The sequence below is a fragment of the Bos indicus x Bos taurus genome, chromosome 19 (genome assembly GCF_003369695.1).
Source record: "Bos indicus x Bos taurus breed Angus x Brahman F1 hybrid chromosome 19, Bos_hybrid_MaternalHap_v2.0, whole genome shotgun sequence".
In the NCBI taxonomy this organism is placed as follows: Eukaryota; Metazoa; Chordata; class Mammalia; order Artiodactyla; family Bovidae; genus Bos; species Bos indicus x Bos taurus.
This window is the reverse complement of record NC_040094.1, coordinates 34,138,600-34,194,988: the sequence shown is the minus strand read 5'-3', so window position 1 is coordinate 34,194,988 and position 56,389 is coordinate 34,138,600. Positions and strand designations below refer to the sequence as shown.

The following is a 56,389-nucleotide window of genomic DNA, read 5'->3' as shown; positions in this document are numbered from 1 at the left end:
CTATGTTTCATTCTTTACCTTCTCTCAGTACTAGGATTTATTTTACAATAGCCGCTCATTGAGGCGTTTGAGTGTCGTACTCATAACTTGAGGGAGCATTTTGTAAAATAAGACAAAATCTTATCCAGTTGTCAGGATGTTTCTTGGCAAGAGTAGTGATCACAAGAAGACAACACATCAAAGAATATGTGATCAGAGATTTCAAGGGCCGTTATAATTATCTGCATTTGGGAGTGAAGAATTCTGCAGAGCAGACTGCATGTTACCTGGAGTCTGAATGAGCCGCTCCTCTATCTTCACCTGTAAGTTCCTATTGCTTTCATCAGCTAAATCACAACATTGAATACAGTTCTATATATTCTGCCCATGCTCACATGAGCCCTAATAACGAAACCAAAAGGATAAGACTCTTATAAACCGAGGAAAATGAAACAAAATACTGACGGAATTACTGCTGTATGTTAATTGTATTTAAATTATTGTGATTGTTCAAAGCTATTATATTGCTGGATAACGTTAGCCAAGAATTTAACTAAAATTGTTCTTTAAAAATTTGCTAAATGATTTGTCTATTACACTTTGGTGAGGCTAGGGGGAAAATTTTTTTTTAGCTTTGTTAAAGGTACTATAAACGTGTTCTGTATCAAAGTGTCACAAAATCATACATTTCAAATAACCATCTGGCCACGGATGAAGATCAAGGTGTTTTTGCACAAAGGACTTGCCACTCTGATTACCCCCGTGTGTCCTGAACATCATCCCCATAAATGAAGTGAAGACTTGAATTACCTCTCAGCCTTTGCTAGTAAGGCTGGCATCAACTGTCCTCAGTTAGGACTCCTGAAGTGCCTCTTCCCATCTGAGCTGGTCTCCAGGAAAGAGTAGGGTGCAGGATGCAAGGGTCTGGTTACACGCATTAGCTGTCAGCAGATGTCTTGAGATGTTTCAGCAGTCTTGGGGCCTGCGGAGCACCACTATCTACACCAGGCTGAGCCTCCAATTGGGGCTTCACCAGCAATGGTTGGATTTCGGCAAGGTCCCCTTGTGAAACTCGGAGGCAGCCAACACAGGACCCTTGCCCAGGCTCCAGAGGGCCTATTATAGGCTCCCTTCGATAGTCTCTCAAACCCTGTTCCCTCGACCACGACCTGGTCGCACACTGATCCTTTACACTGGTTAAGGAGATGGGGGCCCTGGGCTGTGGAGCTGGTGAGTGAGATAGAGTCTGGGTCCTGGCTGCCAGCTTCTAGCTGCTTATTCTGCTTCCCATTAGCTCTTCTTTGCCAAGCTGGCTGCTGCTCCTTCTTCGTGGTCCCGAACATCACGGCCATCCAGGTTTTGCAAAGCTTCCAGGATGACCTTCATCAGGGACACATCTCCCTGAGCTTGGGGACAAGGGGTGCTAACATACACATAGCTGGGAATCACCCAGACTAGACAGTAAGCCGTCTTTACACCTGGAATGTGCCTGTGAGGGGTTTAGGATTTCTTGGAATTCTAGGATTTGTTGGAAAGGGTTGTGTCCCTAGAAAGAGGGAGGGGTTTCCTCGTGGCCAGCCCCCAAATCCCAACTCGCACATTAGGTCTGAGTTTGAGCCTTCCCCTTGTTCGGGGAAGTGGACTGAGAGCTTATGCCAAGCCATTGGCTCTCTGTGGGACTCCTTAGGGAAGATTGGACCTCCTGAGGAGATGCTGAGGGTTCAAAGGCCTGTTGTGGTCTGTGGCCGGAAGGGCTGAGGCATCAGTGCATTGCTGTGGATCATTGAACCTGCGTGTCCTGGGGGTTGGGTGGGGGTGGCGGGGAGGCTGCTGCAGGCTGTGGCTCCACTTCCTTCAAGGGCAGAGAGAACCAAGGTGTTTCAGCACCAAGGTCTGGACAGCGCCCTCCGACTGGGCTGGTGGTGCCCTCAAGGGTGGTGTACACACCCCTCAACAGGAGTGTGGGTCTGGCGAGGGAGGCAAGGGAGGGAGCCGGGCCTGGCGCCCTGACGTCTCAGGGACAGACGAGAGGCAGATCTTGGTGTAGCCGACCCAGAGCAGCGTGCCATGCATGACCCTGGGGCTACTCCACTCTTGTGCAGATAAGAATGCTGCCCATGTCCACCCCTTCCATTGCCTAAGTGCAACATGGTGTTAAAATGGGTATTTCTGCTAAGAATCTAAGACAGCAGAGATCAGATACCTAAAGTGAGATGTGAGGCAGGCCGCCATGCAAAATTGACCCCCCCCCAAAAAAAAAGTGGCTGAGAAACTGTTGGGGGACTCTTACGCCCCTCACCTATAGTGAGAACATCAAAGTGGTCCTGAAAAGGACTGAAAAGGATTTCTAAGCTTTTGGAAAGATTGTGGGGAGGTGGCTTGTCCCACAGATCAAACCTAGTGACAATGATTTTAACAGAGTGCCTGGACAGCTTGACATGGGTCCCCTGGTGTTTGGGGGGGTACTCAGTGGTCTGATGTATATTTTTGCTCCCCTGGTAGTCCAGCGATTTAGACTCTGCACTTCCACTCCAGGGAGTGTGGGTTTGATCGCTGGTCAGGGAACCAAGATGCCACTTTTTGCGTGGTGCGGCCCAAAAGTAAAACGGTATCTGCACACTTTTTAAAGCACAGATTTGGGGGCAAAAGATGCAAGAATTCTTCCCATGATCTACACATGTTCTGTGTGCCTGGGGTACGGGATAGGGGGCTGGGAGTTTGGGGGAAGGTCCTCTAAGGTGCCATCTGAGGGGTGGCCTGGAGGGCTGATCACATAAAAGAGCATCCTAAAGGCTTCCCTAGTAGCGAGCAAAGAGCTGAAATACTATTTTCTCCAGGGCTAAGTGAAATGCAGGAGATGGAGCCTCAGCCCCGAGGGAGTCTCTTAAAATTCCACCAAAGTCGGAGAGAGTAGGGTGCTGCTAGAGATACTGACCATGGAGAGTTCTCTGCACCTCTGTTTATCCTCCCTTCCCTGCTCTGACTCAGAAGCGCTCAGAGAAACTTCAGCAAGACCAGGAGGGAAGCGGCTTCAACTTTGATTCATGTTCAGAGACTTGACTGTTACATAGGATAGTTGTAATCAGTCTGGGGGAGTGTTTCTTAAGTGGATTTGTCTCTCACTCTCTTCACCCACCTTTGCTCTGTCATCCATGAGAAGGAGAACTAGAAACTGAACACCTTTTTGAGGAATGATAGGGAACAGTCACTTTATGATCTCAGCTCACCTTATACATGTTTAGAACACCCTCTGAAACAAACGGCCAGTCCCATTTGCTTCCAATCCTGATTCCTTGGAGACAACGCATACAGCACCGGTAGCTCAGCATCTATCGGGAGAGCATCTCTCTGGCCAGTTGACGTGTCCCAGGTCTGGAGATAAGGAAACATCCTCAGTGGGAGAGGCATTTGTGGCAAGGCTGTGCCATCTTCATTTTTTAAAAATTCATTTAAAAAATATTTATTTGGTTGCATTGGGTCTTAGTTACAGCCTGTGGGTGGGACCTAGTTCCCTGACCAGGAATCAAACCCAGGTCCCCTACACTGGGAGCATGAGTCTTAGCCACTGGACCACCAGGGAAGCCTGTATGCCATTTTAAAATGCTATCTTCCTTTCAAAATGAAGCAGTACAGCTAGTTTGGTGTGAAGCAGGAATGTGTAAGTAGATTAATGGAACAGAATAATATCTAGGAATTAAAAAATTTTTTAAATATTTGATGCCTTGGTGCCGATGAAATAAACCTTTGAAGTTAAGTTTAAGACAATTTTTCTTTTTCTTTCTCTTCATCCCTACTTTTTCTTTCTAAAAAGTGATACTTTAACCACAAAAAATACCCTTGCCCCAATTTTTCTAATAATGTATGCTGCTTTGCTTTCTCAACTGGGGGAACAAGTGCTTATTCATGTGTAATAAATAAACTGAGAGTTAAAACTGATAACTGAAAATCCACTTTTATAACAAAAATGAGATTGTATTGATAAAATATTATCTGACAGTTACAACCTTTTACAATTTGACTTATGAATATACAAAAAGAATTTTATCAATTCACATGAGAAACCTGAAAGACACCATTAAAACTTTAATAAAGTTTGCTTAGAACTAATTCTTAGGCTAGAATATCTACAAAAGAGATTTGAACATAAAATTCTTTTTTAAAAATTATTTATTTACTTGGCTGCACCAAGTCTCAGTTGCATGCAGGATCTTTAGTTTCAGCATGAACCCTTAGTTGCCGTGGAAGTTATGGCATATGGGATTTAGTTCCCTGACCAGAGACTGAACCCAGTTCCCTGCACTGGGAGTGCAGTCTTAGGTACTGGGCCACCAGGGAAGTCCCTGAACGTAAGATTCTTGAAAGAAGAACAGTCTAAGAGATTTCAGAGTGTTTGGTATTAAATTAAAATGTTACTTTTAGGAGATTTAAGTGAATAGAAAGGGGTTGTTTTCTGCCTTAGCCAAGGAGGCAAGACCCACTTAAGACATTTAAGTTTAAACTCATGCTGAAATGTGAGATCCCTTGGATTAAGTATTGCTTCCACTGGTTCACAGTAGCAAGGGAACCTCAAGGAGAAGAGGAGAAAAGGTCACTGCAAGAAAGCCCTAGGGGATAGCCTCCTGAGCACTGGGCGATGGGGATGGGCCCTGTGCCCCAGCCTGTCCTCTGGTCAGTGGATTTGAGAAGGGATCTGCCCCCCTCCCCAACCCCCAGGGAACAGAGAGCAAGACCACGCATAGCAGAGCCCCATCTGATGCCTCTGAACAGATTTTAGAGAAGGCCAAGAGTAATTTCAGAGTGTGAGTAAGAGAGAAAAGCATGTTGTTTGTTTATTTTTAAATTCTGAAGAACTAGGAAAAGAGACTAGTTCATGACAGAAGAAAGATATAACAATGAAAATGATGGAAAGGTTCAGATTTCTTTTTCCCCAGAAAAATAGTATGAGACTTCCTTCAAGGTATGGCCTCTTTAAAATGAGGTTTGAAAAGCTTTATGGGGCAACTGACTTTGAGTTTAAAAGAGAGGAGAGTAAGACAGGGGATGCCTTTTGGAAACTGAAATGACAATAGCAGGATCAGGTGCTCTCTGAAATTGCAGAGCATGGAATCCCAGATGCCTGAGAAGATGCCCAAAGGGCAGAGAGAATATGAAAACAGGAGACAATCTGAGAGGAGATTACTGATGCAGAGGATGGAGCAGCATGATTATCCATCCAGGTGGTGGGACCTATCCACCCTATGGAAAGGTGAACACACTCCCGGGAAAAGTCTAGAGCAAAAGGAACTGAAGCAATACTGAAAAATACGCTAGGAAACTTTTCTAAACTGGCTGAAAAGTAGTCTTTTATAATTATTTTAGTTTCCTCTGGTCTTGGGCTATGTTCCTTTATCTCCATAGCTTTGAGTATGTGAGCAATGCAATTTAATAAAAGCTTTTTGATCATAGGTTAGTCTCACAGGTTAAAAACAACTTGTTGAATTTTAATTTGCATTTCTCTAATCCTATAAAGAAGTTATTTTCATGTGTTTAAAAATAATTGACATTTAGTTTCCCCATAACTCTCTCGTCCTGTCTTCCGTTGTGCTGTTTGCGTGTTCATCGCTCAGTCCAGTCCCACTCTTTTGGACCCTTGGGACTGTATCCCACCAGGCTCCTCTGTCCATGGGATGGGTTCTCCCAGCAAGAATACTGGAGTGGGTTGCCCTTTCGTTCTCCAAGGGATCTTCCTGACCCAGGGATTGAGCCCAGGTCTTCCACATTGCAGGGAAACTCTTTACCAACTGAGCCACCAGGGAAGCCTGTACTGTTTATCTCTTTTAAAAATAGCTCTTCGGGTGACAAGGGGCTGCAGTGCTCGGTTCACACCCCCAGGAGTCTTCCATGTCACCCCTGTCAGATAAGAAAACGACACTATTGCAGAGGAATAGGAGCACGGAAGCACGAACAAATCCTAAGCGGTCCAAAGTCCCCGGTTTGCTCGGTGCGAAAATGCGGAGTTATGACCTCGACGTGACTTGAACACGCAACCTTCTGATCTGGAGTCAGACGCGCTACCATTGCGCCACGAGGTCACGAAAGCTACCTCACTTTTGATCCTTTAAGGCTCCTCAGTCCCGCCCATCCAGGTCACTTCTTAGAGTAGACTCTGCTTTCCCGGTAAACTTCCGGTCAAACAGAAAAAGAGCGGGATTGGGCGGAGGACCTGGCTGTGCGAGCTCCCAGGACTCCCGGCCCACCCAAGCCCAGGCGGGGAAGCAGCTGCAAAACCCAAAGTCCGGCCGGTGCGGGGGTTGGGTGAGTGCAGTACCGGATTGCCGCCGCTGAAAACCATTAAAGAGGGGAACAAAACCCGAAATCGGCGTGCACAGCTGTGAGGTGACTTTGGAACTTAGCATAAAATTAGATGCTTCTGTGTCCACCCTTCGCCCCATCCTCCGTCATTTTTGAACATTACATAAGTGTGCAGTAACAATTAAATTCAATAATCCCACCACCCGCTGTAAAGCATTTTGATGTATTTCTTAACAGATTTCCAACCTACTCCAGTATTCTTGCCTGGAGAATTCCATGGGCAGAGGAGCCTGGCAGGCTACAGTCCATGGGGTCGCAAGAGTCGGACATGACTTAGCGACTAAACCACCACCACCAGTGTCCACCTGTGTGTGTTAAACCTTCTTTGCTGTAAAGTACAGCAGTTACAGAAATTGGCACAAAGCAAAGAGAAGGATCGCAAACCCTTGCTCCCCCCAGACCTGCCAGCCACCCCAAGAGCTTGACATCTGCCTTCCTCCCCTACAAGCAGTCGACCTGGATGTGTATGGAAAGGACTTCCGTGCTTCATAGTTTTATCACCCAAAGGTGCATCAGTAAAAACTGTGGTGGCGTTCTATCTGGGGCATGTGTCACTTTACATCCACCCCGTTCTCAGGTTTCACATTTCTGTTGTCAGTGTGTCTTGTTACTAGAGAATGCTGACTTACATCATTTAGTTATGCTTTCCATGGCGGTCCTCCACTGTATGCTATTTCCCCCTTGGTAATTAATAAATATTTTGGGGATAAATGCTTTCAGGCTATGCAAGCTGTTTCTCTTCAGACTTGCACCAGTTTTAGCATCCAGACTTGACTGCAACAACTATGACTGTGGTGTTTGTCTCACGGTCATTTTCTGTTTCCCTTTTTCCATCTATGTTCGTCAACATAATTCTCTATGGGAAAGAAGTGGTACTTCTTGGGGTTTTCCTGGTGGCTGGTTAGTTAAGACTCTGCACTTCCATTGTAGGGGCCGCTGGTTCAATTCCTTGTTGGAGAATTAAGATCCCTCAGGACCAAAAAGTTGAAAACAAAAACAGAAGAACTGGTACTTCTCTTCCGTTTAGTTAGGTATTACATATTCATTTATTTATTTGCATCAATACAGATTCATGGATATTTTTAAAATTTATAGTTTTAATCCATGCGTATTAGTTGCCCAGTCCTGCTTGACTCTTGGTGACCCCATGGACTTGGGCCCGCCAGGCTCCTCTGTTCATGGGATTTCCCAGGCAATTATCCTGGAGTGGGTTGCCATTTCTTCCCTCAGTGGATCTTCCCAACCCAGGGATTGAACCCAGGTCTCTTAACATTGCAAGCAGATTCTTTACCATCTGAGCTACCAGGGAAACTCTTTTCATCCATAGAATACCATTTTTAATAATGTTTCTGAAAGTCTCCCAGCTTTGGCTACAAGTCCTTCTGGTTGGTTCATGTGGCCTTTTGACATCTGCATCCTGTTTTCAGCACTTTTTTAGTTTCTGACACAAGATGTTCCAGGATTATTTTTTAGTTTCCTTGCACCAGGAATTAACCAGAAAACCATTTCTCCAAGGAGCTCTGGTTCCTGTTTTTGGAATATGGTTTTAAGAAATCAAGATCTGGCTGTTGGGTGTGCTCATTACAATGGGCTGTCACCCTCCTTTTCATTATTTGTAGCTTCTCTGACACTGAGAAACACAGCTCTCATTAGTCATAATATATGCACTTATTATACATATGTAAACATACATATATGTGTTTCAGAATTACTAACCTATACACCTGTAAGAAAAGATTTACTAAGAGGATTACCTTATATGTGTATGGCTTTTTGTTTTTGCCTTTAGCTTTACAGGCAAAATACTGTTTTGGAAAGTCATTAGTTCTTCTCTTCCCCAGGTCCTCCATGCCTGGTTATATTATTTATCTGTAGTACAGTTAGGTTGTTACTTTTATATTCCATTTCTGGTTCATACAGGCACACACCTGATTACTTTTATTTTCTTTAAACTTCGGCATTTGTAAAATATTACCATGGTTCTAAGTGCCAGAGCTGTGTGAAAGGGTATACTAAAAACTGTGTCACTCTCTTGTCATCTCCATTACCCAGACTCATTGCCCTCTTCTTTCCAGCTCTTCAACTACAGCTGTAGGTAACTAATCTTTTCAGTTTCTGGTTGATCCTTCCTGCATTCTTTTGCACAAATGAGCAGGTATATGTTTATTCTATTACACCCTTTTCTTTCTTAGATAAAGGATAGCACACTATAATTATTATTTTGCCCTTTGCTTTTTTTAGCTTAGCGAAAAGGAAATCACTCCACGTCAGTTTGTTGAGATCTTTCTTTCTTACAGCTACACAGTGTTTTCTGGTGTGGATGCAAGCGAAGCTTACTCAATCACTTTCCCATAGTTTTTGCAGAATATTTCCAAGATTCATCCATGTTGCTGTATGTATCAACACTCCATTCTTTTTTAGTGCCTAATAATATTCCATTGCATGGATATATCAAATTTTATCTATCAGATTGGTACAGTTAAAATCTACCAAAATACCAAATGGAGATTTTTTCAAATAGAGGAGTAATCAGATTCTCCCCTTTACAGGTTTTTAAAAAATTGTTGAAGGTTGTAGTAATCCATTTGTTTTTGTTTGTTTTTAGTCACCAAGGCGTGTCCAACTCCTTTGTGACCCCACAGACTGTGGCCCACCAGGCTCCTCTGTCCATGGAAGAGTACCGGAGGCAAGAGTACTGGAATGGGTTGCCATTTCCTTCTCCAGGGACTGAACATGTCTCTTCTCCATTAAAGGTGGATTCTTTGCTGCTGAGCCACCAGGGAAACCCCATATAATAACTTACATCTGCTAATCCTAAACTCCCAATCCAACACTCCCCATTCCTTTCACCCTTGGCAACCACAAGTCTGTTCTCAATATCCGTCTGTTTCTGTTTAGTAATATGAATTTCAAATATTTTATCTTGCAGTTCTAAAATTTCCACTTGATTTCTGGAAGATTTTGTTTTGAAATATTCTATCCCAGATGTTTTAAAAATCACTTGTAATCCTCTTTCCTTCTAGCTTTCTAAACATATGAATCACAGCAGTTTTGACTGTTCATTCCAGGTCTGGATCATTTCTGGATTTGTTTCTATTGACTGTTCTGTTTATTATTGCTCACCAATTTTCCCCTCTGGTGAATGTTGATTTAACTTTTTATTTTTTTCTGGACAATGTGGATGATGAATGTAAATTTTAGAAGCTCTGGCCTGATTACACTAACTTCCTTTCCTTCTGCCTTGTAAAGCGATGAGCACTGGCCCCACAGAGAAACCACTGTGAGGGAGACAACAGCTTTCTCCTCAGGAGACTCGAGTCCAGAATCTGCTGTTGCACTGATCCTCTTATCACATTTCTGGATGTACCTGGGTTTCCTGGTGTATCTACTGCCTGGGGATGTGGAACATCAGCATTTTCTATGGTGAAAATATCACCTAAAGTGACAGGGTGCTGCTCTGCTCACATGGTGGTTTCAGGGAAATCCCTGGTGCAGATGGGTTGGCAGGAGTTGAGTTTTCTTTTGAAGATTGGGATCCGCTCTCCTCAGTTATTTTGCTGTTCTCAAAAGCTCATTTCCTTCTTCTAGAGATTTCATGGGCTTCCCTAGTAGCTCAGCTGGTGAAGAATCTGCCTGCAATGCAGGAGACCCTGGGTTCAATTCCTGGGTTGGGAAGATCCCCTGGAGAAGGGAATGGCTACCCACTCCACTCCAGTATTCTGGCCTGGAGAATTTCATGGACTGTATAGAGATTTTACATGGAAAGAATTTTACATGGAGATTCCTTTTCCAATTTGTATGGGATGCAAAAATTCTCCAACTTGGTAAAGTGAAAGTGAAGAAAGTGAAACTGAAGTCGTGTCCGACTCTTTGCGACCCCATGGACTGTATCCTACAACGCTCCTCCGTCCATGGAATTTTTCAGGCAAGAGTACTGGAGTGGGTTGCCAGTTCCTTCTCCAGGGGATCTTCCTGACCCAGGGATTGAACCAAGGTCTCCTGCACTGCAGGCAGACGCTTTACCCTCTGAGCCACCAGGGAAGCCCAACTTGGTAAAGGCAATGTCAAAATAGCAATTATTAAAAAGGATGCGATTGCCCAGTATTGGCAAAGATATGGGGCAGAAGGTACCCTCATATGTAACTGGTGAGAGTCAGGGCTTTTGGAAGGCATTTGGCATGTATATTAAAAGGCCTTATTAATATGTGCACTTTGTCCCAGAAATTCCATTTTTATGACCCCATGGAAAACAGTTAAGGATATTTGCAGTGATTTTCCTGTAGGGTTATTAAAATTGTTTCTAACAGTGAAGAATCAGCAGCAGTTTTAGCTGCTCTTTTCCAGAAGCAGAGTCTAGATTTTCAAAATATGAGAGGGAGGAAGAATACTCCAGGTTGGGTTCCCCAGCCAACTCTGAGTGGATCTTTGCACGGAGGGTTTTGGGATCACAAGAGAAGGAAGCAGGACTGGGTAGAGAGAGGAGACAGCTGTTATGCAGATTCAGTGAACACATCAACTGACCCCATGAAGAGCTCCAAGTTTACAACTGCCTCAGCGTTAAGTGGAAAGGCCAGATCTCTACTCCTGGGTCAACTAGTTGTTGGATGTGGGCTGTCCCGGGAACGGGTCTGCTTCAGGGGTGAGGTGACTTTCAACCTCAGGACTGCTTGCCAACAGCATGTCTAGGGTATGTTTAAGGTGTGTAGAATAAACACTTCAGTTCTGAAAGTGGGGACTGGGCAGCCCACTGTTTCATCACCGGGATTCACTTCATATGACTTTTGGGAGAAGCAACACCAGGATTCTGGAGGGTCTGTTTTCCTGGAAGAAACTTACAAGGGAGATAAACTACAGTCTCCTCTCCCCCTGCTGCTGGTCTTAAGGTTGTAATTTATATTCACTGTTGCCTCCTCAACCTCAGCCAGCACCTGCACTCATCTTGGTGGCTTACCCATTGGCAAGACTCAGACATTCATCCTTGGGGCCCTGGTTGCCATGTGCTCCTCAGGCTATGACTGCTGTGTTTGTTATTCATCACCAAGATGGGTAAGTTGGTACTAGGAGGTATTCTAAGACAATGGGGAATTACCTGGGGGTCAAACATATGCCTCCCTTCCCCCACTGCAGTAACAGCCCCACACTCTCCTAGAGATCAGGATCAGATATCCCTGTAGCAGTGCTGGCTCCTCTTGTTGCTGCCTGGTCCCCTGGCAGCAGCTGCAGTTTACATCTCAAAGGGACTATCAATGACTATCAATGTGTTTCCTGAATTAACTGTTCTACAAAGTGTGGCCTACACTGGCACTTATGGCATGCCTTCAACAGGCCATTCCAGTTCCAGTGTCGATCACCCTGGAAGCTTCTGGGGACGTGGTTGGTGATACAATTAGTGGATCCTGTGAGAATATGCACAATCCATTAACCTCCTCTGCTGTAAAGTCTGTTAAAGGATAAACAAGGATAAAGCTCCTTGTTTATTATGTGGATGTTATCATGTGGATGAATCAAACATTCTATGAGCCCCAAGATAGTGAGTGGTTTTGTCTGAGACCTTGCAAGCAGGAAAGGAAAGCAAATAGCTAGAATATGAGTTGATTCAGTCATATGAATTGCTGTTGCTTTCATAACAGAAGGGATCCAGTGGCACTAACTTGCCACCAAGTGTCTGACTGGTCTCCTAGTGGGGTGGTAACCATATTAGGGACCTAGCACTGGGGAGCCTGTGGCTGGAAGGCTGGACGGTCAGCAGTTGCAGAAAGTGAACAAGCCTTGGGAAGGGGCAGCCTGGGATGATGGGCATATATGCAGAGCTTCCATCTCTGCCACCAGGGCTTCAAAATTTAAGCTTGTGTTGTCAGTACTGAGTGACTGAACAAAAGCTGATGGACATCAACTTAGATCCTGGACAGAAATGAAGTATAGGAGCTGGGCTTACATTTACCTGGCTTTTCCTCTGTTTATGGAGCGCAGGGAGAAAATTCCGCTCTTACTGTCAGAATTTAGGGGTGTTGCTGGGAGACAAAGGGGTGATATCCTAGAGGAGAAAGGTTTACAGTTACTTCCCCTCAAACCTTTAGCTGACTTCCAAGCTGTGAAACGAGAGAAACCCTGTAAAAAGCAGCACCTTTTTAAGGTGAGGTTGTGTGTGTTAGTTGCTCAGTTGTGTCTGACTTTTTGCGACCCCATGGACTGTAGCCCGCAAGGCTCCTCTGTCCATGGGATTTTCCAGGCAAGAATACTGGAGTGGGTTGCCATTTCCTTCTCCAGGGGATCTTCCCAACCAAGGAATCGAATTCAGGTCTCCTGCATTGCAGGCAGATTCTTTACTCTCTGAGCCACTGGGGAAGCCACCAGGGAAAGTGAGGTTAGGAAAGTTTAAATGGATGAGCTGATTTCAGCAGCTGGCACAGTACAGGGAAGATAGAGATTACAGTTCAAGATCAAGCTCTACCAAGTGAGAAGGGCTTGGTAAGGGCCTTGGAGCTTGCGCTGTGACTCCAGGAGAACCATGCTCTAGAGCAAGGACAAAACTGAGACAGACCAACTTTAACGTGATCTACTGCTGCTGCTGCTGCTGCTAAGTCACTTCAGTCATGTCTGACTCTGTGTGACCCCATAGATGGCAGCCCACCAGGCTCCCCCGTCCCTGGGATTCTCCAGGCAAGAACACTGGAGTGGGTTGCCATTTCCTTCTCCAATGCATGAAAGTGAAAAGTCAAAGTGAAGTTGCTCAGTCGTGTCCCCTTGCACTGCAGCCCACCAGGCTCCTCTGTCCATGGGATTTTCCAGGCAAGAGTACTGGAATGGGTTGCCATTGCATTCTCCGAACGTGATCCACTAGTACTCTGTTAAAATACAACCTTATCCTCTCTAGAGGAAGATAAACCAGGGATCTCTGCAATTTTTATACTTACAATAGCTGGCGTCAAATGAAATATTTTACTAATATTGAGTAGGTGTATTAAAAAATCATATAAAGCAAATATCCTCCATTAAAAAAAAAAAGATAACAGCTGACTAGATAGCAACAAAAACAACAGACATAGGAGTAGGTTCCAAAGTGTAGCTACCGTAGTTAACTGTCCAGGACTTGAAATAAATATTATTAATATATTCAGGAGAAAAGAATGGAGAATTTCAGCAGATACCTACAATCCATATAAAGAGAGGACAAAAATTCCAGAAATAAAATCTGACTAAAGTTAAAAATTCAAAATGTGGGTTTATTAGCAGATTAAGACAGTGGAGGTATATAGTTTGATGCACACAGAGAAGAAAGAGATGGGAGATAGAAGAAGCTTTAAGAGAGACATGGACCACAGTGAGAGACAGTGGAATGCCATTTTATTTTAGGTTATGAAAAAGATCCCCAAAACTAGCTATAATGAAAAGCAAACGTCAGATTAGAACCCTTATCCCAATGAAAATATCCTACCTAAATGAATGCAAAGTAAATATACAAAAAAAAAAAAAAAAAAGAAAGAAAGAAACAGTAAGGACAAAAGCTGAGATAAGTCACTGGATGCTCTGATAACCAGGCAAAGGGAACATGATCCAGTTAGAATAAGGAAAGTCTGGGAAGAACTAAGAACACAGGAATAGGCAAATATGTGAATAAATATGAGTAAACACTGTTTAACATAGTGATAATAATATCTTTTGGAGTTTAAAACAGAAATAAAATATATGGCTACAATGGAACAAAAGGCAGAGTATCAAGGGAATTAGACCATTATTTTTCTTCATTGCTTTGAAATATTGAAATACTAATTTCAAGAGTGCTCCAATGAGTCAAAGACATTTTAGGGGTAATGATTTTTCAGATGTTTCAATATTAGGACAACCTTACAATTTTAAAAATTAAGGAAACCAAAGACTTTTTATTTTTATAAATTATATCAATATTTATTGTATTTGAAACTAAAATCGGAAAAATGTTTACTGTTTTATTGATTTAAAAATACTAAACTTACAATATGATATTGAAAAATATTTTTGAAAAAAAAATCTTCAAAACAAAAAATTAGTGCTAAGAGTGGTGGTGTTTGAAATTTTTTGCAAATCTCTCTTAATGCCTGACTGGAATAGTTTCCGAGGTCTGCTGTAACAAAAGCACCACAGATGAAATGGCTTAAATGACAGCAGTTTATCTACTCAAGGTTCTGGGGATAGAAGTCCAGGAGCCAGGTGTCTGCAAGGCTGGTTTCTCCCGAGGCCCCTCTCCTTGGCTTGCTGGTAGCTACCCTCCTGTGGCCTCTTCACATGGGTGTCCCTTTGAGTGTGCACTGCTGGTGGACTCTCTGTCCATCATGTTTCCTCTTAAGGACACCAGTCAGACTGTATTTAGGAGCCACCCTAACAGCCTCATCTTAACTTGTGTTAGTCGCTCAGTCGTATTTGACTCAATGCGACCCCATGGACTGTAGCCCACCAGGCTTCTCTGTCCATGAGCTTCTCCATGCAATAATACTGGAGTGGACTGCCATGCCCTCCTCCAGGGGATCTTTTGGACCCAGGGATCGAACCTGGGTCTCCTGCACTGCAGGCAGACTCTACCATCTGAGCCACAAGGAAAGCCTCCTTGTAGAAGGGTGGCTTTTAACTTATCACCTCTTTAAAGGGCCTATGTCCTAAAGCAGACATTCTTGGGCACTTGGGAGTCAGAGTCTCAGCACATGAATTTGAGGGGTGAGGGACACAGTTCACTCAGTAACAATGGCTCAATAGAAGACAGCTGAATTCTGAGATCTTCTTTTGCATTGAATATTTTGCAATATCTCATGCCATGCAGCTTCCGAAAAACAGTAATCTATACTCATGAGAAAATGAGTATGAAAAATGAGAATGAGAAAAGTAAATAATGCCTTAGATTATGAAAATAGTCCTGCTGCTCTAGGGTAGCAACCAAAATAATAACTGAATGTATAATTAAGTTGAATAGAATATGAGATAATGAAGCATATTTGATTAATACAAAGAAAAGCAATAAAGGAGAAATGGAAGAAACAAGGTAACACAAGCAGACTTACACCCAATGAGTAATTACATGAAATGAAAATGGATTACACTCACTAATTAAACTACAGAGATTGTCAGACTAGATAAGACCCTAAATGGGTACTGCTTACAGGAGACATACTGTAAATATAAGGTCACAGATTAGGTTAAAAGTAAAAAATAGGAGAAAGACATATATTGCGTATATTTGCTTTCTACTGCTGCATAACACATTAATGGAAACAGTGGCTTAAAACAACAACTGTTTATTAGCCCACAGCTCTGTGGGTCAGGAGTTCAAGCACAGTGAGGTTGGATTCTCTGCTCAGGTCTCAAAGGCTGAAATCAATGAGTCAGCTGGGTTGATTCTTGTCTGAAGGCTGAGGAAGAATCCATTTCTGAGCTAAATCAACTTGTTAGCAAAATTCAGCTCCTTGAAGTTGCAGGACTGATATTCCTGTTTCCTTGCTGGGCTCAGTCACAAGCTGCTCTCAGGTCCTACAGAGTGCACATTCCTGTCATGTGGCCCCTCTGTCTTCAAGGTCAGCAATGAAGAACATGGCTCACACTGACTCCCCCTCATATTCCCAATCTCACTCACCAGGAGGAGCCCCACACTTTTTAAGACCTCAACTGATTTGGTCTGGCCCACTGAGGGTAATTTCATTATTCTGAGTCAACTGATTTGGGACTTCAGTTATATTTGCAAAATCCCTTCACAAAAGTACCTAGATTAGTGTTTGACTGAGCAACTGGGAACCTCTTGCATACCAGGGGCCAGAAGTTTAGGGAGCAATTTAGAATTCTGCCTAACACACCATGCAGACATGAACTGAAAGAAAACTATATCTAGAATATAGAAAGATATTCTAATAACCTGCAAATAACCAGAAAGAGTTATCAATTTAAAAATGGGAGAGTCTTGAATGGCACTTCTCAAAAGAGGATATTCAAGAAGCCAGTAAACACCTAGAAAGGGACTCAACATCAGTAGAGCATAAGGTGATGCAGATTAAACCTCTAACGTGATAACACTACACACTGGAACCAGGCTCTGGAACCTTCCAGTTCATGGAACTGCTCTAGTAAAGGTGTCCTGCATTATCTCTGCACCCAAATCCAATGGACATCTTTCAGTTCTTATGTCACTTTAACCTGCTGACCTTACTGCTTAGCTCCTTTCTTGGGGAGGTAAGGCAGACAGGGTATAGGTGTGATGAGGGGTTGAAGGCAGAAAGGAACAGCCAACACAGTTTATCAAGTCATGCAGACTGTTTGACAATATAGTTTTTTAAGGGTAGTATTTCAAGGTTAGACCCTCAAAACTTTCCAATCAGGAAGTGGTACGTTTTGTCCAAAGACGACACATCTAGTAATAGTTAATAAATTTCACTATTAAAATTCAATCAAAATAGTCATTTTAACCACAACGTCAAATTCATTTTAGGGAGACAGTTCCCATCACTCACCCGAGATCCCCTTCACAACATTGTGAGAGGGTATCTGACTTTCCTTCAGTCTCCATTAAAAGTGTTGCCCTACATGCCTTGTCCTTTTCAGGGGTCAGGTCCACGGTCTGTTAGGGCCTTCTGGGACCAGGATTACAGCCTCTAGGTTCCCATTTTGACTGCACGACTCTCTTAGTATTTCCAATACTAAGTATTGGAAAGTATTTCTAATACTTTAAAATGGACTTGGGAGTCCTTGGCTGTTTCCCTCTCTATACATCAGTAATGAAATGTTGTGTGGGGCTGTACACAGACCTTTTCACCACTGTGATCTCCTTCAGTGCCATGTTGAAAGTGGAACTTGTCCTGAGGCTTGCAAGCCTTCTGGTCTATAACCTGGACACAAGTTCCAGATATTCTTGGATATATTTTGCATCTACCGGAAATTTCTATTACCTGCTTCAAATGAAACTGAGAGAGTGAAGGGTGGTGGTGAAATGCTGGATAATTTCTTTGGAATCTAGGCAGCATCCAAACCAGTTCCCAAGCTCTTAAGATCCATGATCACTCCTGCCCTGCCAAGGTATACTCAGCATCCAGGGTAATTCCTGGGACATGACAGGTGTCCACAGGGAAAAAAAAATTAGCTTCACAGAAAAATAGGTTTTCATGTTTACATAAATATTACATACTCACTGGAAAGAAAAACTGAAAAATATGGAAAAACAGAGAAAGGTAAAACAAATAAAAAAACACTGGATTCTAAAAAAAATCTGAAATGAATGTCATTAACTTTTTGGAGACCATCCCTTCATTCATGGTTATCAAATGTTTACACATAGTAGTTTTATACCATATACATTGCATTTACATTTTTCTGTTATCCTTGTCTTTCCCAGCACTTATCTTACGCTTCTCCTTCCCTCCCTCCCTTCGAGGTAACCAATATTAACAGCTTGGTGTATATTCTTGCTACCTGTTTCCATGCTCATCTAATCACATGCACACATATACACATAAATGCATGTGATCATTACTTTAACAAAAATGAAATTTTGTACATATACATCTCTGTAATAAAGCACTTACCAAAAAATTGAGGAAACACCTTTTAGTCAACTAGTGTAAATATAACTCATTTAAAAAATTACTCTCATGTTGTTCCATGGTATGGCTATATAACAGTTAATTCACCCATTCCCCAATTAGTTGGCATTCACTTTGTCTCCAGCTGGGTTTCATCTCTGTCTCTATAAATAATACTTTAACAAACATCCTTACTAATGCATATACTTTTGCACTGATGCTACTATTTCTGTGCAGCAAATTCTCAAAGTGAGACTGCTGGGTCAAAATGCCTTTAAACATTTTAAAAATCTAAAAAATATATAGCTGGATTGCAAGTGGAAATATAAGTTGATATAACCGTTTTGTAAGAGCACATGGTTTACCAAACTCCACTAGCAAAATATCTCTTAATTTCTGCCAACTCCATGAAGTGGAAGTAACATCTCATGGGTTGTTTTAACATGTACTTCCCTGAGTACTATTTATTTAGGTTCATAACATTGTTATAGGTTAATGCACTTGGAGTTGTTTTTCTATGAACAGCCATCTAGTCCAGATGGATTAAGACCTCAAGGTAAAAAATAAAATTATAAAAATCTCAGAAACAAATCTAAGAGATTATATATAACCTGGGGATTACATGGGTCCTTTTAACTAAGTAAATTAGGAATATAAAAAGGAAAAGATGTTTTACTATAAAGAATTAAAGACTTACAATCTTTTACTATATAAAAAATACAAAGGCAAATACTAGGTTAAGAAAAACATTTGGAACACACATGAGAAAGGATTAATAACTCAAATACATTAAGAGCACCTCCAGATTCATAAGAAATATAGACAGGCCAATAGGAATATATATATAAATATATATATAAGCAATCATTGAAGACAACTTGTTAAATGAATAAAATATGAAATTTGGATGAAGGTTTTCACATGCCCTTTTTATTATGAATTTTCTTATAATTTCTAAGATTTAAGATGACCAACTACTTTTCTACATTCTTATAAAGCGTCTCTTCAGTGTGTATTTTCTGGTGATTGCTCCTGGATGTTTTCCCACATTCATAAAATATACAGTTTATAAGATTCTTGTTACTGTCTGAACAATGATTTGCTGTTCTCTATATTAACTGAATTTCTCTCTGATGTGTTCTTTGATGTACAGTAAGGCTGGAGCTACTCCTAAAGGCTTTTCCACATTCACTACATTTATAGGGTTTTTCTCCAGTGTGCATCCTCAGATGCACAATGAAGTCTGAGTTAGTTCTGAAGGCTTTTCCACATTCTTCACATCTATAGGGCCTCTCCCCGGTATGAATTCTCTGGTGCAGAGTTAGCTGTGATAGAGTAATACAACCTTTCCCACATTCCTTACACGTGTAAGGTTTTTCTCCAGTATGTGTCCTCCAATGAACTGTAAGGTATGAACCTCTCCTGAAGGCTTTTCCACAGACATCACATTTATAGGGTTTCTCTCCACTATGGATTTTCTGATGTTCTGTAACGTGTACCATCTGGCTAAATGCTTTGCCACAGTCATTACATTTAAATGGCTTCTCCCCGGTATGTGTCCTTTGATGGGTATTAAAGCCTGAGTTACTTGTGAAAACCTTCCCACATTCATTACATTTATAGGGTTTCTCTCCAGTATGCCTTCTCTGATGCACAGTAAGCTGTGATGTATTAGTGAAAGCTTTCTCACATTCATTACATTTATATGGTTTTTCTCCAGTGTGGGTCCTCTGATGTACAATAAGGTATGACTTAGTTCTGAAGGATTTTCCACAGTTGTAGCATGTGTAGGGTTTCACACCAGTGTGAATTTTCTGGTGTTCCTTAAGATTTACCATTTTGGTAAATGCCCTCTCACAGTCAGTACATTTATATGGTTTCTCTCCAGTATGAATCCTCTGATGTACAGTTAAGTGTGATTTTATTCTGAAAGATTCCCCACATTCATTACAGAGATAAGGTTTCTCCTCAGTATGAATTCGCTGATGTATAATTAGAGATGAAGAACGCATGAAGGCCTTTCCACATTCATTACATTTATAAGGTTTCTCTCCTGTATGCATTCTGTGGTGTACACTAAGGCATGAATAATTAATAAATGCTTTCCCGCATTCATTACATTTATAGGGTTTTTCTCCAGTATGAATCCTCTGATGTTCTGTGAAATTTGCTATACGATTGAATGCCTTCCCACATTCACTACATTCATAGGGTTTTTCCCCAGTGTGAGTTCTGATATGCACAATAAGACTGGAATTACTTCTGTAGGCTTTGCCACATTCATTACACCTAAAGGGCTTCTCTCCAGTATGAATTCTCTGATGAACATTAAAGATTGTGGTATTCTTGAAAGATTTTCCACACTCATTGCATTTATATGGTTTCTCTTCAGTATGGGTCTTCTGATGTACACTAAGATATGACTTATTCCTAAAGGCTTTCCCACAATCATTACATTTGTAGGGTTTGTCTCCATTGTGAGTTTCCTGATGTCTTGCAAGTTTTGATTTATCACTAAAAGCTTTCCCGCATTCACTACATTTATAGGGCTTCTCTCCAGTTTGAATTCTCTGGTGCTGATTAAGGCGCGCACACTGGCTAAAAGATTTTCCACAGACATTGCATTGATAAGGTTTCTCCTTAGTATGAATTCTCTGATGCACCATAAGTGATGAAGAAGCAATGAAAGCCTTTCCACATTCACTACATTTATAGGGTTTTTCTCCAGTGTGAATTTTTTTATGTTGACTAAGATAAGAAGGCTGGCTGAACATTTTCCCACATTCATTACATTCATAAGGTTTTTCTTTAGTGTGAGTTCTCTGATGTTGATTGAGTAATGACCTGTAACGGAAGGCCTTTTCACATGTACTACATTTATAGGGTTTTTCTTTCTTATTGGGTTTTTTCTCTAAAGTGAGTTCTGAGGCAGGGCTTGTGACTTTGCTGCCTTCTGTATCCTTGCAAATTTCCTTCCTCAGATGGGTATCTGTGATCAAATCTAAACCCTCTGTAAAATTTCCATCATGTGTTTGGTATTTGCCATGGGGCTCTTCTGTGATAACTTCTGGTTCTGGAAGAAGAACAGTTCCAAACTCAAAGCCTTTCTGAATAGTGGGGATTTTCTTGGGTTTAACTGTTTTTTGGCCTACAGGACTCTGCTGACTATACTGCAGTCTCAGTATCCTGTCGCCCCATTTCCATAATCCTCCCATTATGGGGTCCCATAGACCATTCTCTGTGAGTTTCTCTACAATGGCATCCTGTGATAAATGTTTTTTAGAAAAATCCTCTGTTGGTATCGTATTCTTGGTTGTAGGTTTGGTCTCCAACTCTGGGAGGAAAAAAAGAAAACTCAAATGACTCCTATTTCCTAGGTTGAGGAGATTGTACTAACAGGATAACAAAAGGGAAGCTTGAATTGATAATGAACATATGTTTTTAACTGCTTGCAGATTGGCCTTATTTTCTAGGAAGAAGGGGGTAGGGTTAAGGGTGGCTGATTGAGCAAAGAACCATAGCAGTAATTCAAGGAGTTTTCTTCCTATTAAAAAAAATTTATTCCCAGTAACCCTTCTACAATCCAAGTTTCTCAAATATTTCTTCCTTTTCCCATTCCTTTTAGAGTCAAATTCTTTAGAGAGGTTCTTCAAAAGCTGTAACTACTTCCTTGATTCCCATTTACTCCACAAACCAGACATTCACCCCCAACAACACTTCCCACTTGTTCTCATTATTTGTTCACTAGCTTTTCTGAGAGGGCTTTCTCTGACATTTCCTTGTCAGAATAGCTTCAAGTCTTCATATGTATCTTTTTTTTTTTTTTTTTTTGCTCTCAATTTAGATTTTAAAAATTGTATTTAACTATTTAAGTACAGTTTATTTATTATACAATGTTGTATTAATTACTGTTGTGCAGCAAAGTGATTCAGTTATACATTAATATGTTATTTTTTAAAAAATATTCTTTTCTGTATCTTTTTACAGAACATTTATGGAAGACACTGATTTTTCAGAAAGTAGGCTGAACTAGTCAAAATTAATATAGTTGTGAATATTACAAATAACGACAATTACTTTTATCAAGAGTAGTTCTGCAACCTTTTTATGGGTCTTAAGAAAATTTCTGACAGTTTCAAAATTTTCTTAAACAATTATACTGGGTGGTTGTGGTCTTATAATTTATTTGTATAAGCAAACTTAATATTTTACTTTTTAAAACACTTTCAAACTTCTTGAAAATTTTTATTTCCAAGTAATCACATCTAAATTTAAAAAAAATGGAATCAAAATCTGTGGTTAGTAAAATGGTTTTATGAAAAAAGAAATGGTTTGAGGATTTTAAAACTCAAGTAGAAGTTTCAATGAATTCACAGGATGAGACACAGGTCTGAACTCAGGGTCACCAAAAAAGACCACTCTAGAACCCAAGGACTAAAACCTAGATGATTTAAATATCTAAATGAATTAAGGTGACAGGATTTTTTTTAGGGAAAAAGAAAAATGGAGAGAATATGACACCAGCATATCTGAATAAAAGAGAGTATTGAACAGTGTTCTTTAAGTAGAAGAAAAATAATCTTAGTTAAAAAGGTAAATATTGGTTAAATAGATAAATACTGTATTTTGATTCTCAAATGATTTATTCATATTCTCAATAAGTTAAGATCTTGGAAGAGTGGAGGGGGGTTCAGCAGGCTTGTAAGTGAACAAAGTTAAATAATCAGTCAACAGGTTTAGCTTAAAAGAAATCAGTGATGATCCTTAAGAAAGCACTTTCAGGAAAATGAAAGAAGAGATATCAGATACACAGCAGTTAAACAAATGAGAAAAATATAAAGTTAACTGGAGAGGAGAGAATTGAAAGAATGAAGAAGAAATGAAAGAACAATTATGAAAATCATGCTCCCAAGAAAATAAAATAGGATGGGATGGGGACTACAAGTACAGGGCAGAGATGAGGGAGAAGGAAAAGGAGAGAAAAAGGGAGAGAGGAAGAAAAGGCAGGAGGGAGGCGTAAGGAGAGAGGATGAGATGGGGAGAATATTTTCCTCTGAGACAGCTTTGAACAAAGATACCCCCCAGATATTTCAAATATTCTGCTCCATCCAAGATCTACTGACTTTAAATAAATCTCATCCTCCAGTTTCTTATTAACTCACCCGAAAAGGGGGTTCTTGAAATTTCTCTCACTACCACCCATGGTCCTTTTCCATTCTCCAAATGAGATATCATGTCTGGTTTGGAAATTGCAAGCCCTGCTCAGAGAAAAATGAATAGGATTTGATTGTGCCTATGAGCAAGAACCAGGGTTAACTGCTCTTTATCTCCTGTGTGGAGTTGCTATGAGAAGTTCTAGAGGTGCATTCTCCAAGGCAGCTGCCAAGAGCCACCTATGGCTACTTAACTCTGAATTTAAATTAGTTAAAATTATATATAATTTAAAATTCAGTTTTTCATTTTACTAGCCAGATTTCAAGTTCTCAGTAGCCACAGTGTCTACTGCTTGTCATACTGGACAGCACAGATGCAGCAAATTCCCATCACAGGAGAATATCCTACTGCACAGCAGTGTTGTAGAGAATTACAAAGGTACCTCAAAGAAGCTCTGGACTGTAATCCTAGGTTTGGAAATAATCTGTTTAGAAAGAAAATAAACAGATTTGTTCATTCTTTCTAGAGGCACTGATAACTTTTACTCTTGAAATGACTGGAAAAAACTTTAGTCCTCAATCAGAGGGACTGTCAACACTCTCTAAGATTACAATGAAGTACATATTTCTTACTCTACAATTGGCAGACCATTGAGTTAAGAGCAAGAGACAATATAACTCCTAACAATATGCACCTAAGACTGAGATTTTAATGCTTAAATTCTAACCCAAAATTCAGTTAAGTATTTTAGAGAATCTATTATCTTCAGTAAATCTGGTCCAGTGGCAGGTACATACGCACAGAGCTTATCCTTACCCAAGGAGACAAGATTCCTATAATTCTCTAGCATCACATCCTTATGCAGGTCCCTCTGTGTAGGGTCCATCAACCTCCATTCTTCCAACGTGAAGTCTACAGCCACATCTTTAAATGTCACTGATTCCTGAAATAAATACAGAGATCCCTCAGGGGACTATACAGTTAGACCTATTAGGTAGATTAATACATACAAAACTGGGGAAGAAAACTAGCAGTTTCCACCCAAATATTTCCTTCCTTAAAATTCTGCCTTATGCATATTATCAACTTTTTTCAGTTCTATTCTATAAAATATGGCTTAATAAAATACATAGTTTATCATTCAGATTGTAGTTATAGAATATTATAAGCTGTCTGAGAAAGAAAAATAAGAAATCATGGGAACTTGAGGAGCTTTTTCGGTCAGGTTATAAAATATACATATATGCATCTTGTAAAAAAAAAATCAAAGAACGAGCTATAAAATTGTTTTAATGGTTACCTATTAGAGGGAGGAGGAAATAGAGTGAAGAGAACTGGAACAGAAGCTAGATTTCCTTGAATAGTTCCTGCCTTGTAGATTTGACTTTTGATCCATACAAATACTTTATATTATTATAAAAGAAAAGCTAAATTTAAAAAAGCAATTCCTAAAAATTAAAAGTAAGATGAAATCAACTGGTAGCATACACATTCATCAGAGAGGAACTATTTTGAGCATCTTTAAAAGACAGTAATTTTTCTGTATATCTCTTGAGAGATATATTCTGAGGAGAAAAAGAATTGTAAAAAACAGCACATTTTCAGCAAATAATCCTATTGCTGGTGGCAGTGATGGAAATGCTAAGCTATTTTGTAACTGTGTGTGTGTGTTAGTTGCTCAGTCATGTCTGATTCTTTTGCCACCCCATGGACTGTAGCCCGCCAGGCTCCTCTGTCCATGGAATTCCCCAGCAAGAATACTGGTCCAGGGCTGCCATTTCCTACTCCAGGGGAATCTTCCCTACCCAGGGATCAAACCAGGTCTTCTGCACTGCAGGCAGATTCTTTACCATCTGAGCCACAGCATTTACCCACATTGTGTGTGCAGTGTTGGATAAAGCAAATTAGAACACTAGTATCATTCAGAGCTAATAAATCTGACGTGGGAGAAAGAACATATAGATTCAATATCAATGAGATTATGTATAAACTCCAGAAATTCAAAACTGAATTGGAAATATTGGTATAAACTCATTAAGTAGTTTAAGGAAAATATCCCATTATACTTCCTAGCTTTGTCCACTGAAAAGGTCTAGAAACGATAACCAAAAAGGTACTTTTATGCAGTTTAGACTGTGACCTCTACAGATTCCACTAAAGGAAACAAGGACCTGGAACTTTCTGTCACAATTAAAAGCGAGGAAACTCTCAAAGACTATCAGGACAATATGTAAGACATTGGAGACAACTTAAAGAGGCTCCCACTAGCCAAACATGGGAAGACTTGAGCATCAATAAGAACAATAACTGTAATGGATTTAAAAAATATCTAATATATTTAAAATTATTATTTCATTAAAAAACTAAAAGGATACTCATTGATCAACTTTGGAGGATTCCTAGAGACTAGTAAATAAAGAGAGTCAACCCTTGCCCTTCTTTTCCTATGCAAACATCCAGTTTGCACAGTAATAAGATGGAATCAGATAATTGAGCCTCTGTAGGCAAGAAGTGAAGTATGTGACACAGGCTACTTTTTCATCAGGAATTATAACAAGACCACCTGTCAAATTAGGGCTGCCACCACTAAGAGAAACAAAATCTGTCAAATTGCTGCTACTAGCCCTGGGGTTACTATACTGGTCAAGCAAGATGGTATGCATGGTGAACCTGCAATGGTATTGGAACATTAAGAATTAGGGCAGTAAAAGAGGAGCTGTCACTTCATTCCCCTTAAGATACAACGCAAAGTATTACCTTTACCAATTCTGGCTCTTCTGCCTGAAGGTGAAGATCTTCCTCTGGCTGGAAAACTTGAGGACTCTGAGGGGACACAGAATAAGATCACTCCATGACTGGCTACCTGTTACAGACAGCACACCTCAACAAGCACCACCAGTCCACCGCAGATGTGGTGTATATACACCTCTTCTACTGTTTTATTTAGGGATGAAATTAAGGTCCATAGCAACATCCAATCATAACTTTCTTCCATTTTGTTTGAGACAATGACACACAGAAGACTGAAAAAGATATAACTGTATAGATTTTAAAGGCTCTAACAAATAATCTATCAAAACAAAAATAAACATATAAGGGGTATTAGATGCCACATAGTTCTTTTTCCTATGAGGATGAAGTCTGTTTCTCAAAAATTATCTATCTTACTCAAGAATAATATTCAAACGCTACTAACACCTGTTTTCTACAGTTGGAAAATCATTACCATGCCTGGGGGTTGGAGGGCATGTCTCCATACTCATTCGGGAAATATTTCAGGGACCTCTCACAACACTGTTTTCTTCCAAACCTTAAGATACTGTATACCTATAAGGACCTGATTTTATAAATTAAATTAAATTTTACTATACCTTCTAGTAGTACTTACTGATTTTGGATCTTGTGCCATTTTAAAAAATTAAGGGTAACAGAACTATTTTTAAATTTCATTGAGAAAAATGTCATCTTAGTTCTTCTAAGTTCTTATGTTAAAAATACAAATATTCAGCTTCTAGAAAATCAATGATGATGTGAGCTCAACTTCTGATAATTAGAGATGGGTTTGATCAGGCCTATACTAGACAAATACTTTAGATCTACTAATAAAGTGAAACACTTTTTCATTTTATCTTTCCAAGGATTTGTCTTAAGGACTATTTACATGTTATATATTTTTGCTATCAAGAATAAAAGATCACCACTACAGGTTATTATGAATCATTACTATAACAAATTATATTGGGACTACTTTTCTTCTGTCTCTCCTATTTAAAAAGTCACTTCTAAAACACGGCTTTAATCACATTACTACCCACCTCAAACACACCCAAACACTCACACATGCATGTATACACTTAAAAGTCTTCAGAGAAACAAGATCTAAGAAACATGGAAATATCTAAATTTCAATCCTATCTTTCTCAAATATCTATCTTGAATCACTAGCTCACTCACTGTTCTCTGCCTCAGAGCCTTGCCTTCTCATCTGAAGTACCCTCACAATTAATTTATGACAATTTAAATCCCACTTGTAATTGGGTCACAGCTTAAATCTAACCATCTTCCTGGGCTTTCCATGACTGATTTAGCCCATACTAATATCCCATTTCTTTTCTTACATATCACTCATCAACTTTATCATACTGGTCAACAACTGTCATTCACCTAAATAAATTATGTAACTGTTTCTTTTGTAAGCCTTACCTCAGTGAGACTGTAAGCTCCCTACAGCCAAGCACTGTGTCTTAAACATCTTCTTTCTCTCCATGTCATCTATTAAGCTTGATCACTTCTTAATGGGTAGAAAAGAGGAGAACACTAAGAGTGGGCACAAGGGGAACAGTCCCTATGAATTAAGGTGTGTGTATGTACGCATATGTGTACATATATTCTTTTTTCAGTTTCCTAAACAAAATTTTCCGATTGGAAAATACTCCATTCTACTATCGGATAAATAACTGAAATTTCCTGGGAACAACACAAAGTTAACATCATAAGTAAATTTCCCAGACTTCCTATCATATCTCAAGATAGTGCATATACTGTTTGCGAGATCTGGTGTCTTGATATTTGTTTCAATATGCATAGTGAATCTCCCTATAGATTACAAGCTTTACTATGATGAACCCAATTTTCATGGATCAAACAATTTGATTCAGTTACCAAAAGGGGTATGGGTGAGGTAGAGAAGTCACACAACTTTGAGAAAAGTAGGCATGCTCTCAAACCAGGACAATAGGTCAGATCAGAGGAGGTTTCCCCAACTTACCAGAGGTCCAACTGAAAAAACTACAGCAGCCATAATCTCTTCCTCTGGGTTCCCCTCTCTGGAAAAAGGGAGTCCTGCAAAGACAAATCTAAGAAAGAGAAATAAGCCATGAAAACCAATCTTGCCTTGGAAATCTCAGATGTACTAAGGGGAAATCTTGACATTACAAGTATGACCTCTCTAAAAATTACAAGTTAATCCCCAAGATCAGTGAGGGAATACTACTCTTACTAGTGTAGCTCCTAATACTACTAAATGCAGTCACTGCTAGCAGATCAAACATGGTACAAGCAGCTTTTAAACTACTTTCTCAATGACCTTCACATCACCCAATGGAAACTACATTCCCATTTCACATATGAGAAAATCGAGGCTTAGAAAAATTAAACCATTTTACACAATGCCATGTAGGATTCCAAATCAATCTACTTATAATGCCCACACTTTTTCCATTACATCAACTTGCTGTGTGTTGTGAAATAAAACAATTCAATCTTTCCTTGCCACAATCACCTCCTTACCTAACAATGAAATAATCTAATAATCTCTTTTTTCCTGTCTTTCCTATGAAGAGTCAATTTGCTAACAGTTTCACAGACCTCAGCTTCATGTAAAAAGAACACCACAACTCCAAAGATATTAGAAACCTTGACATGCTTCTCTCAATCTCCCATTTAAATAGATCTTTTATCTATCCTTTCTATATCAGGCAAAACCAAACAATAAGGAGCAGGATAGTAATAACGATATAAGACAAAGTGGAATCCAGTGCACAAAGCACTGAGCAGTAGTCCTCTTATAGTGAAAATGTTATATGCCTAAAAAAGGCTTTACACTGTGCAGAAGCAAAGTGGCAGAGATCTTGTTCAGATACCCGAGGCACTGATTCTGCTTTTTGTCTTTGGTTAAAGATACGGCCTTGTTGATGTTGAGTTTGGTTTGAAAACAAGAGCTTGAGGTTTGAAAACATTTTCTTAACAAATGCATAGTTGCGGAATGATGCTGCAAGGCATATAAAAGGGCAGGAGCACAGAGAGAATTGAGTTTTCCATACCTTGTGAAATTCTACTTTTGAATAAGAGCTTCCTGGGCAGTTTGACATTCTCACCACTCAGCAGGGCTTTGGAGGCCCAAAGGGATCTATGCTGAATTATGCTGAATATGTCCCTCCTTTACACGTATAATATACTTTCACTAAGAATCCACATCCGAGACTTCCCTGGTGGCTCAGTGGTAAAGAATCCACCTGGCAATGCACGAAACACAGGTTTGATTCCTGATCCAGGAGGATGCCACATATCATGGAGAAACTAAGCCCGTGCACCACAACTACTGAGCCCATGTTCTAGAGCCTGGGAGCCACAACTACTGAAGCCCGAGAGCCCTAGATCCTATGCTCTGCCACGAGAAGCCACCATAATCAGATGCCTGTGCCCCACAACCAGAGAGTAGCCCCTGCTCGCCACACTAGAGAAAAACTTGCACAGCAAGGAAGATCCAGCAGAGCCAAAAATAAATAATAAACTAACTTCGAAAAAAGTGTGTTGTGCGTCTATACACTAATAATGAACTACCACAGAGAAATTTAAGAATCAATCTCATTTACAATTGCCTAAAAAAGAAATACTTAGGAATTTAACCAAGAAAGTGACAGACCTGCATACATTGAAAACTTGAAGACATTAAGTGGAAAGATGTTCCCTGCTCAAAGCCTGGAAGAATTATCGTTGTTAAAAATGTCCATACTACTTAAAGTAATCTATAGATTAGATTCAAAATCCATCAAAATTCCCAAGGCATTTTTCACAGAATTGAGCAAATAATACTAAATTTGTACAGAACCACAAAAGAGCCCAAATTGCCAAAGCAAGTTTGAGAAATAACAAGGCTGGAGGTATCATGCTTCCTGATTTCAAACTATGTCACTAAGCTATAGTAATGAAAACAGTATGATTTTGTGAAAGATGCAGATTAATGGAAAAGATTAGAGTACAGAAATAAACCCACACACAAATGGGCAATTTATAACAAAGGAACCAAGAATATACAACAGGGAAAGAACAGTCTCTTCAAAAAATAGTGTTGGGAAAACTGGACAGTGACCTGCAAAAGCATGAAACTGGACTACTAACTTACCCCACATTAAAAAAGATTAAGTCTAAGTGAATTAGGTACCATAGGATCTCATTTAAATGTGGAATCTAAAAACAAAACAAACACCCTAGACTGCCAGATACAGAGAACAGATTGATGGTTTGGGAGGCGGGGTGGGGGTGGTAGCTGCGAAGTTGGTGAAGGTGGTGAAAAGGTACAAACTTCCAGGTGCAAAATAATTAAGTCCAAGGGACTTCCCTGGCAATCCAGTGATTAAGACACAGCACTTCCACTGCAGGGGTACGGGTTCCAATCCTGGTTGGGGAACTAAGTTCCTACAAGCTGCATGAAACGGCCAAGAAAATTAAATAAATAAAATAAAATAAGCAACCAGGGCTGCAATGCACAGCACCATGACTAGAGTTAATAATACTGCATTCTGGGAATTCCCTGGGATCCAGTGGTTAGAACTCCCGGCTTTCACTGCCTTGGCCCAGGTCAGGCTCTGGTCGGGGAACTAAGGTCTTCCAAGTTTGAGTAAGCTCCGGGAGTTGGTGATGGACAGGGAGGCCTGGCGTGCTGCAGTCCACGGGGTCGCAAAGAGTCGGACACGACTGAGCGACTGAACTGAACTGAAGTTGCCCCAGCAACAAAAACAAACAGACAAAAAAACCTGTGCTGCGTATCTGGAAGTTGCGCCGGCAGGAAAAGCTGCCTCCGCTTCCCAAAGGCAGGAGGGGGACACCTGTCAGGTTCCCGCTATCGAACCCCAGTACTTCCACGCTGCCAAACCCAGGACGGAGAGATTCTCCTTCTTCCAACCCGTCTGCTCCCCTCAAAGCCCTTCTCGGCCCACTCTTCCTCAGTCCAGGCGCAGCCGCGGGAAGAGGGGAGGGTCCAGTCACGCCCCCGCCCAGCCCGGCTCCCTCTCCCAGAGCCTCCAGGTCGCTGACTTCTGAGGTAGCCCGACCCCGGCCGCCTCTGAGGTGGGCGGGTCAGCTCCAGGCCCGAGGCCCCACCGGAAGCGGCCCCGCCCCCGACGCCGCCGGGAGCCGAGCGCCGAGGGAGGGGTGAGGGGGACCCGGCCAGGCGCCAGGGCAACTAATACCTGGCGGCCGCCCGAGGACAAGACGCTCTCAGAGCAGGGCGTGAGCGCTTCCAGCAATGGCGCCGGCGGCGGGAGCGGCCGCGGACGGCAGTGCGCCTGCGCAGCCGGCGGGGACCACGGCGCCCAGAATCCTCCGCGCCGCCGCCCTGCTTTGGCAAGTCCTTTCTGCTTTGGTGTGGGAGTTGGCATCGTAGACTGTTTGTGGACCTAAGAAGTTTGGTCACATTGAGAGATCACGACTGTGTGTCGAGCACTAAAACTAGTGATACAAAGAATGACACAGCCCTTGCCTCTGAGCACTTCCATTTGACTAAAGAAATAAAGCCACTGAGAGAACAGTGTGCGAGTCGCTGTCATGTCAGACTCTTGCGACCCCATGGACTGTAGCCTACTAGGCTCCTTTGTCCATGGGATTCTCTAGGCAAGAATACTGGAGTGGGTTGCCGTGTCCTCCACCAGAGGATCTTCCCAACTCAGGGATGGAACCTAGGTTTCCTCCATGGCAGGCAGACTCTACCATCTGAGCCACAAGGGAATCCTCAAACGTGAACGTGAAGTCGCTCAGTCGTGTCCGACTCTTGGCGACCCCATAGACTGTAGCCTACCAGACTCCTCTGGTCCATGGGATTTTCCAGGCAATAGTACTGGAGTGGGGTGCCATTTCCTTCTCCAAGGGATCTTCCCAACCCAGGGATTGAACCCGGGTCTCCCGCATCATAGACAGACGCTTTACCGTCTGAGCCACCAGGGAAGTCCAAGCGCACACGTGCGCGGGGGTTGGGGGTTAGGGGTGGGGGACTTGGGGATTGCGTGTCCACCTGTATCTGCCTCATTCAGTTTCTTGGCCGAAAAATCATAATGGCTTCATTTTAATTTCTCGATCTTTGAATTTTTCCTTGGCTCATCCTAATAATAAATGTTGATATTGTTAAAGCACGTTTTCTTTCCTTTGCCTCAGTTCCACGGTTTTGATGCCCAAAGGCCATATTTCCACATTGGGTCACACAGAATCCTCAAGGTTTCTAGAGCAGCTTCCCTCAATGATGAGACTGTTAACTCTAATACCACCCCCAGCCCCCCGCCCCTTTTTTCCCCAGCAGTTTCTGGCGTCTTAGCTCCCCGACCAGGGCTTGAACCCTGGGCCCACGGTACTTAATCTTGGAGTCCTCCTGATGACTGTTTTTCATGAAATGGAAGTAAGATTGCAAAGTCTTATTATAATTTGTATTATTTGCCTTAATTACAAAATGTATTCAAGTGCCTTATTTGAAGTATAACATACAGCAAAAAGGACAGAAATCATAACTCTACTGCTTAGTGATTTATTACCAAGTGATGAAATTAAAAGACGCTTACTCCTTGGAAGGAAAGTTATGACCAACCTAGATAGCATATTAAAAAGCAGAGACATTACTTTGTCAACAAAGGTCCGTCTAGTCAAGGTTATGGTTTTTCCAGTGGTCATGTATGGATGTGAGAGTTGGACTGTGAAGAAAGCTGAGCACCGAGAATTGATGCTTTTGAACTGTGGTGTTGGAGAAGACTCTTGAGAGTCCCTTGGACTGCAAGGAGATCCAATCAGTCCACTCTAAAGGAAATCAGTCCTGGGTGTTCTTTGGAAGGAATGATGCTAAAGCTGAAACGCCAGTACTGTGGCCACCTCACGTGAAGATCTGACTCATTGGAAAAGACTCTGATGCTGGGAGGGATTGGGGGCAGGAGAAGGGGACGACAGAGGATGAGATGGCTGGATGGCATCACCGATTCGATGGACGAGTCTGAGTGAACTCTAGGAGTTGGTGATGGACAGGGAGGCCTGGTGTGCTGCAATTCATGGGGTCGCAGAGTCGAACACGACTGAGCAACTGAACACACCTTTGTAACTACAACACAGTGTAAGAAAATAGAATAAAACTAGCAACTCAGAGGCTCCTCTCCTCAACCTCCATAAGCACTACCCATTCTGTCCTGCCAAAGCTAAGGATCATCTACTTTTCAACCCCACAGATTAGTATCCCGTGTGTTATAAACACGTGCATTTAGTATGTATGGATTATTCTGTGTCTGGCCCAACAACATATTTGGCTTAGTTTTAATTGTACTTTTCACATGAAGTCCTTCCCTCCCTGGTCTGCCCATCACTCCGAAGTGAGGGATATACTTGGCCTGAGCACCACTTGGTAGGAATAATCTTCCTCAGCTCTTTCACCTTCTCTAGGATAGAGGTTATTAAGCACAGGTGAACAATTAGAAATGCAATTGGTTTCCTGAATGATGTGGAGATATTTTATAGTTGGTCTTTCTTTACCTCTCAAAACATGCTTAAGTGAGAATTTAAAAGCATTTTACAAAAGTTTCTGACAACAAATATACAAACAATATCTTTATTGACAGTGGGCCAATAAGAACAATCAAATTTAGTTTACAGATTATCAAAAACATTTGAAAAGCAGGACACTAAAATCTCCAAGATTCCCATGGGAGTACAAACACGCAGTCAGATTAAACTCTTAAGCATAAAAACAAATACTGATATGAAAAGGGCCAGAGCTCTTAGTAAAACTATCTTAAGAGTAAGTCCCTTGACGCTAAACTGCAGTTACAAGACATACGGTACAGCTCCTGGTTATGTGATACTTAGATGAAAAAAGACAGATTCCACGAGGTCTCCAGGAGGCTGTGTGGGATGGAGCAAGAGCAGACAGTTGTGAAGCCCTTATCTACCATGTGCTGGGAGCAGGGTGGTCACCTCCAGATCAATAAACAAAGGGAAAACACACTAATTCTGATTGATGCTCAGCCACTTGTTAATAGAATGTTTGTGTCCCCACCCCCACCCCCCAATTCACGATGAAACCTAATCCCCAAAGTGCTGGTATTTGGAAGTGGGACCTTTGGGAGGTGATGAGGTCATGAGGGCAGTCCTCACAAACAGAACTCATGAAACATAGACTCACAAACATGTCCTCATAAAGGACGCCCCAGAGAGCTCCCCAGCCCTTCCACCATGGAAGGACACAGCAAACAGACGGCCATCTGTGGACCAGGAAGGGGCTTCATCAGACATCCTACCAGGGTCTTGATCCTGGACTTTCCAGTCTCCAGAACTGTGAGACAGTTGTTTATAAACAAATCACTTAGTGACATTTCACTACAGCAGACTAAACTGACTCACCACTTCATTAAAATATGTTGTCAATCCTTCCTTGAATAGCACAGGTTTGAACTTCACAGGTCCACTTACATGCATGTTTTTAATAAATACAACCTGTCCTCTATTTTGTTTTGCATCAGCAGATTCAACCAACCGTGGACACAAATTTCCATCCATGGTTGGTTGAACCTGAGAAGGCAAAGCCTCAGAAACGGAGGGCCAACTGTACTACATTATTTTCTGTAAGGAACTTGAGCATTCGTGGATGTTAGCTTATGTGGGGGCTCCTGAAAACTCATGAGAGAAAAGAGTAATTGTGTGCCAGATTCTCTACCTGCAGTCTTATCCTCACAACAGCCTTGAGAGAGGGATGACCTGTTCCCATTCTACAGATAAGACTGGGGCTCAGAAAGAAGTACCTTTTTAAAGTCACATGATTAATTGCCAAGTGGAGGTGACAGAATTCAAGCCCACTAATCTTGTGTTAGCCAAGTATTGGCCACCAGATCATGAACGAACTTCTCAAACACCTGGGATGTTGAGAAACAGCAAGTGTTTTAGGCTTTCTGGGACATGAAATCTCTGCCTTAACTACTTAACTCCACTATTTTAGTACAAAAATAGCTACACATGACATGTAAATAATGAGTGAGGCCCAGTTCCAATTAAACACTATTTACAGAACAAGGTGGTGGGTCCAGGCCAGTTTGTCAATTCCTGCTTCAGGTTGTTAATCCAGGTATCAAGTGATGAGGGCTGAGCTCCTTTATTTTGTCCTATGTCAGCCATTCTCCTAGTTTCATCTCTCAAGAGTTCCAGCTCTTTAAATGATTTAAAAAAAAAAAAGCCTGTCCTTAGTCCTTTACACTCTATTTCCTATTGTTTTGGTTTCCATTATTGCTGGCTTTAGACCTGACCTTGATCTCTATTACCCCCACTTTAAACTCTTCCTCTCCTTTTCCTCAATGATAGAACTAAGGTATACGGAGGCAATGATGAGAACTCTAAGGAGTAATGGGGATAACGTGGAGGGGAAAAGCGTGGGCTGGCTGTTGAGTGTTCATCAAGGACAGGATTTAGGAGAAGAGAGAGGAAATCTGCAAATGTTTCCTCTTTCTTTTCTATAATCATCTTTTCAGTCTCTGTAACAATTTTAAAAAGTCTATAACAAGACATTTGTGTGGTGTCCTGCTAAATATTTATTTGAACTCTTGCTTTTGTGTTTCCTCCCACTACAAGGTCTTTGGTCACCCATGTAACTTATGTCAAGATCAGCGTGGCTCTTTGCCTTTTCTACCTTCTCCAGGGCTCCGGGATATGACAAAGACCAATACACAGAACGACGATAAAAAAATGTGCATAACATGAGGTCTGAGGATATATTTCTTGTGCCTTGGAGCTGCTTGCTCCAGGTCTTCTTCTTGCCTGGGGCTCTAAATGGAACAGCACACTGAATCAGTCAACTTTCTAGACTCTCCATATCCCAGGGGCTTTTTCTCAAAGTGACAAAACTTACTTTACACACAGCAGAATGAGGTAAAGGAGTGAAATCTCCCTAATTCTGTAGTACAGAAAACCAAGGATTCATTCAATGTCAAAGATAAGGAAAGAGGGACCTGAAAAAAAACTACAGTTAACGTTCCAACTCTTTCTCTATCTCAAGGTCACTTCCAAGAAGTGTGAAGTGAGGATGTACCCAGCAGAGGGGTAATAACCATCTAAGTGTCCGCCTAATCCATGTGGGCATAACTCAGACCCCATTTGTTCATCAATTGAGACAGCAGCCTTTGGGGCTGGGAGGGAAGCCAGAGTGTATTTCAACTCTAATCTTTAAATTTTTATAGTTAATGTAAAAGAAACGACATTTTCCAGATAGCTGGGTGTCCACTTTGGATTTGAAAATAAACAGCTCTGTGTCTTCCTGATAATTGAGGATATGAACCCTCAGCCTCACCTACAAGATAAGGATGTTCTTACACAGTGAGATGGAGTAACAGGCTTTGGCATGACAAAGAGGGGGAACTGGACTTCACAATGACTGTATTGCTATCCACTGCCAAGGACTTTCTAAATTTCTACAAAAGAGCATTATGGGTAGTGGGATGGTGGTTTAGGGATCAACTTTTGAGATTTCTGGCTGGAAGCATTCAGAATGATCAAATCAATGGATAGAAGAAACATTCTGTTTATGGCTCAAAACTACTGTGTTATGTGAGTAGAATTAGATGCACACAGAACTGTTTCTCAGGCAGCATTTTTTGGGTCTTCCTCCTAAACCACTCAGGTATTTAACACAGCAATAACACCAACTTACATTCCTTTGCACTCAAGTAATTTTTCAGGGCTGCTCTTCCATGTGAATCCTTTGATGTCTGATGAGGGATGAACTGCACTTAAAGCTCTTCCCACACTCGTTACACCTGTAGGGTTTCTCCCCAGTATGAGTTCTCTGGTGTTGAATAAGGGCTGACGAATGAATGAAGGCTTTGCTACACTCGTTACATTTGTATGGTTTCTTGCCAATATGAATTCTTTGATGTTTAGCGAAATTGGAGCTCCGGCTGAAGGTTTTCCCACACTCGTGACACTCGTAGGGTTTCTCTCCTGTGTGAATCCTTTGATGCTGGACAAGATGTGTGCTCTGACTGAAGGTCTTTCCACATTCGCTGCACTCATAGGGTTTTTCTCCAGTGTGAACCCTCTGATGTTTGGTAAGCGACGAGCAGTGGCTAAAGGCTTTCCCACACTCCTGGCATTTGTAAGGTTTCTCTCCAGTGTGAGTTCTTTGATGTTTAATGAGTGCTGAGGAATGAATGAAGGCTTTATCACACTCGTTACATTCATAGGGCTTCACCCCCGTGTGGATCAGCTGGTGCTGCACAAGGTGGGTGCTTCGATTAAAGCCTTTCCCACACTCGCCACACTCATACGGTCTCTCTCCAATGTGAATCCTCTGATGAATGGCAAGGGATGCACTCTCGGTGAAGGCTTTTTTGCACTCACTGCACTCAAAGAGAATTCTTGTGTGAGTTCTCTGATGTTTGGTTAAATTAGCCCTGTGGCTGAAAGATTTCCCACAGTCTGCACAGCTGTAGGGCTTCTCCCCTGTATGGACCCTCTGGTGTCGAATAAGCACTGAGTGGTAAGTAAAGAGTTCACCACAGTCATTGCATTTATGAGGTTTCTTTTCTTTATAGGTCCTCTGCTTTTTCATTAAGGTAGATTTCTGTTTCAGTCTTTTTTCGAGGGTGTGGAAAGCATAGGGTCCTTTGGGAACTCTGTCTTGAGTGAGAAGGACTGACTTCTGGCCTAGGGTTTTCCAGTAAACGTCGTGCTCAGGGGCTCTCTCTTCTGGGAGTGAATTCATGTGGGTGAACATTCCTCTCCAGTGTCTCTCCTGACTTCCCTGCTGATTCTCCAACCAGTCTTCACAGTCAAGAGTTGTTTCTGTGCTGGAGTCACAGACACTGTCCCTTGTCAGCCTGTCTATGACTGCAACCTGGCATGATTCTTCTTTGGAAAAATCTTGCACTGAAGTTGAATGCTTGCTTCTGGGACTAGTCTCCGAGTCTGAAAGAAATTGGAAATGTAAATTTCCTTCGTCTTCTGAGTTTTGACAAAATGGCAGTTCTGTAATGGGTCAGAGTTAATGAAGGTGAAAGGCACAGCTTCAATGAGGAAGTGGATTTGACTCTTGGAAGATGATTTGCAAAGAGAAGCAAATGGAGGGGAATGAAAGTACAGAGTTATGCAGATAAATCAGTACACAATCTGACCCAGGAGGCAGAATAGGGCAAAAGATGACCAGAAAGACAAGAGGAGGGATGGAGAGGAAGTGCTATATTGCTGGATGAGCAGGAAATGAGTATCCCAGATCAGGACAGGGGAGGAACAGCCTCTAACAGAACATCAAGTGCTATCTATCAGAAACAGCCAGGCAGTCACCACCTTGGTGCAGGCACAGTGATGACTTCTAAGTTTCCAGTCACCCAGCCTTACTCAATCCTACTATGCACTCCATTTTCAGTTTAAAATCTCCCCTAAGAATGCATTTATAATGTCTCTATTCAAAAATCTATGACCTCCCTAAGATATAATGGCAAATATATTAAATTATACCTGCACAAGGCTAAACATTACAACACTAATTGAGGTAGCAAAACTGGTAACATCTCAAATATTCTACTATAGAGAACTGATTAAATCATGGTGTATACACACAATGGAGTATGTGCAACTTAAAAAAATAGATTGATCACTACATAATTGCTAGGAGGTGATCTACAGGATACATTAAATAGACTTAAAAAACCCCAGCTCAGGATGGGGAACACATGTACACTCATGGTGGATTCAAGTCAATGTATGGCAAAACCAATACAATATTGTAAAGTGAAATAAATAAATAAAAACAAAACAAAACAAAAAACCCCCCAGCAAACTAGAAAGGAGTGTGTTTGGTTTGCTACTTTGAGAGATATAGATATTTTCAACATACTTGGTTACATTTTCCAAAATCAAGGACAGATACATGAAATACTAGTAAATAAGATTACCTACAGAGAGAGCAACAGAATACAAGAGAACAGGGACAGTAGCCAACCTCTCTGAATATATCTACTATACATCTATTAGAATTTTTATGTTAAATATGAAATTATAAAGCCAAAATAATTTATAAAGAGTATAGTTCCAAAGAATAAATAAATAGTTCAGTGAAATCCATTTGACCAGATAAATTCTTGGTTGCCTAAAAAAAGGTCTGGTAGAAAAAAAAAAGTCTGGTAGCTTGATAGGTGGACTTCCCAGGTGGCTCAGTGGTGAAGAATCTGTCTGAAATGAAGGAGACACGGGTTCAATCCCTGGGTTGGGAAGATCTTCTGGAGGAGTAAATGGCAACCCACTCAAGTATTCTTACCTGGGAAAGCCCATGGACAGAGAAGCCTGGTGGGTTAATGGGGTCGCAAAAGAGATATGATTTAGCCACTAAACAATAACAAACAACAAAAAATGAAACAGAAGAGCAATTTCAGAAACAAAATCAAGTATATAAAGGAATTAAGGACAATACAAAGGTGGAATTTCAGTCAGTGAACTAAAATAATTGGTTTTTAAAGCAAATGGTCCTGTGACTTATTAAACATTCAGAAGACAAGTAAGATCTGTCTCATTCCACACAGCCAGATGAACTTTGTTCATTTATTTACTCATCTATCTGTTCATTCAACGATTATCTATTGGATATGCTAGGCTCTGGGGAAAAACAAACAGTACCTATGTACACAAGGGGAGAAAAAAATTTAGTCTGACGTCCATGAATACATATAAAAAATGCACCTTAGTAAGAAATAAAAGGCAAGTGATGCTGTGAAAGATTATAAGGGGAATCCAGGGGGATGGGGGGTGGGGTCCTCCCTGAGAAGGTAAATCACTGAGCTGAAATCCAAGTGGGGCTGGGGTCCAGGTGAGTGTTGCAGGTAACAGGTACAGATGCAGAGGTGAGCCTTCCAGGTAGAGGAAATGATATGTACAGAAGCCCCAAGGTGAGAGGCAGCACTTAGGAAGAGCACAGCAGTTGACAGCATGGACTCTGAAATAAGAATGCATGAATTTAAAACCAGCTCTGCCACTTCCAGCCATGTGACCTGGCCCAAGTTATTTAACTTTTCTACTTTAGCTTCCTTATCTGTAAGCTGGGGCAAAACCAGTATCTGCTTCATGAAGAATAAAAACAACACCTACCTCAAGGAGCATTAAATGAGGATATTTATAAAACACTGAGGACCCTGATACAGCATAGGTGCTACATAAGTTGTTTGTAAAATATGAATTGATATAAGGCTAGTATGGGCAGTGATTTCAAAGTGTGGTCTGTGGATCTCTGGGAGTCTCTAGGTTCAAAACTTTTCAAAATAATACTTGGATCTTATTGGCCTTTTTCATTGTCTTGACATTTGCATTTATGTTGCAAAAGTAATGGTGGTGAAACTGCCCACAACTTAGGCACAAATCAGGACAAAACACCAGATGTACTAGTAGCTGTTACATTTTCCCCTACTGTGTACTCTCAGTTAAGCAGGGGGGGAGCCAGTTTCACCTAAAAATGTCTATGGAAACAACAGGAAACATTATTAATTTAATAAATTAATTTTAATCTATTAAACTTTGACTACACGCCTTTTTAACATTCTAGATGATGAAATAGGAAATATTCATAATGCAAGTCCACTTATATCAAAATATGGTGCTTGTCTTGAGGAAAACCATCCATTGTGGAATCAGTCATTTTTTCCTTTTTAAATAGACTAGCACTTTTACTTGAAAGAATGACTGGCAAACTATGTTATCTATGTTGGGTATCTGGCAGATATTCTCTCAGAACTGAAAAAAAGATGAGCCTACCATTTCAAAGAAAACAACTGACAGTATTTGAAAAAATGTGAGCTTTTAGGCAGAAATTAGAATTTTGGAAAACTTTTAACTCCCACTGAGAGCTTGATAGTTTCCTAATACTTAAAGGCTTTTCTGATAAGGTCAGTGGTGATACTGAAAATTGTGCTTTTAAAATATTGCATAATGTGTCAGTATTTGGAAGATCTGCCTAACTCAGTAAACAAAATTTTCCAAAAGATCAATAGATTTTAAGAGTATGAAAAGTTCATGGATATGGTTTCAGATGCACCTTGCACCTAACCTTTAGGAAACTACTGCTTGCCCAATTTTGGTGTATAATCAAGAGAAAAGCCAAAATTTTCTCAAAAGGCTATAAAATACTCCTATGTCTTCTAACTAAATATTGGCGTGAGGCAATATTCTTCGTACAGGCCAACCAAAACAATGCATCACATCAAGCTGCATTCAGAAGCAGATGTAATTACAAAGCTGTCCTCTATTAGCCATATACAAAAAGACCTGCAAAAATGTAAAACAATGCCATTCTTTTCAATAATTTTTGTTGTAGAGAAATAATTTTTATTTAAATTGTGTTATTTGTGTTAACATGCAATGGGTTTATAATTGTTATTTCTAAATTAATCATGATAGTTTAAAATCTTTCTCACTTTTAATTTCTAATATGGTAACTACTGGTAGATATAACCCACATAAACAAAAGCTTGCTAGGATTCTCAACAATTTGGGGAGTTAAATAGGTTCAATGACGCTAAAACCATTAAGAGTTGCTAAGATAAGGTACAAAATCAGAGGGAAAGTAGATATGAAGCAGGACTGGATATTATGAGTAAGGTACAGATTTTACGAGCGTCTATAGGCCTCTAGGATTTTGGCTGTCATCCAAAGAGCAACGGGAAGCCATGGACAAGTCCTAAGCAAAAGGGTGACCGCCATCAGACTTGCATTTTGAAAACATCACTCACTGTCACATGAAGAATGGAGTTTACAGGGGTAAGGAGTTTACAGGAGTCAGGGAGATGGCCTCAGATGAAAGGGAGACGAGGGATGTTAATGATGAGGAAATACTTAGAAGTGATCAGATAAACACAAGGACGAACTGGATAAAGGCGAAAGGGTTATGTAAAGATTGTTCAGATTTCTGACGTACAATTTGATAAGCAGCGAGTGTTATTAATATAATTATTGGAAGAGGATCCTGTTAGGGGGATGGAGAATTTGGGCACATACCAGGCATTCAGTTTTCGACATGTTGTACTGTAGCATCTCTGACATAAACAAGTAGAGACAGCATGCAGGATCTTAGTACTTTGACTAGTGATTAGACCCATGGCTTCTGCATTGTAAGCAAGGAGTCTTAACTACTGGACCACTTAACAAACCACCATGGGATTGTTCTTTCTGGAGACCCCCATCTATCTGACTCACCTGAGCAGCTGCTTTTGGGGGCTTTTCTCTCAAGCAGCAGTGGTTCTTTTCCATTCTCCAAACTGTGGTTCTCAGGTTTGGAAACCGGAAGCCCTGCTCATTAGAAAAAAAAAGGAACTTAGCTCTTGGTGATGGGTATAAAGCTGTGTCCCAGAGCACAGTCCCAACCCTTGGATCCACAAAGACAAGACACCATAGGAAGTTCTGGAATGAGGGAGGTGGAAGCCTATAAACGAAGCTTAAAACATGTGCAGCAGGAGTCTGGGCACAGTAAGGAGTCACATGCATTTGAAAAGACAAACATTTAGCCTGTAAAAAATGGAAAAAAAAAAAAAGAATTTCTCACTTGTTTATTACAGGAGTCCCCAGGGAGACACTGCTCATCAGTCCTCAGCTTAGGCAAAGAGCTGGGTGAAGTGGGACCCCTGCAGCAGCACCATGAGCCTGGGGGTCTATGACTAGTTGTTTCTGATGTTTTCCTTTCTTTTTGCTTCAGTTACTAGAACCCACTTTCTTATTGAATTTATTACATGAGATTTGGGAGGAACTAAGATACTTCCTTCCACTCCTCATATGAATAATACATGTACATGTATGTGTGTGCATGCACACACTTGCACACAAACACACCACACAGAGGTGGACACAGGATCCAAACTGGCCAGAGTGTTCTCTATTTCCCTGGCTTGAGTACTGTCTCATGATGGATACATGAGCCTATCTGATGAAACTCCCAGGACAGAAGCCCTCTTTCTTTCCTCAGCTCTATCACTGGAAGAACAACGTAACACTAGAGAGGCCAAAGGCCATCTCTGCCCACAGGGAGATTCAGGCAAACCTATGGCACGTCATTAAAATATAAGCAGGAATTATCCTGACACCGTATCTGATTCCCTTTCAAGCTAGTCTGAATTCAGTTTCTGTCACCTGAATCCAAAGACTCCTAATAAAAGAAAACAAGCCCAGACATTTCACCAAGACCCTAGAGCATAAACAGATTCTCTCTGGGCCCAAAGGGACCAACACTTTACATATTTCTGGCTTTGTTAAGCTACTTCACTGCCAATAAAACAGTGAGGTCCCCATAAGCAGGTCAGGAGTCACAATGAGAGTCTGTCCTTACAGAGTGAGACCAGGTTCCTGTAGTTCTCCAGCATCACGTCCCTCTGGGTGGGATCCAGCCTCCCCCACTCCTCTGGGGTAAAGTCCATGGCCACATCCTTGAAGGTCACTGATGCCTAAGACACAAAACATACTTCTGTTCACCATCCGTCTCTCCGCAGTCTCCCTATCACCTCTCAGTTTCTGCTGGTCCTGGAGTTAAGTGCGTAGATGTATTTAACAGGGGGAATGACTGCAGTAAGAGACAAGCATTCTCACGTGTTCTGGACTTTCCATGTAAAGTCGCTGGGCAACAATTATGTGCCAGGCACACTGTCCAAGATCCAACATGAGAATCAAAGGAAGACCATGGTTTCTGCACTGAGAGACTATCATTTTTTCTGGGGAATAAAGAGTTAAAACAGGAACCAATGAATCAATAAAACAGTTTGGCAAAGTAAATGAAATACAGGCAGAGACAAAAAGCACATCTGTATAATTCTCCTTGTGAGTCCCCAATAAAAAATTTGAAAGATAATTTACACAGAACTTGTGACTGGACAAGCTCAGTGAAGCACGGAATCAATTCAAAGCAAGAAGCATTAAACTGGAAAATGACATCAACAGATTAAGAAAGGGTACAGATATAAAATGTAAATGTTCATATGTAAACACCTTAGGACTGAGTTTATCTAACACACAAAATACAAAAACTCATTGGAAAAAGACACATACCAGTACCGAACGTTTCTCTTTAAGTGATAGAGAATGGGAATAATATTCTAGGTTGTTGAAATAAATATACCAAATGCTATAACTTGATAGAAAACAACTTCTATTTAAATATCCATAAAGCATTTGCAAAAGTAACAAAGTAAATGTTAATAAATTTCAAAACAGAAATGAAAAAGCAATAACTGATGGTAATTTAAAAAATTAATTACAAAAATATTAAAATTTCAAAACAATAATGAAATAAAAGGCAAAAATCAATGTCATAAGGCTAAAAGTGTCCGAAGAAACACTTCCATTTCATTTAAAAAATTAGTGTAATTAAGTGAACACAGCATACAAGTCAATTAGAGACAGAATGAGGGGAAACAGAAGGAATTACAGGATAAAAGCAGAAATTAAGGGGAAGAAAATCAAGAAAAATAAGGGACTGGGAAACATGAATAAGAGCAGTATGTTATAGTACTGTAACAACATCAACTTCCTGATTCTGGAAAAAGAAAGTAATAAATGAAGTGAAATGTTAAATCCTGGAGAATCTGAATGGAGTACATACATGAGAAATCTTTCTACCACTTGCTACATAAGTCTCCAATTATTTCAAATAAAGTTTACCAAAATGGAACTAATCTTAGAGACTTAAAAAAATATAGGAATCATCCTTAGAAAATGTAAAAATCATTAATAAGCTACTAAGTAAACAAGATACTATGAGAAAAAATGACTTTGATCCTCCAATCTGCCTATCTATAGCTAAACTGACAGTGGAAATTAACTTCTAAACCATTAAAAAAAAAAAATCAGAAAAACAAACAAACAAAAAATCAGAAAAACAAAATGCAAACTACTGCACAAAAGGCAGAAAAAATATAGGAGGAGAAAGCACAGTAAACAGAATTACAAAAATCACACAGCAACAAAAATGTGAAACACACAAGTAATTATATTAATATGAATAAATTCATTTCCCTTATAAAAAGGTTTCTTAAAACAGACACATCCTCTTTTCAGAAAAAGAGATCCAGACAAAACCCCCAAAGTTGGGGACTGGGTGGGTGGGTGGAGAAACGGAAGGAAACATAGTATACTACATGTCTGAATACAGTAGTTCAAGTTCAAGGGAAACATATGGAAAAATACATACCAAACTGTTATCCTCAGTAGGGAGAGGTAGCAAACAACTTGGTGAGGTTAGTACGCATAACATACTTTTATAGTTATACATGTCTGTGCCTTTCACCTGGTTACTGTGAGCAAAATTTTAAAACATTAAAAAAAGATTCACAGCCCAGGCAAATTCTAATAAGACAGACAGTTGCAATATTAGCATCAAACAAAATCTAATGCAATACAAAAAGGACACACAGAGAATTTTCAAAATTTCCATAAAAGGTTTAATCCATCCTGAAGCTGTAACAACTCTCGAAACTAGTCTCTTGTTGAAATGTATTAAGCATTCACCCTTCTTCTGGTGCTTATACCCTGACTGTCCTCTGGCTGCCATACCGGCCACGTTTAGTCCACGCAGTTCAGGCAGTACTAGCTCACCTCTAACCCACAGGTGGGATACAGGTTTACATGTGTGTGCTCAGGTCTACACTCTGATCATCACACTCAGATTTGGTCAATAATGGTCCAAGGAAGGGTATAATACCCATTAGAGTTAACTTTCAGTACTTCTGGAATCTGGAACTACCAGAAGGGAAGATGTTCTTTTCCTCTGATTTTCAACATGGGAAGATGTAAGCCTAAATTTGTTAGGGGCCAGCCTGCACTATAAGAAAAGACTGAGCGCAAAACACACAGAGAGAAAAGAAAAGGTGACTGAAATGGAGAAAACAGGTTCTAATGCTACTGTCGGAACTTAATTTTAGCCAGACCTGGCTTTTCCCTTATAATTGTCAATAAACTTGCTTAGGCCAGTTAGAATTTTCATTAGCTGCAACTTAAAAAGCTTCTTGAGTGATAACATCTTCAATATTCATATAAGACATTCAAGAAACCAACGGAAGCCACCAAGTCCACAAGGATCCTGAGAAATCACTTTGCTAAACGGTAGGAATGTGCCAGGCCCACTTTTCACACTCTGGATTAAAGCAGCCAAGAGAGAGGCTAGTGGAGGAATCTTTGGGTTGTGGTATGACACATATCAGGGAGAACTCTTTTCTCCTACCCAAGTTTAATAAAAATTAAAAATTTTTGGACATGCAAAGAAAGCTGAAAGACTATACCAATCACCCATATATTACAACTATCACTTATATCCAACAATTCTAATATATATATATTTGGCCACACCACAGGGCATAAAGGATCTTAGTTCATTGGCCAGGGATTGAACTTGAGCCTCCTGCAGTGGAAGTAGAGTCTCAACCACTGGACTGTCATTGAAGTCCCAAATTAACAATTCTTAATATCAGCCCTTGAGGAAGGGAGAGATTGGAAAGTGAGCTGCAACTTGATAACACTTCACCTCTAAAATACCTGAGCATTCATCATCTTGGAGGGCTGATTAGAATCCTTCTACAGGCTTCCTCTTCCGGTATTTCTTTGAACTATCTGAGTAATTATGTTCATAATTCACTCCAGCACTTAAGGTGCTCTCTTAAATTCCTACTTAACAGTCACGTGTATGCTGTTTCCCCCTATTGAAACATACATTTTAAGAAGAGTACACCACACTATCTTTTAAAATCATTTCCAAATACCAGGTACAGAAATTAGCTGCTACGTTAAAGAAGGGCAAAGCTCCTTCCATGCCTGCTCAGTGATAAAACTAGATGCACAAGATACTGTGAAGAAGTAGAAAATATTTCCCACCGAATCCACTAGTCACTCAAGTCATCTCTTAGAATCAGAACTCAGCTCTCCAGATGGGCTCTAGCGGGGCACAGAAACTCCACTTCAAACAGAAGAGAGCATGTCCACGATTTGAGAGATAAGGTGAATTTCAATAATCAGCAGAGACTTCCACTCACCTGCGATCTGGCTGTGAGGCGCAAAGCTGCCACTTCTCCCTCTTCTGTGCAGTTTTCTTGAGAAAAGGGAGAATCCTGGGGAGGCAGCGCTAAACACAAGAAAGCAGTCATGATAGGACCCAAATATATCTCGTGACGCAGATCTGCAAGTTTAAAACTCCTGCCACTGTACTACTGGTGCTCCTTACAGACACTGCTACTGAAGGCATCCCAATCTGGAAATATCTCAGGAACGCTGCTCTTCGGGGCTTCAATTCATTCATCTGCTGTTACCCTAACAGATCCTGGAAGAGGGCGCCCTCTGAGCCTGGAAATTAAAGTCCCCGCTGCACCGTCCCCCCACCACCAGGCTTAATCAACATCAAATTAACATGGGAAAAACAGGCTCAACAGCTCTGAAAGAAATCACCCTGCAACCTTAGTCCAAAGACAGACTGCTGGATCCCACCTCCAAATAATTATTATTACTTGAGACTGGGGTAGAACCTAGAAATCCAACAAGCAGGGGTGGGGGAGGAGCGTGGATTTGATGTAGGTCACAGAGCAAACTTCAAGAAAGCCTTGATCTAGGAGAACTGGAAACCAGTCACTGACTCCTATGCCTCGTGTCTCCTCTGTAAGACAAAGGATCTGCTCTACCGAAATCAAAGAGTTTTTGTGCAAAGTGGAAAAACAGGTGTGGAAAATGCATGCGTGCTCAGTCGTGTCCACTCTCTGCGACTCCATGGACTGTACCCGCCAGGCTCCTCTGTCTATGGGATTTCCCAGACAAGAATACTGAAGTGGGTTGCCATTTCCTTCCCCAAGACTCAGGGCTCGAGCCTTTCTTTCCTGTGTCTCCTGCATTAGCAGGCGGGTTCTTTACCAATGAGCCAACTGGGAAGATGTGGAAGATACTTTTGCCAACCAAAAAGCTAAACCGTCGGACCCACTGATGAGGCTAGGATGGTATAGTCACCCAGGAGAAGAAGGTGTGAGACAAAGTGAGAGGCTATGCCCAAGCCTCAGCAGCAATTAATAACATTTCGCTCACATTTTGAGGGAGGCTTTGGAGGGTCTGCTGTGCACCCAGCTGGAGTGGGAAGAGGGGGGATCCCACAGCAAGCTCTCCACTCTCACTCGAAGAGCCCGTCCGTCCCCAAACAAAGGAGTCAGACAACACTGACTCCCGTTCATCAGGAAGGATTCGGCCTGGCCCCCAGCCCAAGTTCAACACCAGCCCCTCTCACCTCTCTTCCCGGGCGTTTCGGCCACATCAGTCTCCATGGTCACCGCCTCCTCCAGGCCGCGAAGGTTCTGCTCTCCCCCCAGCGCAGCCCTCTCGGGGCGGAGGGGCGGGAAGCCCCGAGGCCTCGTGGTCCTCCTTCCCGCCGCCCCTCGGGGGGCTCCTCCAAAAGGCTTCGCTCCGTCCCGAGCCGGCTCGGCCCTCGAAGCTGGCACCTGGAAAGCCGGGACAAGCATCCCTGAAGCTGGGCGCTAGCGCCTGGCGCTGCCGCTGGGGGACCGCGCGGCCGGAGCACCAGCGCCCGGGCCGCCGCCGAGGGGCCGCCGCGCAGATCAAGCCCCCCACCCGCCCGCCCGTCCCGCGCCCCCGGGCCTCGTTCCTGCCCTCGACGTCCCTTCCTCCAGCGCGCACTCCAGCCCGGATTGGTGCAGAGAGCTGATCTAGGGGTACCGCCGAGGCCGAGTGAGAGAACCGACACCTGAGCGACAACTCACCTCCCACCACTGCCTCACAAAGGCTACGAACTTCTCGGGCCAGCGGGGCCGCGCATGCGCAAGAGCAGGGGGTTAGGCTGGCGGGCCTCGTTCGGCCCCGGAACTACGATTCCCAGAAGGCCCCGGGCGCGGCCAGACTCCCGCTCCTTAGCAGGTGGGATCGCGCCTGGCGCGGTTGGGGGAATCCTAGGAGCCGAAGGCTGCCTCCCTCTCGCGAGAGTAGCGGGCGCTTAGCTCGTGCGGGATCCCGCGGACACACAAGAGAGCAAACGGCAGAACCGAGATATTGCAAGTCCCGCACTCTGTCTGCACGTGGCGCTGCTGAGGCGTCCCACCTAAGACACTCCAGTGTAAGATGTTCAGAGTACTTGGCTTTCCCCACATTCGTCTCCTTTCTCCCGAACTCATCCTTTGCCGTCAGTGTGAAAGGTGTATTTGCAGACCGATGTGCATGCGTTCGTAGACTACTTGTAATACTGAAAATTCACACATGTGAAATGGGTGAGTTGAAAAGATTCAACCAGTTTCAACTGGCTCAACAGATTTGAGCAACAGGTTCTCTGCAAGCATAAAAATTAAATTTATCAAAGGAGGTGTTCCCTCAAGGGAGCACAGTTAGTCTCTGTTAATGGGCTTCCCTGATAGCTCAGTTGGTAGAGTCTGCCTGCCATGCGGGAGACCTGGATTCCATCCCTGGTTTGGGATGATCTCCTGGAGAAGGGAAAGGCTACCCACTCTAGTGTTCTGGCCTAGGTTGGATGCAACTGAGCAACTTTCACTTTCTGTTATTGGACAAACCTACCCACTTCAAACTAATTTTTGTCTACCCTGTCCCTCTTCTCAGTGAATAATATCACTGCTCACAAATAATATGCAAAAGCCAGAACCTGAATATCCTCAACTCTTACTGTTTATTCATCACCAAGTCCTATTCACTGTATTCTTTAAATCATTCTCCAGTTTGTTCATGTTTCTCTTTTCCCTTCAGTATTACCTTAGTGTAATAGTGGAGTGGGTATTCATTCCCTTCTCCAGGGGATCTTCCTGAGCCAGGGATCGAAGCTGGGTCTCCTGCATTGCAGGCAATTATTTAATGTCTAAGCCACCAGGGAAGCCCCATTACCTTAGTTCTAGACACCGACGTTTCTCTGGTGTTAAGGTACCAGCCTCCTAGCTGATTTCTGTAAGTCAAGTTTTGCTTTCCCACCAGTCTGTTAGCCACACGTTCTGGCCAGTGATCATTCTAAAGTTAAGAATAAAATGTTACCTTCCTGCTTAAAACCCTTCATTGGTTTTCAAAAACTTTTGGGGAAAAGATTTTTAGTTCCTACCATCAGGCACCCCCTGGGATTTCCCTGACAGTCCAGTGGTTAAGACTCCTCACTTCCATTGCAGTGAGCGCAGATTTAGTCCCTGGTAGGGTGAGTAAGATCCTGCAATCCACAAGAAACGGCAAAAAGAAGAAGAAGGTACTCCTTATCCAGTTCCCATTTTCCAAAGTGGTTCCCATGATCTGAGCCTCGTGGTATTCACACCTATGTGTTATCTGCTCCACTACCTTGAGTGTGAGTAGGACTTGTGACTTACTTTTAACCTATAAAATGCAACAAAGGTGACACGATTCTAATGCTTGTTTTACTAGGAGAGTCCTCCTTGCTGGCATTGGTGAAACAAGTGTGATGGGAAATCTGCAAGACAAGAAACTGTCAGCCCAGAAAGACAGATGAAGACTAACCCCTGCCAACAACCCCCAGATGCTTGGAAGTGGATCAACCCTAGTAGAGTCTTCACATGAGAAACCAGTCTTGGCTGACACCTTGACAGCCTCACTGCAAGGACCCAGCTAAGCTGTGCCTGGACCTTCACCCACAGATACTGTGAGATAACAAATGTGTGCCATTTTCAGCCACTAAGTATGTAGTAATATTGTTAGATAGAAAGCGGTAACTAACAGCATCCTAATGTAAATGGCTACGTCCTTGTCCCAAACCCAACCTGGGTGCCTCTGGAAGTATGGAGGTTGTTGAATTAAGAAATGAATGAAAAATGGATTGGAGACCCTCTGGGAGACAGATGGCTACAGTCTGCCCTAGGGTGTGTGTGCGCGCGTGTCTAGATGGGGATGGAATGGTAGCAGTGATGAAAAGCTCCAGATGCCACGAGGGGACTCAGGGATGTGCTCTGGCAGTGGGGGTGCTTTCTGATGTCTTGTGTGCTCCTTTCTACTCTCTCTGACATCACTCTGGGGAAATCTTTGTCCACTCACCATAGCACAGGGTAACCTTACAGCTGGGCTGAGAGAGGAGTGGATACTAACAGATACAAGCAGCTCCACCTCCAAGGGTTTTATTCACCTTTGTCCCACCCTGATCCACATGAACACCCAAATACGTACACGCATGCAGGAACATACATGCAGTCAGCCAGATGATTACTGCAAAACAGGTGAAAATAGATTTATTATTATATAAGATCACCTGGTAGGAAGAGGGTGATAAACGGGGAATGATCTTGACCATATTTTAACACCATGGATTCTCTTTGAAAATAACTCAAATTCCTCTGACTTCCCTGATGGCTCAGCTAGTAAAGAACCCACCTACTAGCACAGGAGATGCAAGACACACAAATTCGATTCCTGAGTGGAGAAGATCCCTTGGAGAAGGAACTGGCAACCCATTCCGGTATTCTTGCTTGGGAAATCCCATTGACAGAGGAGCCTGACAGGCTACAGTCCATGGGGTGGCTGAGAGTTGGATACAACTAGCAACTAAACGGAGAAGGCAATGGCAACCCACTCCAGGACTTTACTTTCACTTTTCACTTTCATTCATTGCAGAAGGAAATGGCAACCCACTCCAGTGTTTGTTTTTTTTTTTTTCAATTTTATTTTATTTTTAAACTTTACATAATTGTATTAGTTTTGCCAAATATCAAAATGAATCCGCCACAGGTATACATGTGTTCCCCATCCTGAACCCTCCTCCCTCCTCCCTCCCCATACCATCCCTCTGGGTCATCCCAGTGCACTAGCCCCAAGCATCCAGTATTGTGCATCGAACCTGGACTGGCAACTCATTTCTTACATAATATTTTACATGTTTCAATGTCATTCTCCCAAATCTTCCCTCTCCCTCTCCCACAGAGTCCATAAGACTGTTCTGTACATCAGTGTCTCTTTTGCTGTCTCGTACACAGGGTTATTGTTACCATCTTTCTAAATTCCATATATATGCGTTAGTATACTGTATTTATGTTTTTCCTTCTGGCTTACTTCACTCTGTATAATAGGCTCCAGTTTCATCCACCTCATTAGAACTGATTCAAATGTATTCTTTTTAATGGCTGAGTAATACTCCATTGTGTATATGTACCACAGCTTTCTTATCCATTCATCTGCTGATGGACATCTAGGTTGCTTCCATGTCCTGGCTATTATAAACAGTGCTGCGATGAACATTGGGGTACACGTGTCTCTTTCCCTTCTGGTTTCCTCAGTGTGTATGCCCAGCAGTGGGATTGCTGGATCATAAGGCAGTTCTATTTCCAGTTTTTTAAGGAATCTCCACACTGTTCTCCATAGTGGCTGTACTAGTTTGCATTCCCACCAACAGTGTAAGAGGGTTCCCTTTTCTCCACACCCTCTCCAGCATTTATTATTTGTAGACTTTTGGATCGCAGCCATTCTGACTGGTGTGAAATGGTACCTCATAGTGGTTTTGATTTGCATTTCTCTGATAATGAGTGATGTTGAGCATCTTTTCATGTGTTTGTTAGCCATCTGTATGTCTTCTTTGGAGAAATGTCTATTTAATTCTTTGGCCCGTTTTTTGATTGGGTCGTTTATTTTTCTGGAGTTGAGCTGTAGGAGTTGCAGTGTTCTTGCCTGGAGGGTTCCAGGGACGGCGAAGCCTGGTGGGCTGCCGTTTATGGGGTTGCACAGAGTCGGACACGACTGAAGTGACTTAGCAGCAGCAGCAGCAGCACCAGCAACTAAACAATAGCTCTTGGGTCAACCAATGGTCACATCCTCTTGTTGACTTCCTCCAACAATAAATAACAAAGAAGAACCTCCAGAGACTAAACATGGATCACTTACAAGACAAAAAAAAGAATGATTTGTTTTGTTCAATGAGTGCTAAAACCCCAGTGTCAAAAGCAGTGCCTGGGACTTCTCTGATGGTCCAGTGGTTAAGACTCCATCTGCTGATGTAGGGGACAGTGGTTTGATCCCTGGTCTGGGAAGATTCCACATGCCTTCGGGACAGGTGCTACAGCTACCGAAGCCTGTGCTCTGGAGCCCATGCTGCACAATAGAAGCCACTCCAATGAGGTGCCCACACACCGCAACTACAGAGTGGCTTCCTCTCATCACAACTAGAGAAAAGCCTGTGGGCAACAATGAAGACCCAGCACAGCCAAAATTAAATTAAAAAAAATTAAACCCAATTCCTGGCATTTTGTGGTCCCTCAATGAATAATTGAGTAAAATCTGACTTGTCAGTAGCACTGACAACAAAAAGAAAAGGATCTTTTTAAATTGTAAAAGATAAAGCTTTCAATCTAGGGTTTTACATGTTACTTTCACGTAAGTGAGGGTGCTATTTAAATCTTCTGTTTTAGGGCATCGTCACCCTGTTTATAGTGGGTCTTGGTGTAGTTTTGTGGGCCGTGGTTTCAATGGCAATTTAATCTTCAGAGCCTTTGTGGTAGTATTTTGGTCAGCTTGGTTGATCTGGTGCTGCTGGAGCTCTACTGATCCCTGCCGATGCTGCCTGAGTGGGTGGAAAGGGAATGCAACTGGATGGGTAGGGGATCGTCTGCCCATGAGGAAGAAGAACTTACTGGGGAGAGTGCTTTGTGTGGTGGCCCCTCCCTGCCAGTACCAGTAGCACCCAACCATCTGGTGTCTCTAGGGGTGTTTGTGTGTGTGTGTGTTCGGGGCAGGGGCAGTGGGGACTCCCAGGACCGTCTGGGACAGAGTGTACTTCCTGGACCTCTGTTAGTGCCACCTGGAGCCTGGTTTCTCTCTGTGGGTTAGTGGAGTCTCAGGTTTGTGGGGGACAAAGAAGGTTCTCAAGTAGGATCCCCCTTGTCAGTGCCACTTCACCCTGACTTCAGCTCTAGGTGGGGGAGAGGAGACTCAAGTCCAAGGGGTAAAGCAGCTTTCTGTCTGGGTGATGTGGCAGTCGCTGGCTGAAGTGCCGTAATGAGGCCTCAGCGTGGTCCGCTGTGAGTTCCCACCGGAGGTCTGAGCCGAGTGTAGGGCGTGTGTGTGCCGGGAGTCACCTTGCTTGTTATTTCTGCCTGAGGCAGGTGGGGAGTCGCTGGATAAGAATGGATTTTCTTGTTCCCGAATTTAAAGCTCAGAATCTTGCAAAGCTGTGAGAAGCATTCTGTGTGTGAGTGACCCTGGCCAAGAGGTCACTCCTTCCAGCTGACGTTAGGAACAAAAGCCTTTGCCTAATGTGAGCTGTTCATGAGTGAATGAACAAACACAGTTTAGTTATTTACTTTGCATTCACGAGACTTAGGTTCTCAGCCAAGAGTGGTTTTGCCCCCAGAGGGGACAATTTCCAGTGTCTGGAGACATTTTCGCTGTCACCACTTGGGGAGAGAGTGTCACTGGTTTCCAGAAGGTGCTGGTTTCCATGGGTGCTGCTGAGCCTCCCATAGTGTGCACAAAACAGCCCCCCACCCCCCCACAATGGCAACAGTGCAAGGCTGAGAAACCTCAGGTTGGTGACATGCCATGGCAGCACATGACCACCAGGTGGGAGTCATGCCTGCTGCTAAGATGTTAGATCACAGGTGCTCGCCAGCCCCAGGTGCATTCTCCTGTGGCTCAGTTGTGTCTGACTCTTTGCAACCCCACGGACTGTATAGCCCACCAGGCTTCTCTGTCCACGGAGTTCTCCAGGCAAGAATACTGGAGTGTGTTGCCATGCCCGCCTCCAGGGGATCTTAAAGTACAATATAAGGGTTCCTCTGTTCGCCTGCAAGTCTTACACTTAAAGAAATGAGTTTGGGACTTCCCTGGTGTCCAGTGGTTAAGAATCCAGCTGCCAGCGTGGGGGGGACACAGGTTCTATCCCTGGTCTGGGAAGATCTCAGCCGCAGGGTAACTAACCCATGCTCTGCAACAAGAGAAGTCACTGCACTGAGAAGCCCGCACACCACAATTAGAGACTAGCCCTTGCTCACCACAACTAGAGAAAGCCTGTGCACAGCAACGAAGATAAAAATAAAATAGCACAGCCAAAAATAAAAAAGAATTGAGTTTGAATCTGTGTATCTATTCAAAATCTTTCCTCATGTACGTGTGTATGTGTATGTATACATGTGTATGTACACACACATGTCACCAGTATTATACTGTTTCTTTGTTTTACAACTCACTTTTTTTCCTCAACATTATACTCTGGATAACTTTACAAGTCCTCTTGAGCTACCTTGTGCTTTAAATGGATGCATAGTGTCTGATGTACTATAATTTATTTATATATATTATATGTACAATATTGTATGTATATATAATATATTAACTGTGATATATAACTGTATGATTAATATATTAATTATGATATACAAATATATGATGGATATGTTAATTATGATATATAAATATATGATTCCTATATTATGATATATACATATATGATTAATACAATATATATAAATTATATTATAAATACTATACTTTATTTATATATATTCTTATTGATGGGCACTTGAGTTCTTACCAGTTTTTTTTTTCCTTTTTTCCAAATGCAAGCAATCCTGTGATCATCCTGCTATTGCTACAGGATAGGTTTCCAGAAATGTGATGAGTCAGAGTACATGAAAGGTGGAATCTTGATGACTCAGAAGCACTGATTTGTGCTCCAAAGTGCAGGAGAGGATCCATTTCCCCATATTCTCACCTATATTGGTATCCATTAGTATCTAATATGTATATTTAATACTGTCTTTTTTTTTTTTTTACTTTTTAGCTGTGCTGTGTGACATGTGGCCTCTTAGTTCCATGACCTGGAATGGAACCCGAGCCTGCTGCATTGGAAGTGCAGAATCTTAACCACTGGACTGCCACGGAAGTCCTCAATATTTTATTATCTTTAATTCATATTTTATTGTATTATTCTTAATGAAGTTGGATGTTTTTTTCATATCTTAAAATATTTTCTAATGTTTATCAGTACATTTCCCAATTTTATATTCAATTTAGAAAAATCAATTTAAAGTAGCTCTTTATATGTTTTGCTTATTATTGCTTTGTCTGAATTTTGATTTTGAGTAAGGGGTGATCAGTTCAGTTCAGTCGCTCAGTCATGTCCAACTCTTTGAGACCCCATGAACTGCAGCATGCCAGCCCTCCCTGTCCATCACCAACTCCCAGAGTTTACCCAAACTCATGTCCATTGAGTCGATGATGCCATCCAACCGTCTCATCCTCTGTCATCCCCTTCTCCTCCTTCCCTCAATCTTTCACAACATCAGGATTTTTTCAGATGAGTCAGCTCTTCACATCAGGTGGCCAGAGTACTGGAGTTTCAGCTTCAACATCAGTCCTTCCAATGAACACCCAGGACTGATCTCCACGACGGACTGGTTGGATCTCTTTGCAGTCCAAGGGACTCTAAAGAGTCTTCTCCAACACCACAGTCCAAAAGCATCAATTCTGCTCTCAGCTTTCTTTGTAATCCAACTCTTACATCCATACGTGACTGCTGGAAAAACCATAACCTTGACTAGATGGACCTTTGTTGACAAAATGATGTCTCTGCTTTTGAATATGCTATCTAGGTTGGTCATAACTTTCCTTCCAAGTAGTAAGCGTCTTTTAATTTCATGGCTGCAGTCACCATCTGGAGTGATTTTGGA

At 41.8% G+C, this 56,389-nt stretch overlaps 1 protein-coding gene, 1 long non-coding RNA gene and 1 other non-coding gene across 7 annotated transcripts; 1 reads left to right on the top strand and 2 right to left on the bottom strand.

The window, feature by feature from the left end:
- Positions 1 to 5,978: 5,978 nt before the first annotated feature.
- On the bottom strand, positions 5,979 to 6,050 carry TRNAW-CCA. The gene has a single exon. It is a non-coding gene; the product is annotated as a tRNA-Trp (tRNA).
- A 9,527-nt stretch (positions 6,051 to 15,577) lies between these two features.
- LOC113877943 (zinc finger protein 624) lies at positions 15,578 to 48,591 on the bottom strand. 5 transcript variants are annotated; one of them, XM_027518637.1, is made up of 7 exons: positions 30,986 to 31,060; positions 27,784 to 27,871; positions 27,219 to 27,306; positions 25,773 to 25,838; positions 23,832 to 23,958; positions 23,024 to 23,119; positions 15,578 to 21,195 (listed from the first exon to the last, which is right to left on the bottom strand). In XM_027518637.1, the coding sequence occupies exons 5-7, from the start codon at positions 23,899 to 23,901 to the stop codon at positions 18,971 to 18,973; spliced, it is 2,391 nt and encodes a 796-aa protein (XP_027374438.1). In that variant the 5' UTR covers positions 23,902 to 23,958; positions 25,773 to 25,838; positions 27,219 to 27,306; positions 27,784 to 27,871; positions 30,986 to 31,060; the 3' UTR covers positions 15,578 to 18,970. The 5 variants fall into 5 exon arrangements, with proteins under 5 accessions (XP_027374438.1, XP_027374441.1, XP_027374439.1 ...); XM_027518640.1 differs by lacking the exons at positions 23,024 to 23,119; positions 23,832 to 23,958; positions 25,773 to 25,838; ... (1 more) ...; positions 27,784 to 27,871; positions 30,986 to 31,060 and adding exons at positions 36,533 to 37,709; positions 41,979 to 42,071; positions 43,102 to 43,216; positions 46,790 to 46,878; positions 48,019 to 48,151 and having other exon boundaries at positions 15,578 to 20,705; XM_027518638.1 differs by lacking the exon at positions 27,219 to 27,306 and having other exon boundaries at positions 30,986 to 31,218.
- A 91-nt stretch (positions 48,592 to 48,682) lies between these two features.
- On the top strand, positions 48,683 to 55,639 carry LOC113877945. Its single transcript, XR_003506868.1, has 3 exons — positions 48,683 to 49,009; positions 50,151 to 50,385; positions 55,501 to 55,639. It is a non-coding gene; the product is annotated as an uncharacterized LOC113877945 (long non-coding RNA).
- The last annotated feature ends 750 nt before the right edge of the window (positions 55,640 to 56,389 follow it).

Bases quoted from the DNA above. Each gene is read 5' to 3' on its own strand.
- LOC113877943 (XM_027518640.1), bottom strand. From the start codon at position 48,055: ATGGAGACTGATGTGGCCGAAACGCCCGGGAAGAGAG. The intron at 46,879-48,018 runs GTGAGAGGGGCT...TCTTGTGTTTAG, and splicing joins CGAAACGCCCGGGAAGAGAG to CGCTGCCTCCCCAGGATTCT. The intron at 20,706-36,532 runs GTGCAGTTCATC...CTTCCGTTACAG, and splicing joins GAGTGTGGGAAGAGCTTTAA to GTCATTACTCAATCAACATC.